We start from the raw sequence: 59,879 nt of genomic DNA on the forward strand, positions 1-59,879 counted from the left end.
TAGAGAAGACCTCCCCCATGACCAGTCACACTACACCAAAGTAATTAAGTAATATATAAACAAAGTAACAGTCTTTTCACCATCTACTCTTCCATTTCCATTAACTACAGCAGCATTTCTTCATCACAAACTCTGATGTTCTGCTGAAATTGCACTTTTTTTCCTTACATCTGGGAGATTCAGTGTGTGGTTAAACTTCTTCACAATGACAGAAATGAGTTAAACATCGCTGTTTACACGGTAAATTTTTACGCTGATAACACACCACACTTGTAAGAATCATAGTGTCTGAGTCAGAAGGCTTTTTGTCAATTTTAGACCAATAAATCATTGAGTCGACCTTAAAGACCTCGATGGACTGTTAACCCGACCCCGCTCTACACTCTGTGGAAAGTCTTTGAGCTATCGTGTTTACAGACAGGACAACACACATTAAACCTTCTTGGTGGAAGCAATACATGAGAAGGGGACGGCTTTAACAGCCAAGTAACAAAAAAATGCTATTTTTATTAATATTTGAAAGAAGCTCCATAGTTCATGAAAACATTTGTTTCGGTGCATGTCATTTAACAATCACATTCTATGAGGAGTAAGAGATATACAGAGAGAAACAAAATAAAAACAAAACATTACAAGCCACTGACTTCTCATTAACTCTCAGTACAGACGTTTTTACTTAATAATTCAAACAAAAGAAAAAAAAAAAAAGCAGCCCTAATCCCATAACTTTCCCACCCACCCTCTGTAAAACCTTAACCGAGGAGAAAAACAAACAAAAACAACAACAACAAAAAAAAAAAACCCTTGGAGGGTGACAGGCTAGAATCCCACAGTGCTAAAGAGTGAGACGCTCATTGGTTTTTAGGAATACACAGCATGGTGATGTAGCGCTAGGCCAATCTGAATCAGAGGGTGGGGGGAGGAAGCTGGAGATGGAGGTCTCCAACCCCTCTCTGCCCTCTTTATCAAAGAAAAAAACAAAACAACTCAAACAAATAAAAACACATTGGATCCCCAAAACCCCTGCAATAGATCAGCCACCTACAGCAAGTAGGCCATAAAATCCCCACCTTCACCCCTCCCACCCCCACCCCAAACACTTGTGCATAGTTTCATGATCCTTTTACAACCAGCTCACGTTTTACAAACATCCTCCAAGCTGTGAAAAATGCTCCACAAAAAGAAAGAAAACAAAATTCATCTATTATTAACATTAATACCCGCTGTGGGAGAATGAGAGCGAGAGAGAGACACAGAGAGAGAGAGAGAGAGAAAGAGATTAATGCACAATGTTTCCTGAATCAGTCAGGACGGGACCTCATTAAGAAAACACAATAAAGATTCAAACATACAGCATTTTGCATGTTATTCACCATCTTTTTTTTTTCTTAAACAAACTCAGACCATTTTTGTTTTTGTTTTTTCCATGTAAAGCAATTTTAATATATAGATTTATATATAAAGCACTCCATTTTTATTTTAAAGTCCATTATTTGGTTATTATGTAACTGCTACGGATTTAGAAACAAAAGGTATTCTCTCTTCTTCTGAAATCCATAACTTTCAGTGCTTAGAATTGTTTCTTTTAAGTCATCCTTTGTTTTTTTTTTGTTTTGTTTTTTTCTTTAAACTCATAAAAATGTACATTAAAATGGCGTGGAGTTGGTACTCTGGAACCCTGGCCTTCCTGAGACAAGATCCACTTTTTCGTGTGTGTGCAAGATAGTGAGCAATTATGTCTTTTTTTGTCTTCTTTTCTGTTTTTTTTATATAAAGGAAAAAAATATATATAATCAACATAAAACAAACAGGCTTCAGATAGTCCATGAACAACATTAACACAGAATAAAGAAGGTTAAACATAACAAGACAACACTGTTCAATCCCAGAGTTCTGAAAGTAGCACAATAAAATCTTCATTCTGTGAAGTGTTGCACTTTTTCTTAAAAATGGAAGCATTTGTCCTTTTTTTTTTAAATCTTTTTTTTTTTTTTTTTTTTAGTTTCCCCACATGGTTTCATTCCTTTGTTTTGCTGATTTGTTTCTGAACTCCAGAATAAAAACTGTAAACTGTCAGTGGCCTTGCAGAAGAACAGATGAGTGAACTAAGAGAAAACCGAACGAAAGCTAACAAACCCCGAAAAATAAAATAAAAATAAAAAGGTAGGCACCTCTGAATGAGCCCTAGAAGCCAAGGCTCGGTCTGATGTCATGTCCTTCACCCTCCGTTGCTCAGATTTGGGAGAGCTGAAGTCCTTCTACCCCAATCTATGGCCACAGGTCTGCAAAATACTTTTTTTTTGCTGCATTTTTTTTTATACATATGATTTTTTTTTGATTTTTTTTAAAGTTTATAGTCTGAAAAATGGTGCAATACTCAATTATGATCCATACTTTCTTGGATTATTCCACAATGAAAGCCACTAAGGTAGATAAACATTACATTTTCTTTTTAAAAACACACTTATTTTTAGTCCTTGAGTAAACATTTACACATGAACTGTCCCCCCAGATACCTCTTCCCCCCTCCCCTCAGTACTTGTATCATGTTGTTCATATAGCTGGATGAGGGGTGAGGCTGACACTCAGTGCAACGCTAGAGGCTAGTAACAATTAACATCAGAATATAGTATTTGACAAGCAAAAAGAAAACAACAACAACAAAAATGATACTGAACTGAAGAGAAACGTGAGGCAGAGATCCCTCCGCTGTAATCACGAGCTCTCACGCATCGTTTCACCTCGCAGACATTCATTCACAACGTACAGTACAAGCGGCCTTGTGCAAACACTCAAATACGACTGATGTAAATTTGCCTTTAAAAAAAAAAAAAAAAAAAAAAACTTTTTAAAACCGATCTTTGTTTTTTTTTTCACTCTGAACTGATGCTTAAAAATAAAATAAAATAAAACTCCAAAGTGAATGAATGAGACAAGAAAAAGAAAAACACTACAAAAAAAAAAAGTGTTCACATTACATTATTGGCGCTTCTTTTGATTCAAGTATTTGTTTTCATTATTTTGTATTACTCTGATATGTTTATGATCTTGTCTTCTGGGAAACATTGATGTTGGATACAGAGGGTAAGGAGCTGATGCCAGGGCAGAGGGCGGGGAGGTAAGGGTAAGGGTGTGGGTGGGTGGGGCGTTAGGCTTAAGTGGAAAACAGAAATCTAGCCATAGACACACATACACCCACAAATGTACGCTTGGTTGTATCCTGTGTATGAGCTAGCATGTGCATATTCAACCCAGACCTTTGTTTTTAGAGATTTGCTAATTCAGCTCTTTTTGACCCCAGATCCTCGACTGATCCACGACTGAGAAGTAGATTTTACTCGAGCTCCAGTTGCCTTTGAGTCCGTGTGACTTAAAATAACAATAATAAATCGTAAAAAAAATCAGAGGGGGGAGGGGAGGATGTGATTTCCAACACTAGACAGGTAGATAAGAGTGCAGACGAAGGCGTGGGAGAGGGTGGGGCTTCTCAGTGCTGGTGAAATCCCAGGGCACGTCTGAGACTGTCCTGGTCACCCATCCCTCCCACTCGGTTCAACTTCCCCCTCCTCCCGTTGATTCAAGTCCAGTGTGGAGCAAAATGCAGGTTTTTCAGGAACAATCGCACAAAAACAGACAGCACAGGCAATAGTGATTGTTTCGTTGAATGATGCGAGTCTAAAGTGACTCTGGAAGAGGGTCAAAAACCACCCCGCAAAGAGTTTTAAGACTTGGTACCGAACTTGAGGTGCGTCTCTTGTTTCTGCTGATACGTCAGATCCCCGCTTGGACCCCCAAAGTCAAATGTGCAGACATGACCTGTTTTCTATATATTCATATATATGCGTGTATACTGGCTGGCACAACCTTCAGGTTTGGAGGTCCAGAGTGAACCTCCAGGATACAGCTTCTCCCAGGCGTGGCTCGGAGAAACGAGCCCAGAGAGGGTGAGAAGGCGGCAGCTTGCAGAGAAACAGAAATCAGGCGTCTCGGCCTCAGAGTGCACAGCTGAAACAGACTGTGGTTTTTTTTGTAGTTTCTAGTTTTTGCAAAAACCTTGATGATAAAGGAAAAAAGAGAAAGAAAGATAATGTTTTTGGTTTTTAAAGAGATGTACCCGATGTGACCCATAAACAGTGCACAGACACATACAGGGACGCTCCCTCCTCCTCCTCCTCCTACTGGTGAGTGACCAGCTCCACTCATCTGGCCTTAAGCCTCCCACAGCTCCCACAGCCCTGCAGCGATAACATACACTCATTGTTGCTAAGGATAAATCAGGATGTGGCCAAAAGTGGAAGTAGACTTTTAGAAATCTGTTGGCACAAAAACTCAACTTGGTGCCTCCAGCAGGTCATTTAGTGTCATCTAACAGCTCTGTCCACTACACGCCCCGCCCCCACCCTTTATTTTTTTCTATTCTGAAGAGAGGCTCCATCAGTGTCCCCTACATTTGAATCCAGGTGAGGTTTCAAGAGAAGCTGCCCGGTAATAAAGGTTGAAAGGGTTAAGTGGAAAATTGGCAGATGAAGGGGATGGCTGTGAGCGAACACCTCCTTGTCTTTGCATAGAAATGGAAGGCTGTCATCAAGTTGAGGTGGTTCTAAGTGATAACTGGGTGCTCCCAGAGTTAAAGCACCAGCGTGAGCGAGGCCCATCAACACTAAAAACGATGGGTGTGTTACGACACAGCGCAGTGGACGCTCGGTCACCCCAGGATGGACAGAAGAAGTTGGCTTGTCATCCTGGAGAACCTTAAACTACACCCCCCTCCTTTTCATCCTGATTTGACTCCTCAATTCTGAACCCCCTCCCTCCCTCCCTCAGTGATTCACGCGGCTGAGGCGTACCTCTAAACTACACGCTGGTTCTGCCTTGGAGGCAGCGGCGGTGGGAGGGACAGGAAAGAAGATGAACACTGCATAAAAACCATGAAATCATCAAATATAACAATCGTTCATGATAACAGCAACAATATCAGCAAACTTCTCACAACAAAACAAAATTAAAATGCACACCAGCAACTCCAATAAAAAAAAAAAAAGAAAAAAAGAAGAAGGGGAAAATACAATAAAACAAAACATCAGTCGACTCCGTCTCCGGATAAAGTGATCCTTGCAGGAGAGAGACGGGAGGAGAGAGTGGAAGTGGAGGTTGCTGACAGACTCTGGTGTAGCAGTAGTAGTAGTGAGTAGTAGATTCAATACAAGGTGGCGGGCCAGTTCTGAAGGAGCTGCTCTTGGGAGGAAAAGGAGAAGGAAGAGGAGGGAAGCTAGTCTGTAAGGGTCCGCAGGGAGGCAGCGAGCGAGCGTGGGAGATGGAGGGAGGGGGCGAGGGCTGCTGCAGCACTGCACTCTGCAGCAGGCAGGCACTCAGTGGCCACACTATCACACAGGTTGGCAGGACCTCCAACAACAAAAACAATCCAAAAGCGGGGGTGGGGGCGATCCTCCCTGCTGAACCCAGTAGAACATGAACACGTCGAGTGTTTCCAGACACCAAGGATAAAGATTTCAAAAGCTGCAACGTAACAGTGATATCTACTTTGATAGCAGAGGGGTGGAGTTCTCTGAGGTCTTTTCCTGCCACCACCCATCATCGCTTGACTTAGTTCTTCTTTGTGTTTCCCTTCACTTTGCTACTGTTTGACATCCTTTCTGGTCCCGCTGACTCGAGGGAAGAAGGACTCCAAAAAATAAAAAATAAAATAAAATAAAATTGGGGAAAAAATAAAAATAAATTCACATCCACGTCAAGTTCAAAAATAAGTATACAGAGAAGCCACTAAGCAGATTGCTTTTTTTGTCTTTTCAATTTTTATTTGCCAGTGTTGCTTCTCCTTTCTTCTGTTCGTTGGCATTGAGGGTATGAGGAGTAGCCGTGCTCTTGCTATGTGCTGTGATAAGACCACCAACTCACACAAATCGTTGATTCAGACATTTCTTGAAATGCAAATGTGGGTAAAATGGAGGGAAGGGGAGTCATCTGGTCTTCTTGTTTTGGTTTGACGCCATCACCCCGTCATGCACGCACGCACGCACACACACACACACACACGCACACATGCACGCACACCTGCCTGTCCTTCTCCCCAAAAATCAGTCACAAGCATAATCGTGGAGAGTCGGGTGGTGTGTGCGTCCTTGTGTTTAGACAGAAGGCCAGCGTGCTACTCTCCTGACACCCTGCTGGGGGAGACAAAGGGAAGCTGTAGTGGCAGGGTTTTTTTTGTTTGTTTGTTTTTTGTTTTGCAATGAGGAGATGAGGGCCGGTACAGGCGGGTGGATGGGTGGGTGGTGAAGTTGGCGGGCAGACCGATAAAGTGTTTGCAGTTCATTCGTTACAGTCTCCTCTATTAATCCCGCGAGTAGGGGTGCTTGGACGGTGAGAGTCTGTGGCTATAATATTGCACGTCGCTTGAAATGGTTGCTTTGCAGGCGGAGTGGGCGCGCACGGTAGAGGGGGCGAGGCAGAGGCAGGGAACGACTTAAGTTTTTTTTTCTCCTCCTCCACAGCATCAGTGACTGGGTCTGAGAGACTGAGACCAAACTGCGAGGTGTCTCCCCGCAAGTGAGTTGAGGTGCATCGAAGTGTTTCATCTTTACAGTTCCATAGTAATAGCAGTGGTTCATCACTGTCGCCCATCTTAACTGTACATGCGACGACCCCACCCACCCCGTCCCTCGACACCACCACATAAGATTGACAGACACATTTTGAATAATATCATTTCTTAGCTTTGTTTGCAATGGTTCAAGAAGAGAAATTAAAAATAAAACTACAAAAATAAATGGCTTGAACAAGGCGAACAGAGTTGCATCATTCCCTTTGAGCGCTGTGAGGGGAACTCAATCTGCTTTTAAACAAACAAACAAAACTAAACAAAACAATGCACTGAAGTCGCGAGCTGTGGTTGCTTAAGCGGTTGTTAAGCCGCAGCAGCATGTACTCTCCACTCAGGTTTCACTGGCTCAGAAATAAGGGTGTGCAGGTGTCCGTATGCTTCTTCACCAAGTACAGAGTGAGTGAGGATAGCAGGGCAGGAAATAGTTTAAGGCTAATTATTAGTGCTGAGAGAAACAAATGTAGAGTCTGGACCAGCTGAAAGTTCAACAACCACTCTGATTGAAGGGTTTTTTAAACTTTGGGAATGACGCCTTTTTGTTTTCCATGGATCTCTGAGGTGCAGTATGATTGCCTCAAATAGGCAGTGAGGGATTAGTTTAAAGATGGCAGCTCGTCACTGTGTCAGTTTGACTAAAAGTACGTCTCGCACGGCAAAGTTCTCAAAAGTTCATTTCTGAAAAAATAAAATAAAATAAAGTTCTCGTTCCTGTGAAGAAAAAGCTGAACACTGTGATCAAAATATCCGTTATTGGGATTCACAACAGAACTGCAACTAAAAATGTCAGTAAAAACCCAGGAGGAGACGAGGCTGACGAGGGCGAGCAGCAAGGTGTTTCCTCGTCCTCCTCCGTCTCTCCTTTCCACCTTTACATCCACGCTGATTATCTCCACATTGATTTGCAAGGTTTTTGCTCCTGTTTGTGTTTGTTTTTGTAAGCCTAGACTCTTCTATCCTACATGGACTCCCCGCTCAGCAGGTCCCCAGGCAGCAGTGTATTGATTGGGGTGGGGCTCCCCATGACCCGTCCCTCCTCTCCACTCGGGGGTCCCCACAGGCTGGAATACTGCTGAACACCACCCCACAGCAGCTCTCCACCTGTTTTTGTTCCGCCTGCTCCCAGGCCGCCGCTGCTACTGTTGCTGCCGGCGCCGTTGTTGTTGTTGTTCCAGTGGGGCGAGTGCCCGATGGGGTGAGACGCTCCAGACCCGGTCCCGCCCATCCTTGTCTGATTGGTGCCTGGAGTGGCCTGCCAGCTGGTTGTTCCTCCGAGTGACTGGCCCTGTGCAAAGAAGCGGTTCACTTCCTCTTCCCCGGCGAACTCGGCCAGGATGGTGGTGTTCCCGAGCACGCACCTGCGTGGAGATTGAAGCACAAAGACAAATGATTCATGGTTAAATGCCCTAAAATTAACTGAGTGAAACACTTTGAACCAATGCGCTGATGCACGTACATGTGCAGGGACTTTTGCGCCTTGGCAGCTTCGTCCTTGGAGCTGTAGCGCACTACAGCATTTCCCTGTGTCAGGTTGAGGTGGAATGTGATGAGGGGGCCGTGTTGCATGCACAGTGTTCGCAGAGTCGAACCATCAATCTGAAAAAGAAAAAACAGCTGCCAATGGTGAGCCAGCTCATTTAATTTTAGCTACAAAGGGGCGTATTTTCACAAACTGTGGAGAAGCAAGCCTCTTACCTGCGGAGTGAGGTTCCTCAGCACGAGCCAGCTACTTGTTCTGGTGGAGCTGTCTGTACTCCATGTGGTACCTGCTGTGCACGAGAAAGAGACAGCAGTGAAAGGAAGAAGTCTGTTGGCATGTGGTTCATACTTCCCAAGCTTATGTGAAACCAGAATCAAGTCAGTTAAGCTCAATGGGTGGTGTCAACTTCACCCACGAAAAAAGAAAAGCTGACCAGAGTCAGTTGATTTCAACGTTCAACCACAACAAGATCTTCTCGAGGCGTTATTCCTGCCTGTGCTCTACCTGTACAGCAGCCCTGCGGTCGTAGGCCACATCAAAATGCCTCCTCCTATGAGAGTATACTGACAACCACGCTCACACATAGTACTTTAAATACACTAACCTCTGCACGGCTCACAGAATGTGAACTTTTCCTCTTTGCTATACGGTTTCATTTCTAATTATTCCACTGTTTTCATTTTTTAAATGTCCAGTATTTTCACATGAATGCTGTTTTCTTCCAAATCACCCATGGAAACAATTCCTATTAGAAGTGCATTGTCTTCCAAAAGTTTGAAGCTCTGTTGGTTTGTTATTTTAACAGTTATATCTGTCTTTTGGATTAATGACATGACAAAATTCACGTGAAGCATTTGAAGAGGAACATGACAAACATTAGAGACACAATAACCTCTTTGTAACACTACCTGTGGTGTAAGAGCTGCTCCAGCCTTGTCCCAGACCCAGAGAGCTGCCCCCCCAGGTGGAGGAAGGCTTTGTGTTGGTGAGGCCAGGCGGGGGGCGGGAAGGGGCTGTGGTGCTGCTCCGAGGGCCCTGTGGGACCTTCCACAGCTCGTGGGACAGAGAGGCCTGGCTGTGAGAAATGGGGCCTGGAGACCAAGTGGATTTCATCTCTGACAGTTTACCTACAAGAAAAAGAAGATGGCAAAGGTTGGTCTGCAGAATCATTCGTCCGAAAGACAACCGCTCCCGCAGGAAGGAGTCCTGCAGGATGAAATCGCTGAAAAGTTCTGAGAAACTGTCCAAAGGTGAATATGAATAAGCAAGTAAAGACTGCATTACAAAGTACAGCCTTCGCTGGATTTTACTCCAAAATAATCTCATCTTGTGTCATGGTACAAATCTATCTTCTGTTTCTGTGAAGCACACACTTTACATATAAACCAAAAATAACTGAACTTGGTGGCCTTCATGCACATTTGTGTGTGGTGCAGGAGGCACAAAACCCCACAGTGTGTTAGCGTATGCATGAGATGTGTTTGAGAGACACACAAAAGGAAAATTACTTCTTTCAAACAGACCAGTTAAGAGTCGCTATAAAAACGGGAAACACGACAAGCTGTACTCTCCATGCCGCACACAGAGGAGGAAGGAGATGCACTAACATCGCAGGGAGGGGATTATGCACTGCATGATACACAAAACTGACAGGGATACAGCTCAAATGAAGGTCACGTTTAATCAGGGGCAGTGACTCGTATGGAAAAGAAGACGCGTCTCTCCAGTGAATGGCTGAAGCTCTGGGTGTTAAAGTAACAGGAAGGAGAGGAAAATGCTGACTTGCAGTGAAATTAGCCACTGCAGTGTGGCGAGGGGGTGGGTGGGTGGTTGTGGATAAACCATGTACCTGCATCCTCCATCTCCGGGGACGAAAGACTGAACGAGCTAGTGTAGCCACTGACTGGCCAATCAGTGGAGGGAGGCAGAGCCTCGTTCTGAGATGAGGTGGGAGAGGAGCCTAAGCCGACGCCAGCAACACAAACAAATAGATACAAAACAAATAAGGAAAACGCAGCAGAGAGAAAATGGCATAAAGAAAAACACACAACAAATGATGACAGTAAGGTTCTTTAAGAAGAGAAGAATATAGAATATGACAATGATTACAGCAGCAGTTAAAAAAGTAGGAAAATGAAGAACGAAAGAAAAAGAAGCAGGCTCTCAGGTGGCAGAAATACACCGGATCACGGCTGATTCATACACCTTTCTTTTTTAAAATCATCTCCAATTCATCTCTTTACTTATTTGACTTTAAACAGAACCAAAACACTCAAACTGAGCATCTTGATTTGGAGGCGACGTGGTCCGGCCTTCACTCACTTCTCCTGTTCTCACCTCCGCTCCTGTCCCGGAGCAGGTAGCGGTTGACATCTTGGATATTTGTGTTGATGGTGGGTCCGCTGGGGACGCTGCCGGGGGTCACGTTGGGGTCAGTTTCAGGGTCGATATTCTGGAGGCCCTTCCACGGTACACCAGGACAAAACTCTGAAAGTAAAAGGAACACGTGCGCATGATTTTCTTACTTACGGGACACCAAAGAAACTTATAACAGGCATGTTTCACAGGTAAAGGTTTTTCTATTATGCTCATTTTCTGCACATGAATTCAAATGCCTGTCCTGAAGATATGACAAAGCAGTTTTTGGCAGACAACATAACAAACTTAAAGCTGACAAACTGAGAACATGAGCGCTGCTCACCTGGTGGCCAGTTGATATTGGTCCCATTGGCCATTTTGTCACTGCTGCCTTTGCTTTGTCCCCAGCTGTCTGGAGGCACCAGAGGGCTGGAAGGAGACTCTGAGCTGGATATCAGGCTGTAGGGGCTGTAAGATTCATCCAGCTGAGTGGGCTTTCCAGGAGGGCCCAGGTTGGCACCTAAGAAAAGCACAATGAGACAATGAGACATCTAAAACCCAAATACATTAACAGTTTTTAAATAACTGGCAGAAACTGCTGAAACAGTATTTTCAACACGCTCAAATACAAAGGGATTTTCAAGCTGGCGTTGGGTCTCGTAAACATATTGTTTGAATATATCATGCTGGATATACAACTTCCAGTCCACATTTCAGATCTGCATTTTACACATTGAACACTCGTCTCCAGTGTCAAAAGGCTATTAGGTGAAATAATCATGACAGTGAGCCCCGTTTTCTTTCTCACCGTGCTTGCCCAGGTTGGGCTCCAATGGAGAAGAGTTTCCAGAGAGGCTTTCGATTGAGTTTGGGTGTGTCCACTGTGACAGGCGCGATTGGGGTTGGGGGGGTTCCTTCATTGACAGACTTCCCACCTCCATGCAGTTTACATTCAGTCCAGCTGAGGACATTAAGGAGATGTTACTTCACAATCCTGCAAGGACTACTTTTCCACATTCAAAGAGCAATGCTGATACTACTCACAGAGAGAGTAGGGGCTGTAGGTGTTAGGAGATGACTGCGGCTCTTTGGTCTGCAGGTCCGGGAGGCCTGGAGCCTGGGGATGACCTGGAAATGAATCCAGGGAGGATTTGGCTCCACCAGGATGCAGGCCTGAGTGGGAAGGGGGCGGTTGCTGTTGCTGCTGCTTCATCAGCAGGGCCTGGGCCAGCTGACGCTGGTGCTGTTGGATCTGCTGCTGCATGTTATTGATTGTACGTGCAACCTAGGGAAAAAAATAAACATGATGGATATTCAATGCGCAGGTTTTACAGATCCAGTAGGAGAATTAAAAAGTGAACCTACTTGCTGCTCTTGTTGTCGAATGGGGCCAGAAACATTGCGCTGCGCCTGCAACATCTGCTGCTGAATTTGTAAACGCTGGTACGCCTGTGCAGGGATAAACAGGATTAAAAGTTTCTCAATGCCACGTACAATAAATGTAGATTAAACAATATGACCACATGTCCTTTTTAGTTACGTATGAGGTTAAAGATGAATTTAAAATGCTCAGATGTATCCAACAAAACTGAAAGCAGATAAAACTAAATGAGACTCACCAGTTGCAGCTGGTAAAGTTGATTTAGAAGGGTCATATGTTGAGGGTTTATTGGTGAGGTTAAAAGTGCAGGATTCAGACCAATGTTTTTTGCTGCAAACTGTAAGAGCTGTGCTTGAACCTGTGGAAGAAAAAGATAAGTAGGCAACGACTTAACAAAATGAAGATGCAAATCTGAGAATCTGCCTTATGTATAGTCTGCACCTTTCTCGTGTTAGACTCTGAGACATTTGAATTGAAATAATAAATGTAAGAATCTCACATGGCTGCTTTTAAAGGTTATGGTACAAGTCTGAAGTATTCACCACTGTATACATACAAACTCGTTCTCTCCTAATATTTAGACAGGAAGTGTTAAATAAGTTCATATGTTTGTGTGTATGAGTGTACCTGAGGGGAGAGAAACTGAGGCACTTGAGCACGTAGACTAGGCTGAGAGGAGCTGAGAGGCGGCACTGGTGGCTGAGGAGGCGGCTGCGGCATGGCCCGGACTTGTGCTGCTCCACCACCGCCAAACATTCCACTCTGCACCTGCCGAAAAGAGGACATGTCGATCATTTTCTTTAGCATTTACTCTACTGAAGTGACCTTGTTTTAATGGAGACTATTTACATTTGTGGCTTTTAAGCATCATAAGATCAGCTCAGGTATGATGTACTACAACGTGCAGAAATCCCAGGAAACATTTAGACACTCTGCTGTCATCAGCAGGGAATTTAATACTGCACATGCAGAGCGTATTTAAATATGGATTAACAATGGAGTGACTCACCTTATCCATGAAGGGCAGGCGGGGATCTGCTGAGGGGTCTTTGGAAAGAAGCGGAGGCCGAGGGCAGCTCATGGGCTTGTTGATGAGCCCGTTGTTGTAGTCGTGGCCAGCTATCCCCATCCCACGCTTGTCAAGCTCCGTCTTCTTTTCCAGCAGGGCACTCATGGCCTGATCCAGGTTCATGTTGTTGCTCTTCAAAGCCTCCTCTGCTGGATCCCTCTGAAAACAGAAAAGAGATTAATCCCAAAATGTTCGGATCAAAATTATGCTGTTATAAGCATTTCATGATTAGCTTTATTATTATTAATTACTAGTCTTTTAATAAGAAGTTTATAAAATGGCTATTGAATGTTTTTTTTTATATATATTTATATTTGAAGAAAAGACTAAGCACTCACAGGGAAGCCCATGTCAGTCAGCTGCTTGATGAGACGATTCATGATCCAGACCTCATCCTGCTTCCCTGGGATCTTCCCCTGTAGGAGATGTGATCAAAAATGACAATGTCAGTGCAATTAACTGATTTCTTATGATGTCAAATAAAAGCATAAGGAAGTGTTCTTTATCCAAGCATTTGTGCTGCACACCTTTGGTGGGGGCTTTTTATTTGCATTGCTCCAAGAGTTACAGGAAGAGTTGCTCTCCTGGGAGGCAGTGCTATTCCACATGTCTACCTCCTCTGCATCCCACTGACCACCTGACAGGCTCAGGTCTTCACTTCCACCTCCCCATCCATCTTGCATAGGTTTGGGAGCTGGAAACAACCACACAAAAACGCATAACAACAAATAATAAGGGCAAAACAGGTACCTTATGTGGCATATTTGTGATGTTTGTCATTATTTAAAATAACATGCTCAAAGTACTACAATATCTCACATATCAACAGGATGGATACTGAAACCCAGTATTGGAACAATGACTGGGCCAAAGTATTAATAAAAAAAAAAAAAACCTTGATTAAAGCAGAGTTCTGTTCTGTTTTTAATACCCATTATCTCTCTTTTAGAGCCTCTGAGTGTGAGTGCAGCTGTCTCTTACAACCATGGCTGCACTGTGCATCAAATACACAGACTTGCTCGAAAGTGTGGTTTCATTTCTGAAGAGTAAATGCTCACAACACTCAAAGCCACACATGCAACAAGTTTTTCTTTTTTTTTCTTTTTAAATATAAATATGCCAAGACGGAAACATGAGCAATATGTCAAAACATTTAGCAAAAGAGTAATTTGCCTTAGTTAAATTAACATAGTTGAATCACTAAAAGTAACCATTAGTCAGCTGAACGAGGCGTTTTGGTGGTTAAAAAAAAAAAAAAAAAAAATGTTAACATTAAGAACATGAATGTAAGTTATCTGTTACCATGAGCACAAAGCTACTATTAATTCTATTGTTATTGTCTTTATAAATAACAAGAAGTTAATTATTAAAATAAGCAGTATGAATAAGAGCAACAGGTAAATTCTATTCTATTATCTACTATTCCCTGGTCCAAGTTAATCTCAACTATATGGGTAGGATGTTTGAACCACGCTTGACAACCTGGCTCAAAAGCACTGGGGATGGTTGGGTAATATGCATGAGTCTCTTAAGCTAGTAATGTTTATAATGCACAATTAAAAACTTGTTTGTACGATGTTTTACATCTAGTAAATGTGAAGGTTTTATGTTTCACATAGAGACTACGTCAAAAACATAATATAGCCACTAGGGGTCAGTGTAGATTTATGTGCAAAACCCAAGTACTCCTGCTTCCCTTGTGCCATATTGATGTCCTTGACTTGACTCACCGGGAGAGAATTTTTAAACTTCTGTTTTTAAGCAGTATAGCAACACATACAGTATGATTGTATCCCAAAGCTATCCACACTTGGACGAGACTGAGCCATTTACCAGGTTTACAAGATGCAGGTGTCATTGTCGGGTTGCCCCTGCCATAGCTCTCCGGATTGCTTTCCCCCCAGCCCCCGCTGGGTTTGCCCCAGGCAGACGTCCCATTATCCACGCTAACCGGGGAAGATGCAGGTTCCCCCCAGGAGCTCTCCGATTTTGTGTGGGAGCTGGATATCTCTCCCCAACCTGGAGGACACACAAACACAATCAGTACTACTCAGAAACCAATCAGATCATGCGGCGTTTTTTTCAATATTGTGACCACACAGTGTCAAACTAAACTACAAAGATTTTGTTGTTACGATACGCCATTTGTTCATTACACTGACTTCTGTTTGCAAAATTGTGTGTTTAAATGACAGTTAAGAGACCAAATCATTATTTCTTGCCCTTCATACAGAGCAACAATAAAGGCTCTTTGTGCCATACAGCACGGCCTGGTTTACTTTGCTAGCTAAGTTTAAATGTGCATGGTAGATGCCCAAGACACAGAAAATGGGATGGAAATCTAACAGTGATGTATGATTGTGTCTTGACCATATTCAATGTCTATATATACATAGAAAAACCAAACATTTTAGTATTTGATCCCTAATAACCTGAGGCTTAAATATAACTGAGTCCGGTTAACACCACTAAACTGATTTAGCCTTCTGCTTTGAAGTGTCATTTAAAAAAAAAAAAAAAAAAAAAAAAAAAAAAAGAAGTGTGAAATGCCAGCCATGCAGAGAGGCAGAAACCTGGGTTTGGCTTAGCAGGAAGGTTGATGGAGGGAGGAGATGCCCATTTAAGATTTGGCATGGTCCCGTCCCTTTTGGCAAGAAAGACAGAGTGCTGTCTCTAGGCCTGCAGCAGCGCCAAGCTCAGTTTAGCTCTCTCCCCAAGGAAAGGTCAAGTCCCAAAGGCTGCTTCAAAATTATAGTTAACATTCAACCCTCTTGTGTCACTGGGTAAGAGGTGCACTGATCTAAACAAGATATAATCTCATCTGAAGAGTTTGTTTCTATCCATCGTAAGTCACTAAAACTCTATATTAAACAGCCAGTGAACAGCCTGCTGTCAGGATTGATCCAAAGGGTTCAACATGAAGAGTCAAATGAGGGCCAGCAGGAGGCTTCTGCCCAGTGCATAGTGTCTTGCTCCTCCTCCTCCTGTTCCTCACTTCAACTACTGACAGATGGTGGCTCCTATATAATCACACACTTCCTATCCATCTCAAACAGTTTGTGGTGAATCAATATTTTCACGAGGCCCTTTGTAAACAGCATTCTTGTGTTTCCTCTGCCATGTGAGGTTGCCAGGGTTGCCCCCATAGTCGAGCCGAGAGTTGTGAAGTGTGAGGGCGTCACTGAGGGACAGGCCTGGCCCTACCCACCTGATTTAGATAGTTGATTAGAGGCAAATCCAAAGAGAGTAAACTAGGTTAAGATATTACCTTTAAGTGGATCAACAGCTTGGAGCTTAGCAGCGGACAAAGCCAACCACCAAACAAGCTTTTTAGCACCTTTTGCTTTGAACAGTGAACAAGGATGAAGAAACTAGGAAACCCAGGCAGGCATTATAGTTTACCATTAACTAGATTAAACTCATTGAAATCAAAATTTGAATGCTGACTGTGTATATTAACTATACATTGTTAGCATTCATAAACAGGGAAATCTGAGCAAGTCATGTTACAGTCTGCATAATATATAGTTTATATCACCTTACCTTGAGCCATCAGGGGACCTCTGCTGTGAGATGCTCCAGGCTGGTGTTGCACAGTAGGATCCAAAGGCCCGCTGGTGGGGCCTGAGTTCTGGCTGTTTTGGCTGTGGCTCTGTAGGGGTGCAGGTGGCCCGTGGTAAGGGTGATTGAGAGGGTGGGGATGGTTGTTGTTGGTGCTGGGGGGATTATTGCCTCCAGTAGTAACTTTAGCTTGGGACGATCCTGAATTGTTCCTGTCCCACAGATTGACTGCCTTGTTGTAGGTACCGGGATCGCCCCAAGCAGAGGTCCCGTCATCGATCTCCATCTTGCGTCGGATGGAAGGAGGGGAAGGCTCTTCCCAGCCTGTAGGCTCAGTTGTTGAGGATTCCTGCTTATTTCCACCCCTACCTGGACCTTGTTTCACTGAGCCCGATCCCCCCCAGGACCCCATGCTCCCTCCTCCATTGTTACCACTAGGCCCATCTTGAGGCTTGCCCCCCCAGCCTTGAGAGGGACCACTGGGTCGCTGAGGAAGTGACTCTCCCCAGCCACCATTACCTCCAGGTCCTTGAGAAGACATTCCCCAGCCTCGTGGTTCTCCTTCCCAAGCAGTAGTGGGACTCTTTTTACTCTCTTCTGAGTCCCCCCACTCTGCTGTGTTATTGCTCACTCCACTGCTAGCCCAAGTGTGAGATGCTTTGGGCTGTTCTCCCCAGTTCTGGGATCCTGACTTGATGTGAGAATCTTCCCACCCACTTGGCTTCTCTCCCCAGGACTGACCACCATTTTTGGGTATACTGGTGCTTGGACCTCCTGGTGGAGGGTTTCCCCAACCACCAGGGCCACCTGGGGGCTTGATGTTGCTGGGTGGCTCTCCCCAACCAGAGCTTGGCTGGTTGGTAGCTGCTATGTTACCACCCCAACTAGAAGTGCCCTGAGAACCAGGCGCATCATTTTTGCTCCCAGAGTCAGTCATCTGGCTAGGGCCTGTGTTAGTGTTGGAGGGCCCCTGGGCATCGACTGGAGTGGTTGAGCCAGAGCCCCATGATCCAGTGCCTACATCACTCTTACGTTTGGTATCATCCATGTCCCAGGAAGTGTGCTGGCGAACGGGAGTCTGTCCCCAGCCACTGTTGCACAGCACCCTGGGGTCCAGATCCTGGGCAGGCATCAAAGGAGCTGATTTTTCTCTGGATGACCGGTCTTTTTGCTGGGGATGGCCTTCCATGCTGTCACTGCTTCCTTCACTAGCCGCAGCTGTGCTTACAGCCCTGCTCCATGAGATGGACTGAGAGTCCTGTGCGGGAGAGCTGGGTGTATCCCATCCTCCCTGGGTCTCTTCAGGGTGTTCACCCCAGCCTCCAGAGTTCCCTGTTCCATCTCCTTCATGGCCCCAGCCAGGTGCCTCCTTAGATGAACTTGCCTTTGAGTTGCCACTGTTACCCCATACTGAATTACCATCTTCACCATTGACCTGTGAGCCTCCTGGCGGTGGCTGGGTCATGGAACCCAAGCCTACAGGTGCACTTCCCCAGCCAGGCAAACTGCGGATGGGGCTGGGGGGTTCCTGCTTATTAGTGTGATTTGGTCCATCAGTTTTAAGGTTCTGAGGTTCTGAACTGAAAGACACATTCGTGGACGGGGAGGGGTGTGGCTCTGCATCAGAAGCCATCATGGTAATCCAGGCATTGCCAATCCCCGAGGAGTTGCTGTTAGTGTTGGCTCCGGTACAGGTGCTGGTCTGGGCTGGTGGGGGGCCAGGTGGATTGCAGAGGTTGGGTGTAGAGTGAGGAGGTGAAATGGTGTTGGCTCCCCCTGAGCTGCCTCCCCCTGTGCCACTTCCGTCATGCCCCAACATGGGCCAGGCAGACGGGTTGGCATTAGGGTTTAGGTTCAAGTTAAAGTTGGTGCTGGAGGATGATGAAGGACCCCAGCTCCTAGTACTGCCTCCTCCTCCTGGGCTGTCACTCTTCGTTTCACTCCCCATTGAGGACTGAGGGGGGCAATGGGAAGATACAGCCCCAGGGCCCCAGCTGCGACTGGCTGCAACCTGGCCAGAGAGCATGCTGGTTCCAGTATGATTGGCAGGGCTGGGCCCACTGTTGGCTTTGCTGCTGAGGTGGTTGGCAGGGAAGTGGCCTGTTTGGCTATTTGCTCCCGTGGCCATACTCACTGTACTACAACTACTGCTAGTACTACTGCTTCTGCTGCTGCTGGTCAGGTGACCAGAGTCAGTGTCCAAAGGGCATCCTCCTGGAGGGACCTGGCTCTGGCTGAGTGTAATAGAAGGCCAAGCCTCTGTGTCCTTCTGGTCGATAATTAGTTGATCCCAGCCACTGAGATTGGTGGAAGATGCAGCACTCGTAGCACTTCTGTTGGCTGGCAGGTGCCCCCAGAGGGGATTATCATACTGGGCTCCCTGGCCACTCTGTGGGGGCAGTTCTGTGTGAAAGACACACACAAGGAAAATAGACACACACAAAAAAAATCATGAGCCATAAGCAGGAGCAACAGGATGACAGCAGAGAGACTAAGTTGCATACGTCATCACACCCACATTTGCTTAGTAAGATTGAAATACCATGGCAACATGCAATGTGTCTTCACCATGCTTTATAAATGAAAATACATACCACCCACATAAAAATAAATAAATAAAAGGAAAAATTACTAATATGATAACAGAGGGGGCTTTAATTAGTAAATGAATAAAAATTATGTACTTTATTTGTATACTACACATTTCTAAAGGAACAAACACTTTAAAATATGTCATTTATCAAAATAAGGTGCCGTGCATTCAGTACGTTTAAAGAATTTGTAGTAAAACATGATATTATATTTTTCTCTCGTCTTTCCCTCAAATGTTCAATTAGTTTAGTGCAATTCTTTAAAAAATGGCAGTGATAACATTGCTTTTCTAATTGAAAATGATTGAAAAGTTATGAGTATTTAAAGAAAGGAACAACAGAAAGATTGGAAACGTGGTACAAAGCTAGAATACTATCTTGGAACCTTTTAAGCTAATTGGTAACATGATTAGATAAAAAAGTTTCCAGAGAGGCTGATGGGAAGAAGTTCATACAGACTGCAAGAGGAAGTATTTTATATTTTATCATAAAAAAACAAACAAACTGCTCTACGTATAATAATAATAATAATAACTATTATTATCATCATTGTGATTATTATTATGTATTGTAGGTCATAAAAAGATTCAGGCTCAGGAATACTTGTCAACATTATCACTGCATTCATGAATGCAAGTTAAAACTACGCTACCATTTAAAAAAACAAAACTGCCTCATTCTATGGGCCTCAGGTAATTTAAGATTGACTGAGGAGAAGTGGAACAATGTTCTGTGGTCTGACCAATCAAAATGAGCAATTTCTGGGAGAAATAATGGAAGTGGAATGCTCCAGACGGAAGAGGACAGGGACATTCCAGCTTGCAATCAACACACAATTCAAAAGCCAGGAACCGTGATGCAGAGGTGCTTTAGTGGACATGGCAAGTCTCCACCTGTGCACCATTAATCCTGACAGATATATGTGCACAGGCTTTAGAGCAACATATGCTGCTATCTAGGGAATGTCTTTTTTAGTGAATGACTGACCCATATCAGCAAATCAATAACAAACCAAATTCTGCATGTATTTCAAATGCACTGAAATGTATTTATTTTTGTAATACCTTCAGGTAAAAATAACAGTCTTAATTTTTTGACAGCTTTGCTCTTTATTTTACTGTGCATGTATACAGCTCAAGCATCAATAATAAAGTTTTCAGTTTCTAAGGTTATTTATAACAAACAAGGTTAAAAATAAATCAAATTAAAAACATTTGCATGTAAAATATTTTTGCTGAAATAATTTAACACACACTGCAAACAGAAGTCATAACAGATAGATACTGCACCTTTCCAACTAGTGACGCACAGATCTGATATGTGATATTCCTTTATTGTTGGGGCCTCTCTGTTTACTACAACAGTTGTCAGCACACAGAGCACAGGCTGAATTAATGCTGCGCTCATTTTACCTCTGAAGTTGAAGCTGGGAGTGATGCCACTGCTGTGGTAGCAGTAGTAAAAGCAAGAAATAGCAGGATTTATTTTGGTCTTTAGCAAGGTCGAACCATTCATCCATCGCCAGCAATAACACACAATACCTTGGTCGTTTTTCTGTGTACAGCTTGCTTAGCGAGTCACAAATACACAACATTTATAGCACAGATTCCCAGTTTTACTACTGTTGACGTGCACTGCCACCATCTTGGATTATGAAGTCGGGGTTGGCGGGGCTTCTCCAACTTTCTGAGTGGAAAAATCCTACAACTGGAAGGCAGCATAACACAATATGAGGGAGCTATCAATTCAGCTGCACTGGCTCCCCATTAACTCCAGAGTTAATTTTAAATAAAACATGCTTTTGGGCAAGTTTTTGTTTTTTAATGTTCATTTTTGTTGTGACATTTATATTCAAAGGTGCTAAATAAACAAAAATGCTTCCCCATCAGCGTCTCTTGTGTTTGGTTTAACACCTGTTTTAAAGCCTTCGTTTCACTCATGGTAACACAAGTCAACTCAGTTATTTCAGATTTCCTGTTTCTTTTGAGCTCTACTCCAGCTGAGATACAAGTGTGTGACTCAACACATTCCTGTTGTGAGCAGGGCTATATTAGAAGCTAGCGTTATTGTAAAGGAAAACAGTAAACAGTAGTGATCCTCACACTCAACTTAAATAACCCTAGTGCAAATAATTATTATCTATTAAATTTTTTTAATTCATTTCTGTGTCCCAAGTTATTTCACTAATAAATACCAATTTAGTACATATATATATATATATTAAACTCCAGCATCTTAATTTACAAAGTTCATAAAGCAACAATTAGGCTAAATGATGTTATCTTACATTATTCTTTCCATCAGACTGTGGATTACAGCTCAAAGTTGTCACAGGGCCTGTACTCAGTATTGGCAGTTACCCAAAGCCATTGTAATGGTGTAGTATAGGAACTGGAAAAAGCTGGATTGGAGCATCCTTATACCAAAAAGTCAAAAAAGGAATTCCATACTTGGGAACCATGTTGCAGAATGCAATCAATGACAACATCTTTTACTTACGACCGCTACACCTCAGAAAACATCCATCTACCCATACAACTGCATGCAAAAATGCTTCATCTTATTTCTCCGAGAGCGAGTAGAATGGATCAAGCAATCCGGCTGCGATTTTCAGCACTGAAACAATAAACTCTACTCCAATCATCAACCTTGCGCCACCTCACTGGCTCATTTCTGCTACATCTCAAACTGAAGCCTCTGTTGTTTACATGCGCCCTCACATGCGTGCATAGTTTGTATGCAAATACGGCGACTGTCACAACAACAGGAGGGAAGTGATAGGATGCGTGCACCAAGATGTTTTCAAGCTTACTTTAATGCTTGCAACTACAGACAAGGGAGAGAGGGTGCAGAAGAGAGCAAGGGGGAGAAAAAAAAAAAAGAAAGAAAGAAAGAAAAAGAGGGCAATGTATTTCTGACACACACAGCGCCGTCGTTCTGTAGCGTCACTCGACTGAGAAGTGCAGGGCCGCCATTTTCTCAGTCCTGAACTAGAGCCAAAAAGGCTCTGATCTCCTGTCTGGATAACCAGTGCTCCTGCTTCAACAGCACACATGCTTTCCTCACAATAACACACGCAGAACATCGTAACACGACACTGCATGCTCGACAGTGTACTGTCGCTTTAATATTTAAAAGTGCGCAAACGCAATCAGCCGAAACAACACAGGGATGGGAGGAAAAACAGAGAGCAAGAAGAAAGTAGAAGAGTGTGCAACACAGTAATGAAATACCTGTGGAGAGGTGCCTCCCGACCATCCTGTAAAGAGCTAGGTTGTGTGCAACGCAGCGACCATCCTTGTCTCAATATGTCTGCTCGGCTCGCCAAGCTTCTGAGGCTCATATCTGAAATGCTGCCAAGAAGTTGCACAGCTCTTGCACGGCATGAGACAACCCCCCCCCCATCCTCCTCCACCACCTCCCTTCCTTCCTCACCCCTCTTGCTCGGCCCCTCCCACTAACCCTGCTCTGACTGGGTCTTTCCTCTCCTATCTATTGCTTCTCTCCGGCTTTATTTATATCGCGCTCTATTCCTATCCTGATGGAGGATATTCTCCCTCTCTGGAAAAGCACCGAGACGCGGCCGACTCAGCGGGGAGGGGGAGGGGATGAGAGTGAGAGAAACAGAGGGGAGACTTTTATTATTCACTCTCAAGCCATGATGTAAAACAAAAAAGCAGGGCTCTTCTCTCCCGCCCATGCCCTCACATCTTTCAACCTTTCAAAACTGTCACTAAACATTTAGCTCCGTCTGCAATTAGTGCTGCCGCCCACGACGGAAAGCCTCTTGAATAGCGGCAGCAGGCGAAAGAGAGCGAGAGAAGCCCTTCAGAGCTGGAATGGCAATTTTCCTCACACATGAACAGACACAGGATAAGAATGCACAGGATGACAAATGTCGATTTTTGTCAAAATTTATGGCTGCAAGTCGGAAATGCAGTAATCAAAAACAGAGCTGTCACTTTGGGGAGATGGTTTCTGGACACATGAAATAAGCAAGGTTGAAGGGATCTGCTAATTTGTGTGTGATTTAGTCTGGTTCAAAACATGGTGCTGGAGTGACGCGCACAGAGACAACAGAGGAAGATACCCATGAGATAGAAGGCAGAGAGGGAAGAGGATAGGAAGAGCAGGGAGCAGCAGCTCCCTAGATCAAGGCTGCTATTGTTTACAAATGATCCCAGCACCCACACAACAAGACAATAAGTCAATGTTTAGTGGAGAACAGAGTCCCTTTATGGCTGAAGTTCAGCCCCCTGTGCCTCTCGGCTGTGAGGTCCTAATGCACGGTGAGGTCATGGCCACTCGCTCGCTTTGTGTGCTAACTTACACAAAGTACAGATGGTGCATCCAAGTAGAGGAAAAAACAAACAGCTTCCTGACAACAACTCGGATGCTTCGTTGTATATCTATTACTTTATCGTGCAGCAAACTGTAAAAGCAAAAGCTACAGTTTAAAAGAAAGCTAAAGCATTCGGATATCCAGTGGTGGGATCACTAAAATTTGAAATGTTCAAGTATTTAGTTTGTGATCCTTTAGCTTGGAAAGCTAGGTGGTCTGTGTGATTCAGGTCAAAAGCTGGTGGAGGATTGTTTGCTTTAAAAATTCTCTTTCAAAAAGCGGTTAACACACTTTGGGTCATTTTGCTGAATGCTCATTTTTCTTGATTGTAAAATGATGCGGTCTGATCTGGTACTGGACTGCCTGTGTGCCTTCTGTTCTCTGTCCTTCACTTTAACATTTGTACAACACACCTGACTAGAGGCGAGGGAAGCTCGAGTTTCCTTGCTGAAGTGGCCTTCTTTGTGCAAACAATGCTTTAACGTTTCCCTTTTCACCTTCCCAAGAAATGTACGGCATGCACAATTTGCTCAACTATGCCTTCTATTTTCTGTAAAGTACTCCTATGAACTTGACGGATGTTTGGTAATAGAAATCTGAATACTTTCACGGCCAATGTATTCTCAGAGGGTGTACTTGTGGAGGAAATGGAGATGAGGGTAGAACAAGGGAGGGATCCAGAGGAACGAAAACATAAAAGAAAGAAGTCAGAAAATGAAGGACAAAGATGGATGTTGAGAGATAGGAGGAGGAAATAATCTAGGAGGGCTATGTGGGCCTCAGCTGTACTGATCCTGGCTTAATGAAGTCCCTGAGGGGCACAGAGACTGGATGGTACAGAGCTGACAATGCATGCTGCCAGCCAGATGAATGAACTCTCTGATAAACACACAAACGTGCACCTCCCAGGAATCTGCTACCTCTGCCTATGATGGTCTCAAACGCCACACTGCGTTTGATTTGATGCATTGTAATCAGTGCAAAACATTACAGCAGTGGCAGCAGGGGTTCGTTTTATCAAACTTATTGATAGAATGGGTTTGATGCAGAAACATTGCAAAAACAATTGTTCTGCGTCATGCTATACTATTTTGAAGTCTCAGTACTACAAAACAAGACAACTAAAAAAAAAAAAAAAAAAAAAAAATTGTCTTTCCTAATTTGATATTTCCTGTTCTACTTCTGCACAAAGCAACAAAAATAACACAAGAGGGACTCAAAAATTCGGCGAATTTGTGATGTAGAAACTGTTGGGAAGTTGAATTAACTAGTTTAATTTTTATTACAATGCAACCCACTTACTGACCTTAACTGGGGCAAGTTGTATCCAACATTTCATTGCTGATATTATGGAGCATCTTTGCTCTACAAATCCTTTTAGGCACTTTTCAGCTCAGCTCACATGAGCTGATTTGATGGGGTTTTTTTCCCCCATGAGACAGAAAAATGTGTAAATGTGTTTGCAGTTTTGCACAAATTGTTAGAGGAATTGTAATGATTTTTTAAAAATTACATATCAGCTAGAGATGATGGTTAATCAAAAACGCTATTAATAGGGTTGGTAGCCACTAATGTGACACATTTTTGTTATAAGCATTACAATTCCAGTTGATAGCACGCAGAAAATGGCCCTTTTGCACACCCACACCACAACAAGATGCAAGACAAAGCTATTTAGTCACTGCATGCTGTGTTTGGGATATTCTGCAATAATGGCAAGTTTTAGTGTTACAGATTTAAGAGTTAGAGTTGAGGCAGGGTTAAACTGTATGGCAACAGTGACCCGGATATCCTGACAAGGCAAAGTGGAACAGGACACAATGCCAGCTGTCATCAACCACAGGCATAACCAGCAGATTTGTTGAAGGCAAATATAACACTCCTCAATAGATATTTGCAGCGCAGCAGTAGCAACAAAGCCAAAGTGGCACAGATAGCTTGCTAAATTCTCTGACAAACAAGGGTGAGATAAGGACAGGAGCTGTGCGTATATACATATGCAAAACCTGATTTAATGGATGCTTTCTTTGCAACTGCTTTGCCGATAATCTCAACATTATCTCAAGGGGAAAAGAATGGCAGAAGGACAATCTGTGCCTTTTAAAAAGTACACAGCAAAGACATCTGGCCATCATGTTTGGCTGTCAGTATCATCTTTCTCCTCCCTCTCTAAAGGATAAACCAGGTCAAGGTCTTTCTTCAACATGCCAGTCTTAAAATAGCTTGGTGTCATGCCTTCTCTACATGAAAGGGCCTTGGGATATGAATTGTTGCAAAGCAAAAAAACAAAACAGCAACATCAGGGAGAGAGTGATAATAATGGGAAGACTCACAGTTACACATATAATATAGTATGTGGAGCCTGACTAATCACGGATACTTTACATTCTTTACTTACAGTATGTGTGAGCATGTGTTTTGGCGTGGCAGAGGTTGAGGAAAAGAACAACCAGCACACCAGACAAAGTCAGAAGAGCAGGGACACAGTGTAAGAAAGACAAGATAGAAGAAAATAAAATTTAAAAAAAAAATCAGCGAGAGCTGATGTTTAATCACATCACAAGATGTCCCAGTCCTCTTTGAGGGGATTCCCAAGGCTCTTTTACAGCATCATCAGCAGACTTAAAGAGCACATCAAGTCTAACAAGCATGTACTCACTCTCTCTCTGCTCCACCAGACAAGCCATTAGCACATTAGCTGCACTGTCCTTTCACTTGACAAAGACGGCTCATACCACAATGTTATGCCATTTTTGTCTTAATGCAGCTTATGGGCATAAAAAACCTGATCATGTTTTAAGGGCTTTTCCCACAGAGCATTACACAAATACAAAAAGGGGGTAGCTATAAATTTTAGCACTTTCAACCATGCAGTCATAACAGTTCACCTAAACAAGTCAAGTCAAAGGGAGGCCAGGATTTCCCTATGTAATATCCTCACATATCCCTGATAGAGACAGCCGTTTAATCCAGAGAATAGCTAATAATCTTTATGACATACAATCTTAACTCTTGCCCTGAGCCTGGACTATTAAACACACCAGCTGTTTACTGTTATGAGTCAAGTTGAGCAGGGACATTCAAGTTATGACTGTTTACGTTAACATACATTCGCATGTATACACAGTGGTGCACACAGAATTACCTTTACTGCTCGTCAAAAGGCCTCATGTGGGCAGGTAATGAAATACAGTGTAAAATGAGATGGAAACATGATAAAACTAGAAGAGCAAAAGGGAACTCAGTGAAACTCGACTGAAGTTAACTAAAGAGACATATGACGAATCACAAGGGGAGATGGCGCAGAGTCATGCTTGTGCAAAACTGTCCATTTGAGCTGCCTTTAGTGTTGTGAGGTCGTTCTGTCTGTCTGTCATAATGTAATCAGTCCGTTTAAAGACGCAGAGAGAGCAAAAGCAGAGCCGAACCAGCCTGCCAGAGAGGGGCGGGGAGAAACAGCAGCTTTTACCGTAAGCCATGAGTCACTTCAGCCCACAGAACTGGATGTCTGCCATGCTAGTTCTCTCCTTCTTTCTTTTATTCCTTCTCACTCGGTCTTTCTATCTATGCCAGGTCAGGCCCACTGAGGCAGCCAGCTAGCTTGCTAGCTAGTGCAGTGTTGCTCCGCCTACAAAAGCAGGAAATACTGAAGGGATGGTCAGGAAAGCTCAAGAAAGAGTAGGAGGAAGATGATAATGGAGGAGGTGGTGGAGGTGGAGGCGGAGACAGAGACGTGGACAGGATAAACATCTTATCACCATGGAGATAAGGCTGCACTCAAACAGCAGACGACACATTTATGAGAAAGTTTGTGCTGCTCCTCAGGCATTGAAAAGTGTCCAGTGCCCCTAAAGTGTCACCAAAGAGCACCTTTTTAGGAAATAACCGTTCCCTGCCGCCACTTAAAAACACATAAGAACCTGATTTACTGCCAAACATAAAACCACAGGAAGGAGAGTACACAGACACACAAAGATAGCCAGCTGTGTTTACTTGCCATCCTTTACCCCAGTATTCCTACATCCACATCCCTAATTCCCAGACAGGCTGAATGAAAATAAACAATAGCCAGCGGCACCTGTGCATTTGCACAGCCTTGCAGGTACACTGCATGATTACCAGCACAGTGCCTTACAAAAACAGGAGTGGATACAGCCATTGCTTTTTAAGAATGCCAGAACTCTTTGGCACAGCTGAGATAAGTCAAACAGATATTAGTAGAGATCTTTGAAGAACCAACACTGTTGTTGTTGTGGCATGACATACTTTTTGACTAAGTAGCTGTAGCCAGCCAAAGTTATTATTGGAGTAGTGTTCTACATGTTGCAACTAAAACTGCAGACTTGACAGTGACTGATGGGATACACTCAAATTTGCTCGAGTACAGACTGAACCAAGAGTTTACATCCTGCAGCAATGAGTACCTGCACTCTCTAATTGTATTAAGTAACGTCAACTTTATTTTGTCTTGTTTGATTAAATTTTAGTGATGCAGACAGTGAGAGCAAGAAAGTGTTGTCCATGCAGAAGCCTGATTAAAATGTGTAGCATCTTACTATAATACACAATCTGTATGTGTGTTTGTTTCCTTGTCCATTTACTCCTCTTACAAGACCAGGATGAGGGGACACACAGGTACATTTTAGGTCCCTGAAGGTTTTTAACTATATCAAGTCTTGTGACCATGTCATGTTGCCAAGCAACAACCTAGCAACAGGGCTAAAATCAACTGTTTTTAACATTTGTGCACCTATAAAAAGCATCATCCAATTTTATTTCACGATATCTAATTTGTATCCACAAAACATGTATTATATATGACATGTTATGATGCCATCAGGTTACCTGGCAACCACCTAGCAATGTGCTAAAATGAAGAAGCATTGCTGCTCCCACAACACATTATAAAAGCAGCGTATCATTTTTATCCCATCACAAGCAGGTCAAACAATATTATAGGAAGTGCATCATCTATATGTATAACATAATGTAACTCCACTGAATTTCACTCCTCATTCTCAATTTATATCCACTTCATGTGGATAAGCTGAATATATCATCAGTAAAACAAGTAATTCCAAATAACCTCTTACGATTTATGTAATTAAACATCACAAGATTTTTTTTAGAAAACATTAAATGTACTTATTCAAACCAACAGACCTGTGGGCAAGCTGGCTGCAGTGGAAGAGGAGCAGGAAAGAGAGGAGTGTATGGCTACTGTTGCTGCTGCAGGTTCACTAGTGGTGGGACGTCCCGTGGTGATGAGAGGCAGCGTCCCCAAGGGAAGAGGCTGGCCCCGCTTTAACAGCTGCTTGTGCTCCTGCTGACGAAAGCGTGGGGGCACCTCTCTGGGCGGGTAGCGCTGCTGGAGCGGAGTCTGGGACTGCTGTGCTGTCTGCGGCTGACCTCCGGAGGGGATGCGCTTGCCATTTCCACTGCTTGGGGGTACAGATGGGATGGCACTGGGGTTGACGGGGGGAAGAGGAGGGCTGGGGTTGAGCTTGGTAGAGTCTGGCACTGATGAAATGGGTGGGGATAAGTAACAACAAGAAAACAGAAATGCAGGGATGAGGAAGGGTAAAGCAGAGCTGTTGAGCACACACTAGTACTAAAATACTATGATTAGTTGCAAATGGACTGGTCCATATTCCAAATAAATAAATAAAATCACTCGCTAGAGACCGTTTATATGACTTATATCTGACACATAACACATTTAAAGAAAACTAAAAGGAACTGCTGAATACTGCCCTCTTCCTCTATAAATTACTGTCAGTAATTCATTTTAAATGTTTTCTGTAAAGCTACTGTGGTTAAGCATTTCCTTCACTGACTCTTTTCAAAGCCCTGGATACTTTTGGAAGATTTCTATGAAGTTAAATTCAGAAAGGCTAAAGGAGCAGAAATCTATAAATGCACAAGATTTACTCAAGGCAGTGGTCAGTCCAAACAGATGGTTGTTCTTTGGAGAACCACAGGACTGTAATAACCTCGGGGTGGCACTATAAAAGAAAAAATGATGACTTTAGAGATGGCCAAGACACCCAACTCCCTCACAGCCTGTCATGGTGCCGGTTCACAGATTATATGTGTTGAAGAGGTCAAGTACCAGAAAATGGACTTAGACCTGCCTGCTACATTATTGTGGGCTATTGTCTCCATCAGGACGGTGCTGTAAAGAGCGCTGAGCACCATCAACATAAGCTGTTCATGGTTTGTGGCAGGTTATGGCCCCTGAAATGATCACCTCTCAGCGCTCTACAAAAGCCGTTAGTTATTAACTGCTTGCACGGCTGCTGAAGCAAAGTGCTCTTATCCAACTAGCTTTAGTTACCCTTAGCAACAGAGTGCGAGGCTCTCTCTGCTCTGACCAGCCATTTCTCATGGTCGAAGCCCTGCAGGGTTTCACATGAGCAGCGAAGCCTAAGAACTGCACATAATTTAAAAAACCTCCAATAACATTTATTCATGCATTCGTATTTTTATTTTTTTTCCAATTGAGGGACATTAGAAGTTGGGAACAAAACATTGGTATATCATCACTATAAAACTGGTGTGTTACAAAAGAAAATTAAACTCCAATAGTCACTCTCTTACTCCCCAGAGGAAAATATCTAGCCTCTCTGCAGCTTAAAAATGCATCATCATATCTACAATCTTGGTGTCAACTGTTGCATGCAGCTACCAGGCTAATGTGTACTTGAGACGTTTTATTGGGGATTCGTGAGAGCATCTACTATGTATTTAAAAAAAAAAAAAAATGCAACCACTGTGAAGCCTCCAGTTTAGTTTTACGCTGTCACAATCTTCATTTCCAAGAGACAGAAGAGTGAAGGGCCAAGTTAAGGCTAGCAAGCTTAATCCATATGCTGGATGGGTGCAACGCATATATGATGCTCGCCAATTAGTGAGAAGTAACAGACTAACAAATTACCAGAATTTCACAAAACTGGAGTGCAAACTCACTGGATTGGTTGCATCTTATAGAGAGTCGTGTTACCCGTGAAATCATTTGATTAAAATGCTGCAAAAACCCCCAGCACTGCAAACATGGTCAAGAAGTGACTTGAACTACTGGTAAAGGGTCTAAGACTACAATCAACTACAGCTCCAGATATCGTCACGCCTGTCAAAAAGGCGATTTGCTCTCATCTTTAAGCGTTCACAAAACACAAATTAGTTAAAATATTTATTCCCATTATAGATTTTATAAAGGGAGAAATTATCTACAGTGACCAAAACTGTGTTTTTACCACATGCAGGTTTTAGTACTTTTGGGGTAAGTGAAGGTGTAAAGCTTAATAATGGGTGATGCATCCCTTGTTTGTTCATCACTACCTAATCACACCTCTCTAAAATGTATACACTGAAATAAGAGTTGTTGCTATAAAAAACACGGCTGCTATAACCGACAAGATCCACTTGTCAAACATCAGAGCCGTGAAGTCCAAAACACCCCCAGGATGCTAATTTACAGTCGCTGAATTTGGAAATAGGCGGTCGGAAGCCACCACTAAATCAAACATGTTGGTCAGCTTGGGGTCACGGAGCTGCTCCAGAATGAGATGGATCATGAGACACAAAGCGCACTGGATAATCTCCTCAGCACATTTTATTACATAATAAAATAAGCTGGTAAACTAGAATGCAAACAGGATGCAAAAAAAAAAAAAAAAAAAAAAAGTGCTTAAGAGCTACACATACTGTACAAGAGCAGACCCCCCAAACACCAGCTGACTGGACATAATGTGCACTGAGCCACAATGGCATTTGAGCTCTTGCTGCGGGGGAAGGGGGGTCTTTAAAAACCACCAGCCAGAAGAAAAAGAAAATCTTTGTGCTGCAGCCTAACTGTATTATAAAGAGCGGGGCCTTGCGATTGGCTGACAAAATGAGTGTGTGCAAGGCAGCAGTGAATAACTTGCACACATGCGGCTAGTCCGGCATCACACACAAAAACAAAGAGTTATGTAATGCTGAGGCCCACACAGAGGGGAGAGGGCGAGATGGTGTCGTGGAAGCACACTCAGCCTTGTAAATACTCAGACATGTTCGCTCACACGTCACAAATGGCAACATTTTTCTGTGCACGTTTGTTTGTATGTGTGTGTGTGTGTGTGTGTCAGTCATAGTATGATCCAGTTTCACCCAAATCTGTCCGAGTATCTCCCTCTCCCTGCAGCTCAGCAATGTTGCGGGTGGAGGGAGAGAGAGAGAGACGACACACGCTATAGTGTTGGAGCTCGCCTCTCATCAGATCTCTCTACATCTGCTTCATTTCCTCTTCATTCTTTATCCCTCCCCACCTTCCTGTGCTCCCCTCTCCCTTTCTCCTTCACTCCCAGTGATCTACCATTATCCTCTTGTCATTATTACTGTATTAAAGGCGGCAGATGGACACGATAATTCCTGCCCAATTCTACCCGCTGAGTTTAAGAGGTGATTTCCTCTTAAAAAAAAACTGAAGACTGTTGTAGGTTATGCCACAATGTGCAATCGTAGTTATGAACATGAGCATTACACAGTTGGGACTCCATGATGTGACGTAGATTCCTCTGGAAGCTGAAGAGGGGGGAGAGCTGGCTGCCCTTTTAGCCAATCAGAGGGAAGAAACAAGGAGGGGACAGGGGAGGGAGGGAGGGAGGGAGGGAGGGAGAGCGAGCGAGCGAGAGAATCGACATTCGGGAGGAAGGGAAGGAGGCAGGGAGCGAGGATAAGTGATGAAGAGTGTAGTGTGTGTAAGAAAGTCTCCACCCCCTCGTGCACTCCTCTGTTAGCTCGAGACTCACTGCCTGAAATCAACTTGGGTCCAAATCCGCTTACAACTGGATCACCATTTGCCGGTGCTGCTTTGGTTTCTTCAGATTGCATGAGCGACACAAGTCCTCCAAATTCAGTTATCCTGATAAACTGATGATTTAATGTAAAAATATCCTTTTATTCTCAATTAAAATTCAGAGACTGATCAAGGCAGGGCTTAATAAATGTTTCTGGCAGGTGTGGTGTACAGTGCTTGTATCTCAGGCAGTACTTAGCAGCGAAACAGTGAAATAGAGTAAGAAGAGACGAGACCGACTCCTGCTGACAGCCTGTTTGCAATAACAGAGTCCTCAGCTGTGCCACTGCACAGGAGAATTCCCACTTCATCAAAGATGCACATCAAGCCTTGGCCTTGGGGCTGTGTGTGCTTCATGCAGAGGAAGCCATCCCATTTTCTATTTTAAAAGGGGTCTTAATTTCCTCAGAAACAATGATAGTATGCTTGCCTGGCTGTTTAAGAGCTAGAGGTTGTGGGCTGCCTGGTTAGGATTGTCTGGGGATATATTAAAAGAGTTGGAAGAAGGTGGAGGAGAAAGAGAGTGAAAAGCATTGGCAATCTCTCTGAGTGGAAGGAAAAAAAAAAAAGGTCTGTGACCTTGCAGACAAAGGATACTTCTGTGCAGGTGCTTGGATAGCAATGTGCAGAAGAACTGAAGACTAGCGAATGCAAGTACTCATTACAAGGTAAGTTAGTTTTAAAACTGTCCTAACAACAATACGTGATGAATGAATGTTTTCAAATGATGTTCCTCTGAGTCGCAAACCAATTTTCAAAAACATAATTAATATATTAACAGTACTGTGCAGCCTGTACAATATTTACAAGTATATATTAAATACTATCAGTATTCTCCTCCCCTATATGTACAATAATAGCATGCTAATAATCATTCTCACTGCTCTGTTCCTTCATTGAAGTGGTTCGTCTCGCTCTTGGACAGAGTACATACTGAAATGCAAGCCTTCTATAACTGAGCCTTTAATCCCACAAGTTAGGCCATGAATGGAGCTTTATAAACTAGCTAAAGAAAATCTCGCTGCTGTAAACAGGATTGCTGTTTGCTTATTGTCCAGTATGTTACATGTGTTCAATCTAACAGCCAGGCCTTCTTGTGACTAAGAGTGAAATCCTGTTTGATGCCTTTGCATCATTTGCCTCCAAACTGTCACAGCACACCACTTTAACGGAACTGAAATAGAAGAAAACACACATGCTGCCTATTTCTAGAAAAAAGTAGCAGAAAGAGTGAATCGTGAGGGAGGAACGGCGGCATGTCTTTGAGGCTCTCCGTCTCATTTTTCCTGTGGGCTTTAAAATGTGAGCAGCGAGCCTCACAAGAGAGAAGATTAAAGGGTTTAATTAGAAGTGAATAAATACGACACTGTAGTTAAGAGGGAAACCCGTCACTGCATTACATTCCACACAGAGAAAAATGCTGTTTAAAAAAAATAATAATAATAATAATAAGATTTTTAAAAAATATTTAATATCTGACAGCACAGTGCAGAGAACGCAAGGTTGTGATGGTCAAAGCGTTAATCAAACGGTAACTATGGGTCTGAATATATAATCTCAGGATCGACATTCACTTCCAGCTCTTAAGTGTTTCTCTCCAGACCTACTCTCCACCTGCAGAAGAGCTCCACAGGTTGAAGTAGGGGGGATCTCAGAAGACAAAACAGCTCTTGTGCCAGCAGCTGCAGGCAGCCCAGATTCCAGCGTGTTATGATTTACAGGAACCGAAGTGTGAAAGACAGTGGAACGTCCTGTCCTCCTGACCTGGGCAGCCCCTGCTGAGCCCGAAAAATGGTTCAGTCTCACATAACAGCGTCAAACTGAAACTGCAACAAAGAAATGCCACTTGGCACTTATGTTACAAGTATCTGTTTCGCCACATTCAGGGGCTGAAAATGCTTAATTTGTCAAACACATTCTAGACATTTTTGTTTGCCACAGACTTGACCTTTGCAACTTCTCCAATAAAGCTTCCTTTCAGATTGCAGCTCACTAACCAACCAGTCCACATCCACTTTTTGACAGGCTAAACTCAGCGTGTGGGTATATTTCAAGAAAAGACACACACATACACAAAAAAGATCACGCGTGAATTATATAGCACACAAGTGTTTTATCAAAGACCCTTTCACATCTGAGTGTTGCTAATTAAATTGTACCGTAATGTCAAAACCCAAGCCCATCTGTCAGTTGTCATAAATATAATGGCTCAAGTGACAATATGCAATGACAACAGGCTCATATGCACAATTTATGGTGTAAATACAGCTGAACACAGCTGTTACTTGTGTTGTTCCTTAAAGTGCAGCTTATCATTACCAGTACTGCATTCATTTAAGCTGTGCTGCTCGGGATAAGACATGCAGTGGTATAAATTTCCCCCCTGATCGCACCACAATTTATGGCTCTCTAGCACAAAGCGCTGGGCGTAATTAAGCGAATGTGAAACGGCAAATTAATCTGTTATGAAATTACTGCCACGACACTACTTTGTAATGTTATCTTTTATTGCACTATGTAAATGTGCGCCTTGATGTGCATGCATGTTGTCCCCAGTCTCTGATAGGGACAAAAATGCACAGCATGGATAGGCACACAATAGCTCATTAACCCCTAGAAATGAACTCTAGAGTAGCTTGTTGATGGTGGATGTGCACAATGCTTATTACTAATAGACTCATCTATTATTTTTCTTTTTAGGGTGCGTCGCTGACACCATGAGTGCGGCCCAGCACACACTGTGATAAAGGTCTCTGTGATACTCACATCACAGCGTTGCTGCCATGCTTCATGGCTTCCCCACACCATTAAAGCTGTTTGAGCATCTTTAGTTTAAAAAAAAAAAAAAAAAAAAATGCCACATGCCAGTAGATACATCCTACACATGTTACACGTGTATGTTTTAGGCTGGTTTCCTGGGGTTATGCAAAATTAATCAATCATACAGTAGGACTTTAAATACTGTAAAATAGAGCGATAGATATAGAGACAGACAAATATAGATCTCTCTCTCATATCTCTTTTCTCTATATATCTATGTGATGCCTTCTTGAAAGTATAAAAATAGTGATTTCTGTGACTGATATTAGATACTGAAATGGTGTGGATATGCTAAAATACCTGGCATCGTAAATGCTCACATTTGGTTCTCATTTTTCAAAATCATAGAATTTGCCTACAAGTGGACAGACCAGCTTTTCAAGCAGTCTCAGCCCAGATATTTTATTGTGTTTGGTCATCTGACAGCTTATACTCCAACCCCAAATGTCCAAACAGGCAATCACACTAGATTGTTTTAACTGAACCTATTGTATCTGGAGGTAAATGTGATACGTTTAGTTAACAAATATTACAGCACTTTCAAGGATGCTGAAGCAAAGGAGTCTGTAGTAGCTGTGATATAAAACCATATGCGTAACGGTGGATTTGCACAGACACAGAGCATATATATGCTGTTTGTGTTTGCAGGTCACATTAGGAGACTGTAAGAGTGAGAGCGTGTGTGTCATAAAAATGAGCCAGTAGAAATATCCTACAAAGGGGCCCCTCAGCTGTGCCGGCAAACAGGAAACGGGAGTGCATTCTCACAGTTTCACATAGCTCTGCCCATTTTTGTGTGTTCTCAAACACTGTTTTCCTGCACTCTCCCAAATCAACCAGAGGCACCAGCCACCTCTCTACATTTCACACAAATAAAAACCACAACAATTTCTTCCATCTCTGTTCCTTACAGCCCACCTTTTTCTCTCCTTCCTCCTTCTCTGGTCCCAGGGCGGGCCTCAGTGCTAGACCAGACAGGAGGTGGTGTAGTGTTACTATGGCGCTTGGGGTCTTCCTGGAAATCTCCTGTGTATGAATGCCTGTTTATTCAGCCTCCGCACTAGCCCTGCTCTCCTAATTAGCTCCCACTGTACCTTACACTAGTATCAGACACAATCTGCCTCTTTTAGTTGATTAGTCAATTAAGATTCGTGGTGTCTTTCAGAAAAAAAGACAACTGTTTCAGCCCCTTTTCACGATCTTTTCCAGTCATTAATAGATAATAACTGCAGTGCCTCGTTAACTGCCACAGTAATATTGAGGTAAAGACAATCTATAATCTGTGTGATCTTCTTCAGAAATGATCAACATGAGCACAGTGCAACAGAAAAATATGTAAAAGGTGCTAAAAAGTCAAGTGTGATAATAGAAAAGCCTGTTATAAATGGTGAATTTTAGATCTGGTACTTAATAGGGGTTAAGATAAAGAGTTGAAGTGTCAAATAAATACTATGAAAAGAAACGGCATGTTATATGTGCTAACACTCACTAATAACTATTCTCTTTCTACCCTTCAGGCCATCCTGTCAGCATCTTTGAGCAGTTCTAATCAGATTTCCCGCTGCCTATCCCTCATGACACATTAAGTCCCTCTCCCATCTGCTTGCTCATGCCGACATGAAGATCTGCTTCCAGGCTAACTGACTGTCCACCACATCCTACCTGCTTCCCTCTGATTGTTAAAACCACTGGCTTGGGGAGACAGTGAAGAGAGTGGGTCTGTAGCTGCCACAAAGCAGGAGTTAAAACCTGCAAGCTAAGTGCAGTCTTCACTACAAAACTACATTTCTAGGCATTTTTATTCAGATGGTTTATTTGTTGGGTTTTTTTTCTCCTTCAGATTTTCTTCCTCTCCTCTACCCTCTGAGGTAAGCCTGAGGACCCCTATGTGGAGGCTTTGAGAGGAGATGGACCATTCTTATGCTTCTTATTAGGTTGTAGGTAGTAGGCTCAGGTAGTACAGCAGAGCTGGTGGCCAGTAATGTTTTCAGTTGCAATATATTTTTCAACTTTAAAAGCAAATCCTTCATAATCAACAGCATAGCAATGAGCTGAGAATCAACTGACGCCTAGTGGCAAAAAGGTAGAACTGCATATACTGTGTGGTTCCCCTTCTGACAACAATGTAACACCCTCACACAGTCAGTGTCCTTCCTGCTATCACAAGATATCACACAGACTCGCAGCAAAGGTCTACACTGACAACTCCAGTATTAAAACATGCATAACAGACGCTCCTTTTATTCTGTGGTAAAGAAATCAAATGAGTCTTTCTTTGATGTTGTGCATCAATTGTACAAAAAACAAGCAGCAACAACTCACCTTTGGTAATCTGCTCTGTGGCCTGAAAAAACAAACAAACAAGTTAACAACAGATCAAACTTAAAATGATAAGATAAACATGTAATGCATTCCATGTAAGATCCAGAAAACAGTATGCGGTTTTGCATGAAATAATTTTTAACATTTTTGCTCATGATCCACGCAACAGTAATGAAGCAAACTAGTCAGGGCAATGCTAAGGGACAGGTAGTGCTCGTGTATTTAAACACTAAATTGATTAACGCTCGACACATTTAAGAGCTCCAAACAAGATTTAGTTTGCCGTGGTTTGACTGCTGGCACTCGCCTCATTGCAAGACGGTGGAGTTAAGTCCATCTGACAGATGAGGACCTGATTATTGCTGTGTTATTTAATTGAATAGTGTAAACTGTATTATTTATTAAGTTAATGAGGGAAAACTAGCCTGTAGCTTGTACTTTTTCCAGCACTAGCAAAAAAAAAAAAAAAAGCTTAAGCACAAGCACAACAGATCGCTAGAAGAGGACTTAAGGTTAGGGGATATGAATATATAAATGTGCTGACATAGGAGCTCTATACACCGAAAACACTTATAATGTAGAGCTGTGCCTGGCCTTGTACTACATAGCATACTAGCATCTAAAATACTACAAATGCCAACAAGCTTGTTCTTTTCACCATAGAATAATCTGTAATTATTTATGATTGCTTTAGTCTATAAAATGTAGACATTTTATCCTAAAATTATAATTAGAACTAACAAAAAATATTTTCTGTGTAACCAAAACAAGCAGCACAACAGGTCAAATGTTGCTTGAGCCCTTGTAATGGAGACTACAGACAAAGAGGAGTCCCTGCATTAAACACAAAGTTAACTGGAAACTGGTTAAAAATAAAACATTAATAATTATAAAATCACTCCAATCCCTACCCAAAATCCAGCTGACTGCCAGTAACTGCTGCAATTAGCTGGAGTTTACAGTATCTTATCATATGATAAAGAACAGGAAGGAACAATTACAGCAACATGATAAAAGCATGTGGGTTTCAAAAACACTCTGCAAGCCTACCTTTTTTTGAGCAGCCTCTTTCTTTTTCTTCTCGTCTTGTTTTTTCTTTTTCTTATCTTCCATCAAATGGTTCTCTTCTTGTATTTTTGCTTCTTTTCACAGCTTAAATAAAAAGAGAGATGGAGAGAGATGGACAAGGTTTTACCCCAAGAACCGGTCAAAGAGAGGAGTACTTTGGCTCAGCAGAGTGAACACAGATGAAAGTGATTTCTTGACATTTTCTTTTCAGCTGAATGGTTCATTTTATCAGTCTTCAAACTGAAATCAGTGTGTCAGTAGCTGCGTTTGTAACACGTGACGATATGTGGACTAGTAACACACTGAAATCACTGTTAGCTGAGGTGAATAGTTTTGATTATCGTCAACTCCAAAATCCAAATTCAATCAACATCTGTTCAGGATCTTCCAGAACAACCCCAAACCAATCAGGGTTAACTGCAACCCACAGCACTCAAAATGATCCACTGCCAAAGTTCTAATAGTACCTACTCAGCCCAACCTGGTTTCAGTTGTTTCCTAATACAATTGTGAATGGGGTCATTACAGCAATGTGGCTGAAAGATGTGACGTCATTTGGATAGAAAAACAAAACAAAACAAAAAACCACAAAAAATAAAATAAAATAAAATAAAATATGGTGGATGTCAAGGTTATAGTATACCTGCTTCTCAGTTTATGGCTTTTTCTCAGACTCTGGGACATTTCTCATATACTCGGGTTTGAAAAACTGAAGTTTTGATTTTCATGAAGCCACTCTCATGACTCATTGAGTGACGCCACTAACTAGCCAATTGGTGGCGTGCAGTCTGTTAACGTCACAGAACCCCAGCTGAGTAGGTACTAAACAACCACCTGGTACCAAGTACTCCAACCTAATGTAAAAACCCTAAAAACCAAAAGTCTTGTCATTTAGCTTCAGCTGACTAAATGTCATAAGATTATGACAGAATAAATCTAAAGTTCATTCACTTGACTTAAGAGTAAAAGTTTGTTGTGATTTTATAGGTAAGAGTTACTCGGCACGTTTACAGATTGATATCAAGAGAAATAAAACAAAAGCAAAATGTGTCCATATGTCCACTCTTCTCTTCTTTCTCGCAGTTTTATGAGAAAGAGCATGGGAGCTGGCTGCCACCCTGTTTATTGGGATAGATCAAATTTCCTTTCTAATCTTACTGCACAAAAAGATTGAAAGTGATCCAATCAGAAGCAAACTCATCCCGCCTTTCTAAACAATTTAATTTGTTAATTTGTAACTCTGATTTGATCTAGTCTCTCCAGAACACTTCCATCTTGTTTTTATTCATCACTGTTTTTGTACTCGTGCATTCATTTTTATTTAGTCATCGTCTTGCTTCTGTTAAGAGAAAGAAAGAAGAAGAAAAAAAAAAAAAAAAAAAAAAAAAAGGCTGACAAAAACTATCACAGAAATTATTGGTCAATGAAATTAAGACTGGACCCATGTCCATGGCACTTGTTTTGGTGGTAAACATGAGGCAGGTGCTTGTGAGTGACTCGTCCACAATCCACAGACGTAAGACTGTGAGTTTATTTCACATTCCACTTTTAAGCAGCATATTTCTTTAAGTGTGCAAAGATGTGTGCATACGTTTTTCAGTTGTCTTTAGGTTTTTTTCTGGAAGCTATTAGGAAGGCATTGTGGGTTTAGCATGTTGGTGCTCTTAAGTTGAGCCTGCCGCTCTTTAGTCTACACACACTCTACAAGACCAACAGATTCTAACACAAATAATGTGTTCGCACTACATCGAAACAAAAATCTCAAAACCTCGGGTTGTACCCTGCACTTTTAGTTTACGGTCTTGAGGATTTAAATGTCGACAACTCAAGCTGAAAACCATCTGCCAATGGCCTATTGTTTCACACTAATTCGGTGGCCTTTTCAAAGCATGAGTGAAACAGGATGGAAATGTGCACTGATTTCATTTCAACCTTCCTGATTCCTTAGGTCCCCAGCAACACACCCAGCAAGTGTCAAGATCATCAGATAAACGGCTGGTATGAAAAAGCAAAGATGACACTGACACACAGACATACACACAGAGATTCCTTCATTTCTTATGAGCTACAAAAGCATCCAGCATCTATATCCAGCCTACACCAAGAAATGAATAAATAAATTACAGCTAGAAACAGTGTTTTAAAAGAAGGACATAGTAAAAATGAATTGGCCTGGAAAAAAAAAAAAAATCATATATACATTTGAAAGTCAAGTTGCTTGAACCACAAATGTGAAACTGCACATAAAACCTTCAGCTTTTTTTCCCCCTGCCAAGCCTAAGCTGCTGCAGGCGACAGCGATATGAGCCACTGCCTGGCAACAAGCGCTCCCGGAGGCCCGAGGTGAGCAGTCAGGTGGAGATAGAATGCGCCCTGAAGTGCTGACAGCGCTGACATTAGTCTGGTTGTAGAAGTTCAACAATAGGACTTCAAAAAAAAAAAAAAAAAAAAGAACAGAAAAAAGAAAGATGAGCTTGGGCAAGTAACACATAAGTTTCCAATTAAGCAGCTAAGTGAGGATTTTAAAGCATGTCTTTAAACCATGGGTTCAAGAGTACTTCGTAACTATATAAATGACTTGCTTATTGCCTTTACTGAATGTTTTTTTCCCTTAAACTCTATGTCAAAAAAAAAAAAAAAGTACCAAAACATAGAAAAACAACAACCACAGTGCCGGAGATTATACCTAGGTATGTAATTGTGAAACACAGGTTTTCTGAGCTCTCTTTCAAATATTGTTTGACAACAAAACTTTCTTCCCTTTCATAACAGAGAGAAGAGAACTGCTGTCTCATCTCACTTCAGAGATCTGCATTATTTTTTTTTAAACCACAACAGCCACAAGTGAAATAGAAGGAGCTGCTGTGAACATTTTTTATATTTAAAGAGAGAAAAAAAGACAGTACATTTGTCTTGTCAACAGCAGCCTTCAAAAACATCCTGCGATTAGGTAACGGCACACTTTAATGAGCTAAACCTCAATATCATGCAATTTTTATAAACTCAATTGCCAACAACTTCAATAATATCGCTCAATCAGTTCAACACATGCCCTTAGCTGACTCTGATGCAGGCAGGCTGTGTCCAAAGAGCAGCAACAAGAAGGCCCCGTATTATAAACTGTAGCTCAGATTGTGAGCCTGACCAAACCATGCAAACACAGAGCTCCCATAAACTTGGCTATTAATTCATAACTGTAATCACGTAATTTTTTTCTCTAACTGGCTGATACGGAACCTGCTGAGTACAGCTGCCGAGCTAAATTTAGCAGGTGCTGCTTGTTTCAAAGGCATCAGTGGGATTTGTGTCACGTAGGATCATGGGAGAAGGGAGATGCTCCAGTTAATGTGAGCTGGTGTCAGCCACCAACCCACATGAGGAGCAGAGCGAAGCGTCAAAATAAAGTAAGTAAGAAACATTTGGTCCCTAAGCAGGATGAAGGATGTCTCCCTCAATGAGAGCTGTCGCTTAGCATCTTGGGCTACGTCCACACTAATAGTTTTCTCTCCGTTTTGGCCTCCCGTCCACACTGAGACGGCGTTTTCCCCGAAGGAAAATGCAGCATTTTCGACTTGTGCGTCGCAGTTTGGACAGCAAAAACTGAGACTTTCTAAAACGATGATACGTGTTAGTCATATGGTGCAGTCATGTGACCAATTAAACTAAGATAGCAGAGGGCATTATACAGCAGTTGTTTTGTTTTGTTTGCTCTCAATTTTGACAGCCCTATTAAAGAGGAATATCAGTTTGTACATGCTTCAGATAGCTATGATGCAAAATTCAGAGTTGATTCTCACTATAGGTGTGAATGTGAACATGAATGGTTGTCTCTGGGTGTCAGCTCTGTGACCGACCTGTAACTGGTCTAGGGTGACCTGCGACTTTAATGTGCGCTAAATAATATTTGTATTTGATTTAGGGCTGCACGATTTTGCATAAAATGAGAATCACGATTTTTTGGCTTAGAATTGAGATCACGATTCTCTCACGATTTTCTTTTCCAGTATAAATATTTATTGCACTTATTAACTGCACATCAACTTCGCAACAGTTGAGACTGAACATAAAAACAATAAATGTCTCACGTTTTGTTGTTGCTGCAAAATGTTGTACTGCTTGAAATTCCGTCTCCACCGTTGCTCGACGCTGCGTGTATAGAGCAGGTAGTGCAACAATAGAAAAATAGTTGCGGGACGGCACTGTGTAGCGTTTGTCTAGGGTGTTGATCATTTTCCTAAATCCCTTGTTTTGCACAGTGTTGATGGGAGCCATATCTTTGGTCAGGTGATAAGTAATAGCCTCCGTAATTTCTTTGTGCCTGCGGGAGTTCGACGGGTATAGGGAAGCGCTGTATAAGGTTCCCGTTATTGATGTTTGGGTGGTTGACCGGGACGGATTTTCTCCTGTCACTTTCTCGTCATCCCTGACGTGTTCTCCGTTGTTTTTTCCCTGCTAATTTTAGCATCACACGGCACAGCTTCTGTATCACGTGGTATAAGGCTCCGCCCTTGTCATTTGTTGAGCAGGAAGGGTGAGCGCTTGTTTTCATGCAGATTACGTCCCGGATCAAAATGCGGTACAATCACCGTCGTCCTTTTTTTTTTTTTTTAATCGTTGTCATTTGGAAATGAGATCGCACATAAGTATGAATCGAGATCACGATTTTCTAACGATTAATCGTGCAGCCCTAATTTAATTCACTGCTGAATTTGTAAGTTTGCTCACTTACAAAGATATGAATGGTCTGTAATTTTGAAAACATATCCTCCAAGGGTTACAAAGTGGTAAGATGTTTCCTGTAGTTGGTCACCATGTTTGCACATATCTCCAGGGGGATTTTGAACCACTCCTCTTTATTGTAACTCCTCAAGTCCTTTATCTTTCTTGATTTTGCTAATGTTACTATGACCAAACAACTCTTTCTCCTCATCTCTGCAAGTACATAAATTCTTTGTGTAGATGTATGCACTTTGACTACGAGAGCTATCTGGAGATCCGGGGATGAAATATGGAGCATCTTGAAAACTTCTCTCTCTCTAATCTATTTCCATGCTGCAGCAGCTGATCCTGAACAAATTGGGAACTGCCTCAAATCTTTGAAACTTGATTTTCTTTACATTTTTTTTTTACCCCACTTACTTTCAAGATCTTTAAAAAGAAAGAAAGAAAGAAAGAAAGAAAAAAATAAAAAAATCACAGGTATCCACAAACTTATTCCCCATGATGACCCCTGAACCTGGTAAATCAATAACAAAAACAACAGCAACATTAAAGCAATGAGATCAACAGATCCTAGAAGCCAATTCAGGTTGCACTTGTCACTGCTTAAAGAGACTGCAATCACTCACCTAATCTGAAACAGCTGATCCTAATTTTAGGGATTTGAAGGTGTGAAACTAGTCTGTGTATACCAACTTATTTCAGTGTGACTTGTCAAATATTTCTTCATTACTGTTCATTTGAATGAAGAAAATGAAGTGATTTTAAGTCTCTGTTAGTGTATAGCACCTTTCTTAATAGGCACTGATTCAATGAAGATCTGGATCAAATAAATCACAAAAAAAGCAGTCTTAATGGGATGTACTTTTAACAAATGTGCAACACGAATATGCTATGAATCTGTAGTGGCAAAGCACTGCTCATGATAAGGACACCGTTCAATAAGCTCAGCTCTGTTGTGGAATTACACCCTCCTGTCAGAACAACAGGATTAGAGCTTGGTGTCCCTCTTAAAACCAGACACACACTCAGACACAAAAAAGGCAACACACACTGCACATAGACCAAGGGCAGTCTAACAAAAGCAGGTGTAAAACTGGTTGAAAATGTGGAGTGGAGATGGAGAGGAAACTCAATAGATGAACTGTCAAAACTGCACACGCTGCTGCCGTGGATGTGTAAATGCCTCACTGCCCCTCACTGTACCACTAAAGAGGAGGGGGGTGCTACAAACGATGAGGCAGGCTTGTGCGTTGTGTGTGAGAGTTGGGGGAAGGGGTGCTAGACAGCAGTCACTGGGCACAGAGCCAGGAATGCCATCGCTGCAAGCCAAACAAGAGAACGGCGAGCACTCGGGAGAAGGCTTGCTAACAACCGCAGCAGCAGCCGCAGCAGCAGCAGCCACAGCTATGGCAGCGCGTGTAGCGCCCTCTGCTCGCCTGCACGTCGGGCGACGCAGCTTTTCAAGCCTGCTGATCAGTCACCGCACTCAGCAGGTTTTCAAATGCAAAAACCTCAAGCGCATTGGAAAGAAAAGAGAGAAAGAAAAGGAGCAACTTTTTGTCAGTAATGCGCTCAGATTGTGTGAAGGTTTAAAATCTGCTGGGTAAGCACTTACAACGTCTTTGTGCTCTGCAAAGAGGATTGCACTCTGTAAACTACTTGAAGCTATTCTCAGTGTAGCCATGTTAATGCTTTCTGACCCGGACTAATGACGGGGGAAAAGAGAAACTTGTGCTGCACTCCTGGTGCTATGTAGAGGCCCTAAAATAACTTGTATGGACAAACTCCAAAAGCACACAGTGTCAGCTGCTCCAAAAGTAAAGGGAACACGTTCACAGGGTTAGGGTGCATGTTGACAATTTCTTTTCTTTTTTTCCCCCCAACAGATCAAAGAAAATCCTCAACAAATGCTTAATTAAAATGCAATCATGCAGCTCTGTCACAGTTTTTTGACATTGTTTCAGATTTTTATTTCTGAAAGGGGCAATTAGGAAAACACTTTCATGCAGTATTTGTCCAGAAAACAAAACAAAACAGCTACTACTTCAAAAGAAAAAAAAGAAAAAAAAAGAACAAATGAACGAAATAGAATAAGAGGTTGTTTCTTACTGAAAATGATAGAAATAACAGAACCAAGATATGATAATAATTTCCTCTGGGATACATTTCTTAAGAAATTCTTGAACTCAAGCAAACCAAATATGTGGGGGGCTTTTTGTTTGTTTTTTTAAAGGGGAGATAAAATTACTCAAAAACATCTTGCAAGACAAAAGTAGAGTTTTGTGTGTGAAATCAATTAACTGCCTTCATAAGAAATCAAGCTCATCATTTCCACTGAAGACTCCAAGCGAGCATCTGATCGCTGACACAGAAAACAAGCCGCCAAACCAAATGACATAATCTGGCAAAAGCAACCCCTCATCCCTCCAGTCCAGCTCTAAGCAAAATAACCCGTGAAGACTTCTGAACTGAAAGTGAGGCTGTGACCTAAGCTGTATAGTAATCACAGCATTTAGTAGTCTGTTTTTGTTATCAAGCCCCCCTTTGGCGCCTCTCTGTGAATACACACTGCCTCTTTCAGGAGGACTGGGTGCTGACCGGGGGCCCCAAACCTGGCAGGGACAGAAAAGACCTCCAGCCCGCTTCTCTTAACCCTTTGCCAGGTCCAAACACACACACACAAATTAAGGACTCCAACGCATTAGTAAAACAAGCGGACCTCAAAGCTTGCATCAATCTGCCCTCTACATGCATCGGGGTACTGGTATCCCCAGCATCAGCCGCACACACTGTCTTCTAATGGAGAGTGTGTGTGTCCCTACAGGATGTCAAGCTGCAGGAAAAAGCCAGGTACAGATAACTGGTGCATCTTAAGGGTTACACTGGTCTCTGATGGGAAACAAAGAACTGAGAAGAGATTTCCAACACATAGACTGTATAAATTATTGAGCAGTCTGGGAGCAATTTCAACCACAGCGCCGGGGTTATAATCAAAGCATTGAAAGGGGGAGAGTTTTTGCATCTAAAAGTAGGCAGAAAGTGAGGACCAGCAGTTACCAACTATTAAAAAAAAAAAAGCCGAGCGGATGAGGATGCATGAGGTGCAAGCAGCAGTCCTAGTAAATGAAACAGAGAGCGGCCGTACGAGGGCATGAGTACAATAGGTAAAACCCTGGTGGCTAATGCGTTTAAACCCAGTCAGGTGATGCAAGCTAGATCCAGCCACCTCTCTGTGCAGCACCGAGGATATTTCGGCTTTAATGCTCGTGTCAACTCTCTTGCACGGCAGCGCAACAACAAGCGTCCCACCAATGTCTGCCAAGCTGCTACACATACGACAACTCGACAAGCGACAACACAGGGCGCCCTTGAATCACCGCAGCTGTGCAGCCACGGTGTTTTAATGACGAGCTAGCTCAAGTTAGGAACATACTATGAAGAAAACCTCCGTGCTAACCTCAGCGACCGCGCTAGAAGTTAAAATAAGCTCCAGTGTGCACTCGACAAATGCGATATATACAAAAAGGGGGGGTTAAGCAGCACTCACGAAGAAGACAGCACTGATGTCAAAGTGGGCTGAGCTGAAAATATTTTGATTCCCAGCTGCCATGTTTGCTATCGAAACTCGCCACATTTCCCCCCCAACAAGAAACAAAAACGCGACAAGGCACATCTCCGTCGCGGTAAACCTCACGGACTCGGTGATAAATCCTACCGTGAAGCGTTCAGTCGGTTCTCAGCAGCGGCGGAGCCTCTGCAGCCATTTTGTAGTAACTGACCGGAGCAGGAGCTCGAGACGGTTGAATCGGTGGTAACGGGGAAGGGGGGCGGAGCTCCACCTTGCCATGTGATCTTCAACAACAAAACAAACTGGTCCCACTTCACATCGCTCCGCCCAGGCGTTTCCATGACAACTGCAGCTCCTCCATCACTCCCCTCTCTGTGCTGCTCGCTTCAGCTCGCAGCCGTGCGTGGACTCGCCTCCCTTCACCTCCCCCACCTCTCCTACCTCCCCTTTTCCTCACGGTATACGGTGTAGATTCAACGAAGAAAGTACGCACATATAAAAGTCAGTAAGCTCCGTGTAAAACGTGAACTGTTTGGGGGGGGGGATAATAAGAAACATAACAGCGTTTCAGCAGCGCTGGCACCTGCGCTGTGTTTTAACGCCAACAGAGGGCACAGTTTGTTTTACAACGCAGATAGCCTCGTCATAGTCATAATATACATTCGCACTATGAAGCGGTGAGAGTTTTATTTATTTATATATTTTAATCTTTCTGCTGTTAAAACCAGTTCAGCAGGGAAACGTAACAGAACATGCAGTACAAATGATATAGGAATGGATGTGTCCAGTTTAAGCAACCAAAGAGAGAAACACTGTGCATCACAGCATTTATCTGAGAGCTTTAAGATTTAAGCTTGTAATAGGTTTGTGAAAATATGCAAAATCTCTTTATGAATTATGTTTTTTTATGTGCATTTCAGGTTTGTTTTTCGTTAGTAAGTTTCCAGAGAAGATGGGTGTATTCATCAAGGGTCATAAGAAGGTCATAAGAAGAGTTAAGATAACATTGTTACAGAGGCATGTAGACATCTCTGTCCGAATAAACATGTGCACTAAATGCAGTCATGCATTCCTTTCCTATGCAAGCTTTTCCCCACTGGGAAAAAAGCCATCCATAACTTGAAATTTGGGGTTGCTATCTCAAACTTTTAACACAATAACTTAGAATTTTAAGCCATTTTCTCAATTTTGAGTTATTTTCTCAAAAGTTTGAATTTGTAAGTTGAAAAGTTGAGATATCTAACTTGAAATTTTGACTTGATGGCAATTTATTTGTTTTGTTTTTTTGTCTGTTTGTTTGTTTCTTTGGTGCTCAGGAATCAATCTTCCATATTTTCTGCCCTATCTTAGTCTTATCTTAGTTAGGCATAATCTTTTTTTTCACACTTAATACAATAACTTTGGTACTTAACAACCTGTAATGATGAGAAAATTGACCTTGCAAGACACTCAATGAGATAAACAGCATGTTGTAAAGGGAGGTTTTAATCTGTGTAGACTGTGCAGACTGACAGTACCCGTTTTTAAGAAATAATTATAAGATTAATAATAATAATAATTGTTCCTAGTCAATACTGATTGACACAGTTAAAATAAAGTGATTAGACTACACTGTGCAGTTACATGAGATGTTTTTATTTACTCTATTTCTAAAATTACAGCATGATTTGCTTTCCTCTTTGGGATAAATTCAGCAGCACTGAAAATGTGTGTTTCATTTTTAGGGAAATAAAACAATTGTAGTTTAATTTGGCTACATGAAAACATCAAAATATTAAGTAAGGCTTTGATTAAATATATAGTTGTAATGCGTAAATCAGGAGAACTTGGAAAGTTTATTATAGACATTATTTTTGAGGTGAATGACAGTGATGATTGATAATACAAATGCACTAGAATATAGATCTAGCATGTTTATGTTGCCAATTTTGAATGTTTTTCTAATACACAGCCAGGATTTTGGTCATTTAGTGTGAGAAATTCCCGTGCGCGTGACTCAAAGGAAATCTTATGTTTTCCATCAAACTGAAGAGAAACAAATATGACTGGAGTGCCTTCTGAGTCAATTCGTCTCCACTCAGTGAGTCAGTTCTGGGCCTGAATAAATGCCCTCCTATCTCACTTGCAGCCACAAAAGACCACTCCGCTTGAGTATCTGTGGCATCTGAAAAGAGTCTGAAAACATCAAATGGAGAACGCCCACATGAACTAACCATAATTCTGACTACAAAGCAGGTTGATCGCCACCGTGTGCTCACAATTACAGCACCATCTGTACTTGCTGTCAGAGCCATATAGATTACAGTGTCACCCACATCTGGATAATCGCAGAAAAATGCATTACAGTGACGGTGGCAAAACACAATTAGTCAGTCTACAAGATGATCGAGTGCAAGGGGAGTATGTGGAGAGGGAGACACTAATCACACGCCATAGTGATGAATCTTCTGTGTGTCATGGCAGTAGATAATAATCCATCGCCTGAATCCTTTTCCGAGTTTGTGCGTGGTGTGTGTGTGTGTGTGTGTGAGCATGTATGCATGTAAAGAGGGGAGATCTCCTTGAACAGCTGCCACAAAAAAAAAGTTTATGCTCCCTGTGGGAAGATATTCTCACCAATTATGACATTTAAAATGACTGAACGATTTCTCTAACAGTATACTGTGACCCTGCTTTTATGCCATGCTTGTTCCTCGTACTACTTCCTAAATTTCAGCACAGTGCCATGAAGTCGACATCTGCGATTTGTTATGAAATGTTTTAACCACTAAAGTATTGTAGATCATAGATTCATGCAATCCTTTTAGTTGCTTACTAAACCAATGCAAATTAAGATGGCGGCCGTAAACACGATGGCTACCAAAAGCGAGCATGTCATCATTGCCTTTTTGAACATGTTAGTTTAAAGTAGCATCTAAGTAGATTTGCAGAACTGCTAGCATAACTGCAGAATCAGCAGGAGTGCTAATAATTAATCAGGAATGCTCAGAAAGGGGCGGAAACCTTAAGCATTGCTCAGGGCAGTGGTTCCAAAAGTGTACATGGATGGAGGTTATGAAAAATAAGAAGTAAAAAAAAAATACTTTGGTGCACCTTTGAGCAGAATTCATGCCTCATCCTTTATTAATTGGTAATAATTGCTAAAAAGTTATGGGAAATTGGGGGTAAGCTTTTTTTTTTTCAGTTTCTACAGTGAGGCAGGCTGCAAAGTCACTTTACTCTGACATTTGAATACTTCAAGCATGAACCAGTATAAACTTGGCATATCTCAGCGTGGCATGCAGTGTGTCCTAAAAGAAATATGAGTGAACTGGACAAGCAAAGGAAAAAAGAAGGAGTGACACACCACTAAATTTCTATACTAGATAAAGAGTATCTTAAAATCATATCCTTAAGAAATACAACAAATTTGCAAGTTTTGGTTCAAACTGTTGTCAGTATCTGTCATCAGGAGGTCAGGAGAGAGGTTCAACAGTGTGTGTATACAGCCATCTACGAAACACAGTGGAGGCTCTACCATGGTTTGGGGCTGTATTTAACCCAGTGGTATTGAGTATCTTGTCAAAACTGATGGAAGAATGAATGCAGAAAAGTACAGTCATATTGTGATCCATCATGGAATGCATCTGATTGGCAGCATGACAATGGACGATGACCCCAAACACACTGCCGATGCAGTAAAATCATACTTGGATAGAAACACACAGTCCTGCATTATGAGCTCGTGTACCACTGCCTGTTTTCAGCTTAGCTTGTTTTTGTCATGTCATTTTGAGTTTTGTATTCCACCTAAAATCTCCTATGATTTCATTCTCAGTTTTAGATTATCATTACTGTTTATTGTTAACTCCCCGAATCTTAGTTTTCCTGCTCACCTGTGCTGTTGTTGTCTAATCTCCTTTTCTGTGTTGGGGGTTCATTTGTTTTTGATACTTCCTGTTTTACTTTGGTATCTTCTGTCTCTTGTGTCTTGTTTTCCAGTTTTGTGTCCCCTGTCTCATCATCTTGTATTACTTTCAGCTGTGTCTCGTTTCCCTGGTGTTTCCCATAGCCCTGATTACCTCATGTATCCATTTAAAGCCTCAGTTTCCCATAGCTCTTTGTCAGATTGTAGTGTTGCCTACTAATGTATTTCCCCTGCTGTTTGTTACTTTGGATTCGTTTTCAGACTTCTCATTGTTGCATTTTGCATTTGGGTCCATGCCCACACCTATCCCTAACAAAATAGAGTTTGTACAATGATTTTCAAGTTCATTGTACAAACTCCGTTTTTGCCTAATGTAATGTATTTCTATTTATTTTTGCCCGTTTCTCATTTCCCTACTCAAAATATTTTTACACAGTACTATATGTGCTGTTATGCAATTAGCAGAATACAAAGAAAAGAAAAACAACAAATGCATCTCAGTATGTTGTGATCCATACAAGAGAATCTGACCTTGCTGTCTCTGCATTAACAGCACTGATCAATACACACAGACAGGCAGTGTGTATGTGAGAAATTCAATTATCACCTCGGCCAGCTGAGATGGCCTGTCTGGGTGCGACTGAAGTTCAATGGTTAGACTGTTACCAGCCTGCCCCTGTGGGAAAGGCGGAGGGGTCAATCAAGGTGTCATTTTAAACTATGTGAAGAAGCGGGACTTTGAGACCTCCAGGGAGCAGGGGTTAGAGGTTTTACTTGAATTAAAAACACAACCTAAGATGTAGTCACATACAGATGGGTCGGTGTGCTGTCGTAAAAGCCTTATTCATGTATTTGCATGTTAGCACAGCAACTTCTAAACAACTGCACATTTCATGCACAACAATATTACATGTTTTCTTCACGATTGTGTAAGACAGCCATTTGTTTTTTATGTTTTTATTCTGTGCTTCTCCCCAGTGCTTTCTGCATCCAATAAAGGAGAATTAGATGACTCTAATGAAGGGATATTTTCTCAGAATTTATTTTGTACATTATCATTAGAAAAATACCGCAAACGCAGCTTGAACCAAAGCTTGTTCAGACAAGCATGGCAAATCAGTTTGTTGACAGAATGAAGGTCTCTCTTTAAGAGTCGCTGTCGTTTTAACACTTCTGTCACTGATGCTTGTGTCCCAAATAAGAAAAGGCTGCGATTAATTTACGGGGGGTATCTCTATACTGCATTTCATAGACTGTAATTGAATGAGAGACAAGTGATTGTGCTATGCAGCTAATCAGATGTGTGCTGTGTGGGTGGGCATTAACCCCCCATACAGACTGTATTCCTTTTGCAGCTCGGTGTTAATCAGATTTATGGCGTGCGTAAACATAATTGTGTGTCTTTATGGATTCAAATGATTCAGCTGAACAATTAATCTCTGGTAAACATTAATTTGCTTTCTCAGTGCTGTTTGTCTTTGCTGTCTTTCTTCTAACCCCCCCTCCCCCCCCAACGTGGCAGTTTCTGCATTCACTCGAGCCCACGAATATGGCGCGCAGGCTCTCTGTCTCGCATTGGGGAAAGATGGAGGGGGAGGAGAAGATGGCACAGCGATATGCTATGAAAGCTTGTCAGTTCGTCATCCTTCAAAGTCAGTGCGTCCCATTGCTGCCTTCACCTGCCAAGGTCACTCTGCTGATGTTTCAGGTGGTGGTGGTGGGGGCGGAGAGACTCACAAAGACCATTACCCCACCAACAAAGCTATGATTACTTCTATTTTCATTTGAGATGAGATTAAAGTCCTTGGGAGGTGGGGGTATCAATCTGTTGTAACTTAATGAGTCTTCTTTAGTGAGCAAACAGACGCTCGGGCCAACAGTGGCCACGGTCGATATCTGTCCGCCACTCATGATTGTATGCACAGAAAAGAGAGACTACAGGCTTAGAGAGGGAGGAAAGGAGAAGGGAAGGGACAACCCGTCTTGTTTTTAAAGCTGTCATATCGTAAACTAACTTCCAATTAACAAAAGTATTACACGAAACAATGATGTAAACACATTATCCATTACTTCAGTTTCTGCTTTATTACTACTGGGACCACGAAAGTGTTTAGTTTGGTGGATTAATACTGTACACACGCGCACGCATCATCTCCTCTTCTCCCCGCAGCATCCACACGTCAGAGTGATGAATGTCTCCTTCCTGCGAGTGACCTCCAAGGTCAGCAGTAGCGGTGGGGGGGAAAAAATGCGGCCCATTTCCCTCCCGGCAGCAACAGCAAGGTAACAGCTCAGGCATAATTCACCATCGCTTGGCCGCTGCTCTAATCGCAAATGTAATCAAACTGGCTGGGACTCTGCAGGCTCTGCTGAGCTAGGCTGGACTGCGCCCGGGTGGGGTGGGCTGAGCTGAAAAAACAGGGAGGGATGTTTTTGAAGCTGGAGCACGCTCTCTGTAGTCTTCTGATGGAACAAAGAGTATGCATGCCGGTGTAAGGTGCACACAGAGCCGTAACACCTGTCCCATTATTGACGCAGGCAGCACGCTGATCGATCACAAGCAGCGGGAACATATCAGAGCACTGCAAAGCAAAACACGTGCCACACTTGTGCCACCTCTGCCTGTAAATGAAACACAAGCATGCCATCGTGCACAGAGCCAGCGATAGTGGCCTAATGAATACAGGCAGCTTTGCAGTCGGTAGCATCCCCTCACCGGAGATATATTATCTAGGCCACAGCATCAATCTTCCTGTCAGCAGCCACTGCAGCCGCTATCTGTGCCTCGCCATCATAAACACATATATTATTCATGAATTAGCATTATTGTCCACTTAATTATTTATCAGGTCTTAATTATCCGGCAGATAATCTATTCCAGGTCGTGGGAAATTAGATAAGGAAAGATAACGTTGTTGCTAGGCTCTAACCATCTTTAGTGCGAGTGTGGAGAGCTTTCCACTCGAGTGGTTTTTATGATGGGTGCATTAAACGAGTTTTGGGAGCATTATTGGTAAAATTGGGGGGAAAAGAGGGATAAAGCAGGAGAGTCAGTGAGGTGAAATAGTCTGAGATGTATTTAGATTGATGGGGCAATAAGAAGTAGTTTTTAAAAAGGATGATGTATTGCAATTAGCACCCTGAGGAGTGCGTGATAATGAGACCATTAATTTCAAAGATCTCCTGTCACCTATTGTAGAGACTATAAATGGAGTGTACAGAGAGAGCCTAAAAAATTTACCTCTCTTTGTACTGCTGTAATCAAAACCTCATCGCTTCTTCATGTGCTTCCCCTTTCAAAGTCAACGCTGCTGTCCACCAGCTCTGGCCATGTTCTCACTCCTGTCACCTCATCTCCCCTCCTCCTGCAGACGCCTACCTTACCCTCTCCTTCCCTCCTTGTTTTCTAGTCAAAGCACACACACACCACAGAAGACGATGAATCATTCATAGGAGCACATAATGCCCTCAGCCCTCTCGCCAGAGACAGAGAGAGAGGGGAGGGCAGACAGAAAGACAGTGGGAGAAGAGGATTATGAGAGTGAAGCTGGAAATGAAATGGGTTAAGATGTAAGACAATACAGTGTGCGATAGATTAAGCAGATGGATTAGATTAAAAGCATGTTATTGGGAGGCCGGTTAAGACATTTGACAATTTAATAAGCTCTGACTGACTGATATGGATGATTTTCATAGGGTGTATAAGACAGTTTTTCTTTCATGTATTTTTAATCATATCTGGACTAAAGCACTTTTCCTTTTCTACTTAATTGACGTGTCTGTCTGCTTATGTAGCTACAGTGTTCATGAACAGAGTAAGTATGAAGTCGTTTGATCACAGAGCTGCAGCACTTTGTAAGTCAAAGAGGGACCACATTGAATAAAGACAGTAAAACAAAAAAGATGTGCAGGGGAATAATGATGTTATCCCCTGCTGAAAATTTGCTCACTTACAAAGAAATGAAGAGTCTCTAACCTTTATAGTAGTTTCATTCTAATGAAGAGACAGAATAACAAACAAAATTATAGAAAAATGTGTGTTACATAAAGTATTAAATTGATTTTCATGCCATTGAGTGGAATAGCTATTTGATCTCAAAGCAAAACATGACTTGCGGTAAGATGTTTCTTGTAGTTGGTCACCAGGCTTGCAGATCTCAGGAGGGATTTTGGCCCACTCCTCTTTACATAAACTCTCTAAATTCTTAGATTCTTAGATTTCTTGGCTGCTGTTTGGCAGCTTGAATCTTCAGTTCCCTCCACTGAGGTCTGGAGACTGGCTAAACCCCTCCATGACCTTACTGTGCTTCTTCTTTAGCCACTCCTTTGTTGTGTTGGTGGTGTCTCATGGATCACTGCAATGATGAAATATCTATTTACAACCCATCTTCAGTGTTCTGGTTAAGGGAAGGAGGTTACGGAGGAAGGAACTACTAATTAGTCAAACATGCTGAGTCAGCTGTTTTCATATGAAATATATGAATAAATCATTTTGTTCAAGGCATTTAGAAAATGTTCAGAACACCGCACTTCTAAAAAGATAAAACACTTTATTTAATGTAAATTTTATTTAAAAAAAGAGCAACTAATGTTCAAAACCAGGAAGGTGTTTTTAAAAGTTCATATTAATGAAATATATTTATTAAATGTAGTTTTAAAGTAATAGAAGCATTCTTCTTTAAATATCCTTGAGATTTATCTGTAGCTTGAGTGGTATCCATATCTGGCAAGGTATGTTTGATATGAGGTCCAGGAGTTGACATTGTATGTCTCTGTTTATCCATGACTTATTTATTATTTATTTATATTGTTTCATAACAAGTAAGTACTGTGAAAAAAATCTTGAGCCACATCTTATTTCTTTGTGTTTTAATGAGAAAATGAGAAAAAGGTGCTGCGATTTATTGAAACTTCTGCAAACATACTTGGAAATTAGAGCTGGGCGATAGAACGATAACGATATCTATCGCGATATAACTTTTACTCGATAGAGAAATTAAGCTATCGCGATAGACCTCGCCGCTCTTGTCCTCTTAAAAAAAAAAAAAAAAAAAAAAAAAAAGGTCGGCCGATCCAAATTAAGTAGCGCAGAGCCGAACCAATCACAGCCGCAGCTTCACGTCGCGTGACTTGTTACCTACCGCACAAGTGCCAAGCCGCACGTGTGTTTGTTTGGGAAGCAGCCAGCGGGTAATGGAGGAAATGAGTGTACCGACTAGAAAAATCAACCGAGCGTGACCGAAGAGAAAACAGATGATGGTTCCAATGCCGGAGAGATTGTCGAACGGAAGAGCCATAGAAGTTCCGTAGTGTGAAGGTATTTCGGCTATTTCAAGTCTGACAAAAAACAGAGTAGCGTGCACTGTAAATTGTGCCGAAAGCAAGTCTGGAAATACAATAAACTGGTGCATGCGTCACACTGTGCACCACGTTATTGTTTCGGTGAAATGAATTTCTACAATACTGTTACTGTTAATTCTACTCTCTGCAGTGTTTACATGCTTACATATACACACAGTTACTGTCCCTCCACACATACGACTCGGTTCTGCTTCTATGCCCCAGCTTTGTTTACTTTTTCCCACCGAGGCTTCTAGACTTCTGATTGGCCAACATTTCTGCACGGTTAGGAATCTAGCTCCACCTGCTGCTTTGGCATGTTCATAGCAGCGTTTTCCTTCATTTCTGCCTTTATGTGTGGACGGGATTATTTTTTAAAATGAAAACGGAAAATCTCCGTTTTCAAAAATACCCGTGTACGTGTGGACGTAGCCTCAGTCTCTGACTGGAAGCGCTAATTCGTCATTCGGCTTTTGTCAGACTAAAGTAACTGTTAAAACTGTTTGAAAAGCTCAGCTATACAACAAGGAGAGATTGAGAATTTCCTTTTAGTTCTCAGTTTATTTGATATTGACAAAAGTTAGTCAGTTTTGTCTGTTCTTCTGTAAAACAAACTAAGATTTATTTTTAGAATTAATATTTTGTTTCTAAGTGGAATTGACAATTTAGTCTGTTTCGTTTGTTCTATTTTGAAACTTAAACGCTTTAGCGGCTGCCTTTTGTGTAGTTTGCAATATTTGCCTTTATTTATCTGAAAAAGTCTCATGTTCCTTAAGTACATCTACCCTGTTGAACTTATTATGGGAAATAAATATTTAAAAACAAGCTGCTGATTATTTCACATTTTACTTGTGAGCAACGGCACATTTAAATCTTACAAATATAGTTATTTGGCTTATATCGTGATAGATATCGTTATCGCCTGAAATGAAAAAAACATATCGTGATATGAAAAAATCTCATATCGCCCAGCTCTATTGGAAATACGGTATATAAGGCAAAAAGAGAGTTTGTAGGATTCTCACAGTCACAATGTGAGCTCTCTTAGGTGAGCTGATCCCATACTAGTTCAATAATGTTGATGTCCAGGGCTCTGGGGAGGCCAATCCATGACTGATAGTGTTCAACTGTGTGTTTTTCTGTTTTTCTGTCACTTTTTCTGACAGTGTGTTTTGGATTACTGTCGAGCTAAAAAATGAAGCTATTGCCGATCAAATGCTTTCCAGATGGTTTTGCGCAGTGGATCAAAATCTGATGGTACTTTTCTGCATTCATAATTCCACCAATTTCGACCAGATCCCCAAAACCACTGGCCGAAATCCAGGTCCCAAACCAAATACTCAAACCAGATTTTCAGTCCATTTCTTGTGAAATTTGGCACACCCCAGCCTTTTCTCCCTGTTTCTTTTCCTTAAAAATTGCTTCCTGACAACCACACTTCCACTGAGACCATTTCTGATGAGGCTTCAGTGAACAGCGGATGAATCATCTGAAGGGCCAGTTGCATCTCTCAGATCCTGCGACAGATCTGAATTTTTCCTATTTCACAGGGACATGACTTTAAAATAATATTCATGTGCTGTAAATACTTATTTAGGCCCGTCACTTCATCTTTTGTCTGCCATTTGTCCAGTTTCTTTGAATATTTTGAGGAAAAACTGCACAACTTGCTGAGATATGACAAGTTTTCAGCTAATAGCTCTTTGGGAATCCCCATGTCGGTGCAAAAGATTGATGTTTCTGAAAAAGGTCGAAATCTGCTGGCTTATAAGCCTTATAAGACCTTAACTCTGGTCAGCAAGTCTCTTGATCACACATGAATCACTAGTAATGCATTCATTGTTCCCTGTGGCTGTGTGGTGCAAGAGCTGAGTGAAACAACACACAAGTATGTACTGACAGAATAACCACAGACACACATGCTCACAGGGAGGTCTTTGTTTTGTTTTCAGCGGAACTCTGATAATATAAGCAGCAGTTAGAAACTCGAGCCAGACAGGGAGGATTGGATAAAAGATTTTTTAAGTCAACCTTCGTTCATCAGCTCTGTGCGGACTTTCCACTTCTCCGCTATGAAAACCAGGACATCTAAAAAAAAAAAAAAAATGAATCCAACAGAAAAATGCCAAAAACTGCTGTTCCTAAAGTGGCCACTTGAGGCTGGTTAAAAAAGGGAGTCAATCCTCGGTTTAAAATGTGTGCTTTTGGTGCAGACATAATCATGCTTACTATAGCTAATTTTCCTCTTTGTAATTATTGTTTGGCTATCATTTAGTCTGTACTGAGGCTTTAGTTATGCAGTTTATGAGACAGGCTTGATTTGAGAGAAAGCTAAATACTCTGTAGGAGCCATTCTTGGGTTAATACCTTATGTGGTCACTAGAGGTCACCTTTTTCTGTTTTGATTATGTAATGTAAAGGTATTTAAGGTAGACGCACGTAATCGGCGTCAGGTGTGTCATTAAGAAGGCAAACAGTTTGTGACCGTTGCGCTGTTATGCTAAGTCGATACAGAATAAAGACCAAAAAAAAGGACAAGATACATACTGCTGGATTTATTGGACTGTTAACTTAATTCATGCATACCAGTGACATCGCGTCACCCCCCGTTAACGACCACCTCAGTGGCTTCAAGCGTAGGCTTAGCCTCTACAACTCAGTTTCTCCTCTACACCTCACCCCACCTCCCTTACCCCTGTTTAATAAACAGTAAAAAAAAAAATGAAATAGCACTAATGCTTTATCAATTCAGCAGCTGCCGAAGTGTTTGGTAGAAAAGAAAACCCCTTTGGGTCATGATACTGTAAGATATCCTTACAAATCACTGAATATGCACACATGAAAGCACAAAATGATGTAAAAATTAAAAAACACTATATGAGGTATGTCAGTTATCGCTGTACAAAACACTCAATTATGGTTGCGCCACAGCAGGAAAACAAATACGCTCGCAATCAGCAGCATATGTATATCATATGAGGCATTCATATTAAAGTACTGCATGACATTGGCTGCTAGGGAAATCCAGTAGCTTGCGTGGCAGGCAGGACCTGATGAGTGCTGGAAAGTACCAGAGAGTTACAAGGGTAGAGCAAAGTATGTGCCATTGATGGCAGTGACAAGTAGCTTTTCTTTTGGAGCACCCTGAAGCCATTTCAGTCATGGCTTTTTGCATGCCGTCCATTATATTCCCACTGATACAAAATTTAACAGCTTTTTTGTTTAGTTTTTTATGGTTGCTCATCGTGTTGCTGCAGAGAAATGTGTGCCCTGTTAAATCATATCTCATGGAGAGCGACCGAAAAGTGAAACCCACAGTAACAAATTACGCCATTAAGCCACAAAAGGCCACAAGATGACAAACCTCGCAGATATCAGAAGGAACAGGCACTGTTCTGCTGTTCCATTATCCTCTCACCTCTCCAACCTATGCGGGAGCTTATTTTTCCATCTCAAGGAGCCCGAGTGTTTGTCTGATAATGCACCGACTCACCGAGAGCTCAATCCTTCCTCTCCTGCTTTCCCTTCTCTTACGTGCAAATGCATTTGATGTCTTCATTGGAAGTCTGGGGGTACAGTGTGTGTGTTTTGTATGTGCACATCAGTGCCACTGTTATCTTGGTAGTACCTCTTCAGCTCCTAATTGCCGCGCTAAAACAGGGGCCGTGGGGACAGACGCTCTAAACCCTCACCCCATCTTCACTCTTTCAAATAGAAGTGGGAAAGAAAAAGAGAGAGAGAGGTGGAGACACTGAAGTAAGGAGGGAGAATGAAGGTACTGATGCAAGGTGTAAGAGGCAGAAGTAACGAGCCTCATGTGGGAAAATCCAAGAGAAGAAAAATGTGAGAGGACAGAGAAGAAGATTGATATTGAAATATGCACAAAAAAGAA

General features: G+C 42.2%; 1 protein-coding gene across 5 annotated transcripts; it reads right to left on the reverse strand.

Annotated features, from left to right (window-relative positions):
• Window positions 1-6,709: 6,709 nt before the first annotated feature.
• On the reverse strand, window positions 6,710-46,984 carry tnrc6c1 (trinucleotide repeat containing adaptor 6C1). 5 transcript variants are annotated; one of them, XM_085351546.1, is made up of 21 exons: window positions 46,888-46,984; window positions 38,433-38,534; window positions 37,383-37,404; window positions 28,565-28,921; window positions 16,451-18,871; window positions 14,741-14,926; window positions 13,435-13,601; window positions 13,246-13,323; window positions 12,848-13,066; window positions 12,466-12,600; window positions 12,077-12,196; window positions 11,823-11,906; window positions 11,502-11,742; window positions 11,266-11,418; window positions 10,801-10,977; window positions 10,437-10,586; window positions 9,949-10,059; window positions 9,008-9,226; window positions 8,315-8,388; window positions 8,076-8,215; window positions 6,710-7,977 (listed from the first exon to the last, which is right to left on the reverse strand). In XM_085351546.1, exons 2-21 carry the CDS (start codon window positions 38,493-38,495, stop codon window positions 7,578-7,580), a joined length of 5,517 nt encoding a protein of 1,838 aa, XP_085207672.1. In that variant the 5' UTR covers window positions 38,496-38,534; window positions 46,888-46,984; the 3' UTR covers window positions 6,710-7,577. The 5 variants fall into 5 exon arrangements, with proteins under 5 accessions (XP_085207672.1, XP_085207671.1, XP_085207674.1 ...); XM_085351545.1 differs by having other exon boundaries at window positions 12,466-12,606; XM_085351548.1 differs by lacking the exon at window positions 9,949-10,059 and having other exon boundaries at window positions 12,466-12,606.
• Window positions 46,985-59,879: the final 12,895 nt, after the last annotated feature.

The sequence above is a fragment of the Diplotaxodon limnothrissa genome, linkage group LG4 (genome assembly GCF_057381915.1).
Source record: "Diplotaxodon limnothrissa isolate DT_005_m linkage group LG4, D_limnothrissa_male_GT1.1, whole genome shotgun sequence".
In the NCBI taxonomy this organism is placed as follows: domain Eukaryota; kingdom Metazoa; phylum Chordata; class Actinopteri; order Cichliformes; family Cichlidae; genus Diplotaxodon; species Diplotaxodon limnothrissa.

What these genes read in the sequence shown, in the direction of transcription:
- tnrc6c1 (XM_085351545.1), bottom strand. Translation starts at nt 38,495, where the DNA reads ATGGAAGATAAGAAAAAGAAAAAACAAGACGAGAAGAAAAAGAAAGAG. An exon ending in AAGAGGCTGCTCAAAAAAAG is followed by an intron (nt 37,405 to 38,432) that starts GTAGGCTTGCAG and finishes TTGTTTTTTCAG; the next exon opens with GCCACAGAGCAGATTACCAA. An exon ending in TGCAGCCAGCTTGCCCACAG is followed by an intron (nt 18,872 to 28,564) that starts GTCTGTTGGTTT and finishes TCTTTCACACAG; the next exon opens with AACTGCCCCCACAGAGTGGC.